Source organism: Ovis canadensis, chromosome 25 (assembly GCF_042477335.2).
Source record: "Ovis canadensis isolate MfBH-ARS-UI-01 breed Bighorn chromosome 25, ARS-UI_OviCan_v2, whole genome shotgun sequence".
NCBI classification, from domain to species: Eukaryota; Metazoa; Chordata; class Mammalia; order Artiodactyla; family Bovidae; genus Ovis; species Ovis canadensis.
In genome coordinates this window covers 61,734,087-61,791,534 of record NC_091269.1, presented here as the reverse complement: position 1 = coordinate 61,791,534, position 57,448 = coordinate 61,734,087, and the positions used below count along the sequence as shown (strand labels likewise).

General features: G+C 52.8%; 2 protein-coding genes across 7 annotated transcripts; one reads left to right on the top strand and one right to left on the bottom strand.

Annotated features, from left to right (window-relative positions):
* Positions 1 to 16,761: 16,761 nt before the first annotated feature.
* Positions 16,762 to 52,189, top strand: RASSF4 (Ras association domain family member 4). 4 transcript variants are annotated; one of them, XM_069572329.1, is made up of 11 exons: positions 16,762 to 17,464; positions 27,914 to 28,007; positions 30,349 to 30,424; positions 39,802 to 39,935; positions 41,320 to 41,411; positions 42,328 to 42,485; positions 47,434 to 47,535; positions 47,815 to 47,866; positions 48,454 to 48,575; positions 49,402 to 49,499; positions 50,700 to 52,189. In XM_069572329.1, the coding sequence occupies exons 2-11, from the start codon at positions 27,946 to 27,948 to the stop codon at positions 50,758 to 50,760; spliced, it is 957 nt and encodes a 318-aa protein (XP_069428430.1). In that variant the 5' UTR covers positions 16,762 to 17,464; positions 27,914 to 27,945; the 3' UTR covers positions 50,761 to 52,189. The 4 variants fall into 4 exon arrangements, with proteins under 4 accessions (XP_069428430.1, XP_069428432.1, XP_069428431.1 ...); XM_069572330.1 differs by having other exon boundaries at positions 17,352 to 17,464; positions 27,911 to 28,007; XM_069572331.1 differs by lacking the exon at positions 49,402 to 49,499 and having other exon boundaries at positions 17,335 to 17,464.
* On the bottom strand, positions 34,558 to 38,594 carry DEPP1 (DEPP autophagy regulator 1). 3 transcript variants are annotated; one of them, XR_011253078.1, is made up of 4 exons: positions 38,404 to 38,594; positions 37,646 to 38,107; positions 36,980 to 37,215; positions 34,558 to 36,408 (listed from the first exon to the last, which is right to left on the bottom strand). XR_011253078.1 is itself a non-coding variant. In XM_069572333.1 (2 exons), exon 2 carries the CDS (start codon positions 36,372 to 36,374, stop codon positions 35,748 to 35,750), a length of 627 nt encoding a protein of 208 aa, XP_069428434.1. In that variant the 5' UTR covers positions 36,375 to 36,408; positions 36,980 to 37,070; the 3' UTR covers positions 34,558 to 35,747. The 3 variants fall into 3 exon arrangements, 1 of the variants encoding a protein (XP_069428434.1); XR_011253077.1 differs by lacking the exon at positions 38,404 to 38,594 and having other exon boundaries at positions 37,646 to 38,230; XM_069572333.1 differs by lacking the exons at positions 37,646 to 38,107; positions 38,404 to 38,594 and having other exon boundaries at positions 36,980 to 37,070.
* Positions 52,190 to 57,448: the final 5,259 nt, after the last annotated feature.

Sequence of the window (57,448 nt, the reverse complement as noted above, 5' to 3'; positions counted from 1 at the left end):
CGTCTGTGAGGTGGGCACTGGGAGTTCCGGGTGATATTCTGGAACCTCTAGGTTTCCTGGTGGGCTTCCCAGGTGACTCAGACAGTGTGCAGATTTGATTTCTGGGTCAGGAAGATCCCCTGGAGAGGGGAATGGCAACCCACTCCAGTGTTCTTGCCGGGAGAATTCCACGAACAGAGGAGCTTAGCAAGCTACAGTCCATGGGGTTGCAAAAGTCAGACATGACTGGGCAATAAACACTAGCAGCTAAGGCTTCCTGGCGCCTGCTATCAGTACAGGGAATCTGCTGGGTATGGAGCATTAGAGGCTTAGGTGATTATGAACTTACCTAGGTTAACAAGGTAAAGCTCTTCAACACTCTTCTTGCTGACCCCACCTCACCCTCCAAAACAGGCTTGGATGAGGTCATTCAATAGACCAGAGCCCTCATCTCTGTCAACGGACCAGGCAAGGAAGTAGCGCCTTCCTCAAAAGCAGGCAATCGCCACATCTCCATTTGATTCTCAGTCCAAAACACGAAACCGCACCCTTGTCTACTGCTGTCCTTATGAAGATGTCCTGACGTCCATCTCACAGAGAGACAAGGACTAGCAGGGCTGGCCTTGGGGTGGCCTGCCCCACCTTCCCAGCAGAAGGCAGAGCAGACGTGGTGTAGGTGGAGAAGAGACGTGCTGGAAGTGGCGTACTGGGCAGAGGCGCGGGCGAGGGGCGGCTCTTAAATCTGCCCTCAACACGGTGGCTGACCTCCGCCAAGCTCTTCACCTCTCTGGTTCCAGGCTCCCCTATTATGTAGGAATAATAGCACTTCTCTCAGAATAGGTGCAGAGTCTTCCAAGAAAGATGGGGAAAGTGCTTTTTCAGATTACATATCACCCAAGTCGGTGTGAGTGCTTGTTGCTGTGGGTCCTCACAGTGAGAGAACATCAACAAGGCTTGTCTCCAGGGCAAGGCCGATGCAGGTTGCAGCTCCAGAGTCCAGGGTTTGAGCCTGGAGAGGGTGCAGACACCACACTCCAGCTTCAGCAGAGAGTCAAAGCAGACCCCCAGTAATGAGGAGCCATGCTCTGCAGTCAGTGGGGGAGGGTGGACCTAGTATTCTAGTCTCTCTCCCATCAGTACTAAAGGATTATTTTTTAATTTTTAAAATATCTTTATTGAGATATAGTTCAAGTACTGTACAGTTCACCAAAGTGTATAACTGAATGTTCTTTGTTATATTCATAATTGGGTTTACTACAACCTAAGATAATACATTTTCATCACCCTACAAAATGTCTGTTACTTGTTAGCAATTATTCCCCACCCTCCTCCACTCCTCCCCTAAGCAACCACAGGCTACTTCCTGTCTTCCTAGGCTTTCCTGCTCCGGACATTCCGTGCAAACTGGATCCTACAACGTGGTCTTGTGAGACTCGCTCCATTCACTCAGCATAGTGTTCTCGCGCTCCGTCCGCGCCGAAACGCACGTCTCACTCTATCCCTTCCTTGGTTGAACGCTCTTATTCAGAGGCACAGCTTGCGCTCATCTCTTGATGGGCTTTTGTGTTGTTTCCATTTGGTGCCTATCATGAATAATGCTGCTGTGATCATCCCCATGTACAAGTTTTAGGGTGAGCATGTATTTTCATTTCCCTGATATATACCTGGCTGTGGAATTGCTTGGTTAAGTGGTAAATCAATGTTTAACATCTTGAGAAACTGCCAAACTGTCTTGCAAAGGGGCTGCATCATTGTACCCTACCATCAACAATGTATGAGGGTTCTGATTTCTCCATATTCTCACCAACATTTGTTATTGTCTGATTTATTATAGTCATTCATTCAAGTCGCTTCAGTCGTGTCCAACTCTTAGCGACCCCATAGACTGTAGCCCACCAGGCTCCCCCGTCCCTGGGATTCTCCAGGCAAGAACACTGGAGTGGGTTGCCATTTCCTTCTCCAAGGCATGAAAGTGAAAAGTGAAAGTGAAGTCGCTCGGTCGTGTCCGACTCTTAGCGACCCCATAGACTGTAGCCCACCAGGCTCCTCCGTCCATGGGAGTTTCCAGGCAAGAGTACTGGAGTGGGGTGCCATTGCCTTCTCCGTTGACATGCATTTACTTAATGGCTAATGGGTTGGGGCAACTTTCCACGTAATTATTGGCCATTTCTATACCTTCTTTGAGAAACACCCATCCAAATGGTTTGCCCTTTTTTTAATTGGACTGTTTGTCTTTTTATTTTGAATTGTAAGAAAAGAGCTTTTAATATATTATGGACACGAGACTTTTTTTTTTGATACTAGACTTTTATCAGGTATGAAATGTCAAATATTTTCTCCTACTCTGTGGATTGCCTTTTCTCTTTCTTGAAGTGTCTTTTGAAGCCTTTTCTCCTTCTCGCCTGATTTTCCTAGCTACAGTACAGCATTGGCTAGAGTAAGAGCAGACATCTATATCTTGTTTCTGAGTCGTAGAGAAAACAATCTTTCACCATCGAGTATGATGTTAACTCAGTTTTTTGTAGATGTCTTTATAAGGTTGAATACGTTTCTTTCTATTTCCAAGTTGTTAAGTAATTTTATCATGAAAGGTTAGTGGACTTATCAAATGCTTGAGGGAAAACTGTAATGTAAAGAAGAATTGGAGGGAGAGGGCTCCTCTGTGTTATCAGCCATCCTTGTACCTGGAGTAATTTCTAAGAGAGAGAGCTGAGAGGGAGTAAGCCAATGGGTCATGGTTCAAATGCCACACACCCACTCTGTTCTCACCAGGATTTAATAGATTTTCTTGAATGAACATTTCTCCATTTGCTATATGCCTTTAGGACAATTTCCAGAGATCTTAAATAATTGATACTTTTAACTTCCCCCAGTTAAATAGTTGGTTTGTAGGGAGAGTGTCCCCCGAGTTCCTTATGTTGCCAGTCCCTGAGTCTTGTTCCTAATTGCTTGTGGCGCAGCCATGGAGGCGCGGCGCGTGTGGCACAACCATGAAGACACGGCGTGTGTGGGTGCGGCTGTGAAGACACCGCGTGTGTGGGTGCAGCCGTGGAGGCGCGGCGCGTGTGGGTGAGGACGCTGGCCATCGGGTGCACGGAGTGTAGTCTGGAGCCCTACCTCCGCTTCTCGCCTGCCCTGTGGACAGAGCTCATGGAATCCCTCTGAACCTCCATTTCCCCACTTGGAAAAGGGAAATGATAAGAGTACCTACCTCTAAGAACTGCTTGAGAGTTAAATATAAGGATTTAAATGAGGTAAGGCACCTGGCTGCTGGCAGGGACTTACCAAACATCAGCCCCCAGCCTCTGAATGCTCCTCTTTCGGAACATGAGTGCCTATGATCATTCTGGAATCTTTTGCTGGCTCCCTGGTCAGCTTTGCTGACATGTAGCGACTTCACTTTCACTTTTCACTTTCATGCACTGGAGAAGGACATGGCAACCCACTCCAGTGTTCTTGCCTGGAGAATCCCAGGGACGGCGGAGCCTGGTGGGCTGCAGTCTATGGGGTCGCACAGAGTCGGACACGCCTGAAGCGACTTAGCAGCAGCAGCAGCAGCAGCTCTTTATGCAGGCGTCTCAAAGCCCCACCTACCCCTTTCAGCTCAGCGTGGAGTCCAAACCTTGCCAATGACATATATGTTCCAGGAACAGACTTGAACCTCTTTTTCTGGAGTTCTACCCCTCCACACCTTACTGTTCTCTCAAAGGAAATGTACTATTTTGTGTGTCCAAATGGGAGAACATCTTGCGCCATCCACCACCTGCACGGAATGTCAGCCTCTCTCTGCAAACTGGTCGTCATCCAGCCTGCATCTTCCCCTCAAAGCCCTGGGGTCAGCTGGAGATTTGAGCTGCTGCCCTGGCAATGGAGACCCAGCTGTTTGGCCACTTGGAGAGGGGAGGAAAAACTAACATTCTTGGAAGACAAAGAAGTAGTGTCCCCATTGGCTGGATGAGGGCTGCTCCCATGGGATTTGTCTGGCTGGTTATTTTCTCATCGTCTGGAGAAGAAGAAAGAATTGATTAGCAAAGACCTTTGCACAAGAGGGAAGTGGATTTCTGAGAAGCTGAGTTTCATTTAAGGGGAACATTATGCTGTGAGTTTCATATTATGACAAAAGTGAAAACAGCCTTTATAAAAGGAAGCTTCCAGGAAGCCAAGAGTATTGTCCTACTGGGCTCTGCTGAGAAATGAGGTCATCTGTAAAGTTTCTCCCATCTCCAAGCCTCAGCAATGCCCAGCTAGGCACGTTAAAAGGGAGTACGTGCCCAGACGTCAAAGCAGGTCCAAGGAAAATCCAATACTGAGTCTAAAGATAGGCTGTGTGGTTGTTTGTCTGTTTTTAAAAGCTAGATCTTCTGGGAAATTTGCAGAGTCTCTGAAGATGGAGAATGGAGGCCTGGGGCAGTGGGAGTGTCAGAACTGCGGACGAGCTCTGACGTGTACTGAGGCAGGTGCAAGAGCCCATCCAGTGAAATGTTTACCAACTAACGGACACTGAGAGCCTTTGTGAGTCTCCATTCAGTCCCCTTTAAAGAGAAGATGACAAGTAAAGTAAATAGGCAATGCCTGTGATGATTCATTTGTCCCTAAACAACTGCCTCTGACTGAGGCTGCATGCCGTCCAGAGTGGGGCTGAGGCTGCCACAAGCCCACAATCGCTTCAGTTTCCAGGAGACCCAGTGAGATGGTAACAGGTCCCAAATCTCGGTTTCTCCTTCTCAATGTGAACTACATCTTTCTTTTTGGCCAGCAACACCAGTATAAACTTAGAGACCAGGTTGCTAGGGACAAGAGGCCATATAAGGAACAAATATCCATTAAGCTCCTCCTAGTGGGCCATGCACCATGCGAAGTGCTGGGCTAAAGGGATGAGTCCGGCTTACTGTCTCATCCCATAGAAGGATGTGTGGCTGACATGAGGCAGATATAAGCATTATAATGAAACTGCAGACAATATTCCATGAGAGATGAATTCACAGGGAGACCTAGGAAGGAAGAGTCATGTTGAGCTTCAAAAGCACTAGCATATTACCAGGTACATCATTGTCTCTTCTGGGACAAGAGAAGCATGGCAAAGTCCATCAGAATCGGAAGCCAGAAGATATGTTCTCCGCACACAGCAAAGAAGGTTTTTGTGCAGTAGAAAGAGCTCAGGGCAAAGAGCCCTGTCAACAACAAGGCAACAACAATGGGTAGAAATGAGACCTGAGTGTGTGCAGGGTGTTCAGTGTTCTGCAAGTCTGTCTTCTCTAATTCTTGAAGCCTGTGAGGCGGGGTCTTTACAATTACACATTGCAAATGGGAAATCAAAGCACGGAGAATTTAGCAACTTGCACACTGGCTCAGGAGGTGCTGAGGACAGGGAAGCCTGGTGGGCTCCAGTCCATAGCGTCGCAAAGAGTCGGGCACAACTGCGTGACTGAACAGAAACACCGGCTCACAGCTAAAGAGCAGCAGAGCCTGTATTCATCGCAGGCTCCAGAGCTGAGATTCTTCAAGCCATCAGAACGAAGTCTTAGACTGGCCACAGACCTCATCAGTCCATGACCCTGACCTTGCCCCATCCTCTGGACCTGTCTCCCCTGTGTTTTGAATGAGAAGGGTGTTATCCAGAAAACCCTAAGGTCCTTTCCATCTAAGTCCTCTGAGACTCATTTTTCTGAGGGGTGGATTGAGAGGAGGAAAGGAACAGGGAGGGATAAGGAAAGTTTAGGGAGTTTGGGTGGGAAGAGGCAGAAGACCAACCCCCCACGGAGGCTTTGACTGTGTTTACAGCATTTTCCACCTGTGTTTGCATGGCCGGGAGCAGTTTCTATTCTGAGCACTAAACCCTCCCACCTCAACGCACAGCCTGAGCAAGGCATGACTCCTGCTCAAGGCGCAACCAGTGCTGAGTTGCTCACCCTGCCAGAGGCCTGGCACCGTTGAGATTTTCCCTGGTGGCTGATTGGCCCTAGCAGAGCCTGGGAGCTGTGCCAAGCCCTCCCACATGGCCTGCCTCCAAGCTCAGAACAGAACTGCGGCCTCAGCAGGGTCTTCCCTGCCCCATGCAGTAGGTAAGTAAGCAGTAGCTAAGTAAACAGCTCTCTGACACTTACAGAGATGCATCGATCCCCAGGCTACGCTCTGGTTTCCTTCCAGAGGCCCAGGTCTCTTTCTGCTCCTGCTTGCTGTGTTTCCTAAGAATGCTCAAACTACTGCACAATTGCACTCATCTCACACACTAGCAAAGTAATGCTCAAAATTCTCTAAGCCAGGCTTCAACAGTACGTGAACCATGAACTTCCAGATGTTCAAGCTGGATTTAAAAAAGGGAGAGGAACCAGAGATCAAATTGCCAACATCCACTGGATCATCCAAAAAGCAAGAGAGTTCCAGAAAAACATCTACTTCTGCTTTATTGACTATGCCAAAGCCTTTGTGTGGATCACAACAAACTGTGGAAAATTCTTAGAGATGGGAATAACAGACCACCTGACCTGCCTCCTGAGAAATATGCATGCAGATCAGGAAGCAACAGTTAGAACTGGACATGGAACAACAGACTGGTTCCAAACTGGGAAAGGAGAACGTCAAGGCTGTACATTGTCACCCTGTTTATTTAACTTCTATGCAGAGTACTTTCGGAGAAGGCAATGGCAACCCACTCTAGTACTCTTGCCTGGGAAATCCCATGGACGGAGGAGCCTGGTAGGCTATAGTCCATGGGGTCACAAAGAGTCAGACACGACTGAGGGACTTCACTTTCACTTTTTACTTTCATGCATTGGAGAAGGAAATGGCAACCCACTCCAGTATTCTTGCCTGGAAAATCCCAGGGACGGGAGCCTGGTGGGCTGCTGTCTATGGAGTCACACAGAGTCAGACATGACTGACGTGACTTAGCAGCAGCAGAGTACATCATGAGAAATGCTGGGCTGGATGAAGCACAAGCTGGAATCAAGATTTCCAGGAGAAATATCAATAACCTCAGATATGCAGATGACACCACCCTTATGGTAGAAAGTGAAGAACTAAAGAGCCTCTTGATGAAAGTGAAAGAGGAGAGTGAAAAAGTTGGCTTAAAACTCAACATTCAGAAAACGAAGATCATGGCATCTGGTCCCATCACTTCATGGCAAATAGATGGGGAAACAGTGGAAAGAGTGTCAGACTTTATTTTTAGGGGCTCCAAAATCACTGTAGATGGTGACTGCAGCCATGAAATTAAAAGACGCTTGCTCATTGGAAGGAAAGTTATGACCAACCTAGACAGCATATTAAAAAGCAGAGGCATTACTTTGCCAACAATGTTCCATCTAGTCAAAGCTATTTTTTCCAGTAGTCATGTATAGATGTGAGAGTTGGACTATAAAGAAAGCTGAGCACCAAAGAATTGATGCTTTGAACCATAGTGTTGGAGAAGACTCTTGAGAGTCCCTTGGACTGCAAGGAGATCCAATCAGTCCATCCTAAAGGAAATCAGTCCTAAATATTCATTGGAAGGACTGATGCTGAAGCTGAAGCTCCAATACGTTGGCCACCTGATGTGAAGAACTGACTCATTTAAGACCCTGATGCTGGGAAAGATTGAAGGCGGGAGGAGAAGGGGACAACAGATAATGGGATGGTTGGATGGCATCACCGACTCAACGGACATGAGTTTGAGTGAGCTCCAGGAGTTGGTGATGGACAGGGAGGCCTGGCATGCTGCAGTCCATGGGGTCGAAAAGAGTCAGACACGACTAAGTGACTGAACTGAGCTTGCTGTGTTCCAGTCTCTAGGGTTTATAAAAATGGTTAGCAGAGAGGCCAGCCAGCACCGCCTCCCAAAGACCTCTTGCTCCCTTGAGCCCTGAGCCCATGGCCAAAGACCCCCAGTTGCTGGTGGTGGTCTTTCAGGCCTCAGGACCCCATGGCCACTCTTGCCATTTCCCAGGTTTGGGCAGCTCCCTGCGCTCGCAGCCAGGCCACTTTTCTCTAGCCGGGGTACTCTCCCCACTGCTGAGAGCTTCCTCCCCAGCTCCCTGGTGCTCCACAGTGGACACTGCTCTCCTCAACGTCTCTCCAGCTGTTGGCCCAGCTCACTCACCCCAGTGCGGTGACTTTGCCCCCACAGTGGGCTCTGCTTGTCTGCCGTGACTCTGCAGCTACCGCAGGCATGGATGGGCTTGTTTCCAGGGGCACTGTGATCCCCCACTTGCTGGTGGAGCCTGAATTTCCATAGCTGACCTACCTTCCTCCCCTCTGCCAGTCATATGCTGGTCACTTGGGTCCAGCCACCGGGGTCCATCCTCTGCAGGGCATCCATATCCCACTCCTGGACAACAAGAAGTGAGAGGCTGCCGGGGTTGCCCAATACCTTCTAAAAAAAGTTTCCCTGCTACCAACATAAGCCTCACTCGATCACACCCTTCCTCTCCTTCCACTCAATGTGGTCATGACTGCTGAGAAATATAAGAACTGTTTCCAAATGTAAGGGGGAACTAAAAGTGTGAGGATGAGTGCAGAGATGGAAAGAACCTGGGTGCTTGAAAGGTCTCTGAGACTCTGACTTAAACAACAATGGAACCCCCCATTCCTGGGGCTTTCTACGGTGTAAGATAGTAAAATCCCCTTTGTTTAGGTTTTTTGTTCCTTACAGATGAAAGCATCCCATGCTAGAGTGTAACTTACCCACACCCTTTGCTAGGTTTTGCATAAAGAAAATGTCCTATATCAACCCCACCTCTCTCTTTACTCATGGACCAAATTGGGCCCTCATCCTGTTTCGGTAAATAAAGTTTTATCAGAACACAGCCATACCATTAATTTACAGGTCATCTATGACTGCCTCTGCTTGAGAAGTGGCAAGAGAGACGGCACAGGCCACAAATGAGAAAATATTTAATATCTAGCCAACTCCTCAGGTAGACTCAGTGGCCAACAGAGAGGCGAAAGTTCCTCAAAAATTGCCCCAGGTTATAGAAGCACATTAAAATGGGGAACCCCTGGGAAAGGAGGCACTGCCATATTCCAGAGTGTCTTGACATTCCGAGCATCAGGCCGCACCTGGCCACAGAGCCTGTTCTGAGAGGGGCGTGATTCATTTCCTGTGTCCACTTGGCTAAGCCATGGCACCCAGCTGTCTGATCAAACACAAGTCTAGATGCTGCTGTGAAGGTATATTTTTTTAGGATGTGATTAACATTTCACATCAGTAGACTTTGAGTGAAGCATATTTCCCTCTATAATGCGGTTGGATCTCATTCAATCTTGAGGCTTCCCTGGTAGCTCAGGCGATAAAGAATCTGCCTGCAATACAGGAGACCAGGGTTCAGTCCCTGGGTCAGGAAGATCCCCTGGAGAAGGGAATGGCTACCCACTCCAGTATTCTGGCCTAGAGAATTCCATGGACAGAGGAGCCTGGAGGGCTACAGTCCATGGAGGTGCAAAGAGTCGGACACGACTGAGTCACACACACACTCACACACACACACACAGCCAATCCAAAGGCCTTGAGGATACCTTAAGAGCAATGACTGAAGTTTCCTGAGGAAGAAACGATTCTGCTTCAAGACTGCAGCATGAAAATCCTGGCTGAGTTTCCAGACTGCCGATCTGCAGATTTCAGACTCAAGAGTGCTGCGTCAGCGCTTACCTGAATCTCTAGCCAGTTGGTCTGCACAAGAGACTTTGGACCTGTCAGCCCCCAGGAATTATTTATTGGAATTGTCAGATGAGCTCATTTCAATAAATAAATAAATCTCTATCCACCTATCACAATAGGATATGTAATATAATATAATATATGTAATATACTATAATATATATTTCCTTTTTGTGTTTCTCTTGAGAACTCTATTATACCAGTCATTCTAATTCTGCCCCAGGGGTAAGGTTGACATCTTAATTATTACAATGAGGGAGAGTTTTCAAAGTGAAAAGAGAAACAATTTCCAATGGACACACAATTTAAGAAGTTTAGTAATTATACAGTGCTGTCCTTTCTTAAGGGCCTCCCTGCTGGCTCAGATGGTAAAGAATCTGCCTAAAGTGCAGGAGACATGGGTTCCATCTGTGGGTCAGGAAGATCCTCTGGAGAAGGGAATGGCATCCCACTCCAGGATTCTTGCCTGGGAAATCCCATGGACAGAGGCGCCTGGGGGCTACTGTCCATGGGGTCGCAAAGAGTCGACAGGACTGAGCAACTAACACACACACACACACACACACACACACACACACCCTTTCTTAAACAGTCAGGGCTTTAGTTTACAAAGTTTGAGAAGGAAGCTTGGGAATGGGCAGCTTCTGTCACACCAGGGGCGAAACAGAGGTGGCTTTGATAGCAGGTTCAGAGGTAAGGTCAATTCAGCTGAAACATCTTTTTAAACCCATGGTTAACAGGTCAAGTCTGGCCAACTTGCCCCTTCCCCGCTGGGGATGTTTTCCATTCCTCAGGAAGCTGAGTGCTTAGAAGACGTGGTAGAGGAGGCCACTCCTCCCTGCAGGCACAGCAGCAGCCTCATTCTCTAAGCCGGGGAGTCTCCCCAAAGTGCCTGAGGAGGATCATTTTGAAATTCACAGCCCAGGAGCTGGACAAACCGCCCTTGTTTGTCAAATGCTTTATTTTTCATCTGGAAGATCCCAGCTTCCTTTGGCTGCTTAATATCCTGGCTTGAGGGAAGGTCCTGACACTCCTTAGTTCTCAGCCTCGAGTATCAGTCAGTATTTTGTTATTCATAGAGATTCTGGCTCCCCAGCAACACAGACTGTCTGTGGAGGGAAATCCTTAATTAAGATGTTCTCCTTTGAAAAGCATTGTCCCGTAAATCCTCCTGCCCTTATACTCTTTCAAGTCCAGCCATTGTGTTCCATAAACAGTCTTGCTTTTTGTTAAATCAATCAAAATATTAAACAATTTCAAGTCATTTTCTATTGTTAAAATTATAGTCACAGTGAAAATGCAGTTTGTCCAGGACTTTTGCGTTGCGGGTTATTTTCATCCTGTTGTTAAGATCTTATTAACCCCTGATCATCACAATATCCATTCGTAACAGTCAGCTTTCTAGCAACCCCGTATTGTCAGCATCCTCCAGAGGCACAGCCACATAGACAGTGGAAGCACATACGAGATGTGGGTGAGTGGGGAGGTGACGCAGGTCTGGGGGAGGCATGCGAAGGCAGGGAGACTCCAAGGACGCGGAGAGACGTCCCTCTCCTAACTTTCTGATTTGTGCTGTTGGATGGACCCCACCCCGCCCCCCGAAAAAATCTGTATGTCCAGTGTCAGGAAGATAGGGAGGAGAGTGTGAAGAGAAGGATCTTAATTGATCAACCAAGCAGACCTGCGTTTGCTCTCTGCCTGGAGATGTTCAGGCCATCCTTGTCCTCACATGTGTTTCTCAAGCAGTTCCGGGTACATTTATATCCTCTTCTTGGGGCCAAGCGGAGAAAGGGCTAGAGCTAAGCAGTTATCTTTCCCCAAAGGAAATTTCAGCAGCAATCTTTAGCAATTAACGTATCACCTTTTAAAGCAAACTCTCTTCCTCCTAAGAAACCCAGTGCCTAGCACTTATTAGATCTGCAGCACGGGATGTTTTTCCAAAGCATAACTTAAAGGACAAAATATGTTAAGTGTGTGTGCCCATTTAAGGAGAAGGCTCTTATATGGCAAACATCGTTGAAATTTATGTCCATCTGTAGAATAAATTCTCATTCTCAGCCTGCCTCTGGAATGGGTTGCAGAGTTCCATATATTAACCTGAAGTTATTATTTATATGCTAACAAATGGAGTTAATGAAAACTAATAGGAAAGAAACGTAGATGGTACGCAAATTATTTGAGACATTGTCTGAAAACTGGCAAATCCTGCTGCACATTAAGATCACACAGTGGGGTGACCTTGCTACTCAAGGATTCCACCAAACTGAATAGGACAAGAAGTATTCTGTAAGTGGAATCTTCCGCTAATGGGTTCAATAAAACAGAACCCATTAAAGCAAAGAAAATCTGCTTGAAACTAGATCTTACTGATCTCAGTCAAGTACAGTCATCCAGCTGTTTTCCAAAGATATACATTCAAAATCTGCAGAATTTTTAAAAACTTGCTTTAAAAACTCACTTGTCCAGAATCTTCTGTCAGAGAACGTAAAAGGGGAAAATCACACAAAGTCACCCACAAAAAGACTTCGGAAATTACCCAGTAATTTTAATCCAAACTCCACTTTACTGTTTTAAAAGAATGGCCTTGAAAATCATCTTCATTGTTAATATTATTTATGTTAAAATATATGTCTATTTTCTTTCAAGACTCAGAGAAATCTAAATTGAATCTTAACAGCATGTGATTATACCCAGGCATTTTCATGACTTGCCTCTCAAAACACCAGAGGGAAGAAGCTAATGTCTCTGCCTTCTTGGAATGGTGCCAGGAAGCTTCAGGGAAAGCCTAGCTGAGCGCACTGCCCCAGGAGCAGCCTTATCTGATGCAAGAAATCGCACGTGTTTGATCAGACTTGGGCTCCTTTACGTTTCCACACTTACGAGCCAAACATGAGTTTATTCTCTGTGGCTCCTTCTTGGCTAAAACTGTTGGGTCATGAGTGCTTCCCTTCGGCGTTTTATGGATCTTACAAGTCAGTCTGGACCGTTCACAAAATAAGATTTTTTTTTCCTAACGATTTTCTGAAGCAGGAATGCTATAAAAAATGAGACTGCTCAAGATAACAGGATAATGCCCTATTTCCTTATTGACTCCCAAAGGTCCCCTTTATTGGGACAATTCCCTGGGGGATGAAGTCTTCCAGAAAATTCTGTGGCCCCTGCTTCCCTGAGCCCCAATCACATGCTTAGTCGCTGCGTTTCTGTACCCGCTGAGTCACCAGGGAAACCCCCGATAGAGGTAGATATTGTTCCACCCTCCTTCCCTGGCGGCACAAATATGACCATCAGGGCAATTAGGAGGCAACCTCAGATTCTATGACTTCACTCACTTTGTCCCCTTGGATGGGGTAATAAGCCTCCTTATGTCTGTTTTCTTACCTGAATTTGACAGGCAGGGAAAAAAAAATCAATCCTATACCAAATGTTGATTAAACACCTTCACATTCCAGACAGAGTTAGTATCTAAGGAAACAGATAAAATCTCCCCCTCTCAAGGATCTCGTGATAAAGAAATGAAATACACAGCGTGCAAGAGAGTAGTACGTGTGGGCCAGGGACTGGCCTTTCAGACAGTGGGCCAGGGGAGGCTGCAGAGAAGAGCAGTTTGTGTGTAAAACCTGAAGCAGGTGAAGGAGGAGTCCTGCAGATATTTGGGAGAAGAGCCTTCCAGGCTGGGGGACAGCAGGGCAAATCCATGAGGTGCGAGTGGGCCTGGAGATGAGCCTTCCAGGCTGGGGGGACAGCAGGGCAAATCCACGAGGTGGGAGTGGGCCTGGAGAAGAGCCTTCCAGGCTGGGGGACAGCAGGGCAAATCCACGAGGTGCGAGTGGGCCTAGAGAAGAGCCTTCCAGGCTGGGGGGACAGCAGGGCAAATCCATGAGGAGCAAGTGGGCCTGGAGAAGAGCCTTCCAGGCTGGGGGGACAGCAGGGCAAATCCACAAGGTGGGAGTGGGCCTGGAGAAAAGCCTTCCAGGCTGGGGAACAGCAAGGGCAAATCCACGAGGTGCGAGTGGGCTGGTATGTGGGAAGGAAAAGAGAGAGGGAGGGGAAGTGGGAGGAGATGAGGTCAGAGAGGCAATAAAAAGGGCAAGGTCACCCAGGGAAAGCTAGCAAACTGTAGCCCAGGGGTCACACATGGCCTGCCACCTGTTTTGTTAATACTTTTATTGGAACTTCACCAGGGTCCTTTGATTTGCCTGCTATCTATGGATACTTCCAAACCACAACAGCAGAATTAAGTAGTTGTGACAGAGATCACTTAGCCTACAAAGCCTAAAATAATGAATATCTGGCCCTTTACAGAAAAGACTTACCAACCTGGGGCTTAAACAAATAATAGTTAATTGGGGGCCTTTCCTGGTGGCTCAGAAAGGAAAGAATCTGCCTGGAAGTCTAGAGAAGGTGGTGAAGGCATTGTGCAGCAGCTCCATAAAGTTACTAAAGGCCCAGACTCCCGTCATCGCTGTGCTCCACCAGCTTCAGTATGTGGACATGCTGTATCGCAACCTCAAAATGGCTGCCAGTGCTCCAGACAGTGCACATTATCCACGTTTGAGACAGAAGGGCAGGGAAAAGGGGAACCTATCTGTTCCTTCTATCAGGGAAGCAAAAGTTGTCTTCACCCTCCAGCACAGTTTTCCCTATCTCTTAGCCCAAAAGAGGGTCACATGACCACTTATAGCTTCAAAGGAAGCTGAGAAAACTATGTCAGACTGTCGAGATTGACTTAGTAACTTTCAACCTTTTTTAACTGAGGCCCACAGTTAGAAACATATTTTATACAACAGCTAATACACCTAAATGAATCGTAAGGTAAACAAAATTTTGCAAGACACAACTTCCTATTTTTAAAATACCAGTCAAATCACTACTAACTGAGCTTCACGGCACACTGTTGAGCTGTAAGTATAGTATGAAAAAGACAGATTGTCACGATCCATTACTAGGGAGTGGCACATTGCTGCTCCAAACAGTTGCCCACTCTTGCTCTCTCCCTCTCTGTTTCTGTCTCCCTCTCAACTCTTTTTCTGAAGTACTGTTGATTCACGATGTGTGTTAGTGTCTGGTTTATAGCAATGTGATTCAGTTATATTCCTTTTTCTTATTCTTCTCCATTATGGCTTATCACAGGGTATTGAGTATAGCTCTCTGTGCTATACAGTAGGACCTTGTTGTTTATCCCCTATATAACAGGTGTGTAGCTGCTAATCCCAAACTCCCAGTTCATCCCTCCTCTATGCCCCCTCCCCTTTGGCAACCACAAGCCTGCTCTCCATGTCTGTGGGTCTGTTTCTGTTTAGCAGATACGTTCATAGGTGTCACAGTTTAGCGTCTACATATGAGTGAGATCACAGGACGTGTGCCTTTCTCTTTCTGATTCACACCTCTTAGTGTGAGAACCTCTAGGTCCACCCATGCAACTGCCAACGGCAGTATCTCAGTCTTTTTTATGCCCAGGATTCCATTGTATGAATTTACCACTTCTTCTTTGCCCATCCATCTGTCAGGGGCTGTTCAGGTTGCCTCCATGTCTTGGCTATCGTAAACGGTGCTGCTATGAACACTGGGGTCCGTGTATCTTTTTGATAAGCCAAGGAGTGGGGCTGCTGGACCATATGGCAACTCTAGTTTTAGTGTTTTGACAAACCTCCTTACCATTCTCCATAGTGGCTGCATCAATTTTCCTTTCTTCTCCTCTTTCTTTTTTCCAAAGCAGAGAGTGGGTACTGGGTTGGCACCTAAGAGTCTACACAACACCCACCATAAGTGGCCTGGGGGCCAGATACGGTGCCGTTGAACACTCAGGGAAAAGGTGATTCTCCTTCTGAAGCTCCTTGAGGATGGACACGTGTGCTGTATGTAAAATGGGGTTAGTAACAACCATTCCCAGGAGGTTGTGGGAATTGGGTGGGATCCCTACAGTAAAGCACCTACAGAGTGCCTGGCGCACAGTGGGAGTGAGGGACTCATCAAGCTGTTCCTTAACGCCAATCATCACCCCAGGCTAGTCCTGGCCCTGGAGAGAGTTTGATCAGCTGATCAGCTGATCTCAAGTGCTGGAAAGCCCCAGGAAAATTATTTTACCTAGGTGCTCTGTTCACTTATCCTATTGGGCATGAATGAAAATGCTCAGAGGTTGAGGGCTACGTTGAATTTTACTTACTGTTTGAAAAAAAAAATTTTTTTTTAACTACTTCTGAAGCACCCAATTATTGTTCTCGGCTTTGGTGATCAGACCTTTGGGCTCTGCAGGAACAGAGGTCCCTGACCACAGGGGTGTCCTGAATTGGCAGAGGATGGGCTACTCTTCATGAAATCACGCCAAGACAGAGCTGAAAGACCCCTGGCCTGGTCATCTTTAGCTCCCTCATTTTTACGATGAGGGGACAGAGCTGAAAGACCCCTGGCCTGGTCATCTTTAGCTCCCTCATTTTTACGATGGGGGAACAGAGCTGAAAGACCCCTGGCCTGGTCATCTTTAGCTCCCTCATTTTTACGATGGGGGAACTGAAGCCCAGAGCCATGGCAACAGGGCAAGCTTATGCAGGAAGTCGACAGTAGAGCCCAGTCTCTTTACCCATATCCAGCAGCCCTGACAAGGATTAGTTCAGTTCAGTTCAGTTCAGCCACTCAGTCGTGTCCGACTCTTTGCGACCCCATGAATCGCAGCGCGCCAGGCCTCCTTGTCCATCACCAACTCCCGGAGTTCACTCAGACTCACGTCCATCGAGTCCGTGATGCCATCCAGCCATCTCATCCTCTGTCGTCCCCTTCTCCTCCTGCCCCCAACCCCTCCCAGCATCAAAGTCTTTCCAGCCTCCCTCAAATGGGATCCAGAAGCTCACAGACTCAAATCCCAGGCTGATTTTTGCCTTTGCGGTAACCTGCATTTTTCTAAAAGGTCCATATCACATTCTAAACTGGCCATATGACTCTAAAAATATTAGGAACCACAGATTGAGAGGAAAGTAAAATGATTCATGCTGGGGGGAGGGAAGGGGAAGTCCCAAGGTCAGGGTTGGGATGGTGGCATAAAACAGAAATCGGAGTTGTTTTCGTCAACCCCTTCTCCATCCCTTCCACCCCCACACTCCAGAATTACTGAACTATTCGAGTTCCCCAAAAGGCCGTGGTCTTCTGTTCACTCTGCCCCTGCGCAGATAAATCCTCCGGCAGCAGGCGGTAACAGGCAGAGAAGTTATCTCCTCTCCATCATCTGAGGATCCGATTTCTTAAAGGCGGTGAAGCTCTGAGAGGCAACGCCAACCTTGCAGCCGAACTGCAGACGGGTGGCCCTTGAGCAGAAACTAACATCGTTGGGGTTCTACTGATAACCTCCTCTCTCATGACAGGCACACTAGGAATTGCGGGGCTTGCACAGCGACCTTTGTTGGAAACCCGAGTGTCTGTTCCCTCAGGGTTCCTGACCTTGGCCCGCGTGCTTGATCCTGACGACCCAGTCGGGGCTGCTTCCTTCTTGAGTCTCCTTCAAGGCGCCCTCGGGGTGGTCCCGGGACACCCCGCACAGCCGATGCCCCAAACCTTCCCCGAGGCCCCTCGGCACCTCCCCTACCTTCCCGGGGGTGCCAGGGGTGGGCGGGGCCGTTAAGGTATCAGGACGCCATTGGCCAGAGCTGGGCGAGAGGCGGGGAGGGGCGGGGAGAGCCGGGGGGCGGGGCGGAAAGGGAGTAATGGGGCTGTGCCATTGGCCGGAGCGAGGCGAGGGGCGGGGAGGGGCGGGCCTGACCCTCCAAGTCCTGGAAGACGGGCAGTAGGCGCTGCGGAGGCATCTCGGGTGACTGCGAGGGCAAGGCACCGGCCGCGGGTTCTGCACGGCGCGATGAGTGGTCGGTGAGTGATGCATGGGGCGTCCGCGGAGCTCCGACCTCCCTCCACCGCGCGAGCCCAGGGCCTTCCCCAGCCAGGGGCTCTGGAGTCTAGGCACTTGTGGCTGCAGCGTGCTAAGTCCCCTCCCTCTGCCAGCCTGGCACTTTCTGGGCCTCGGGCCCAGCGCTGAGAGTGGGCACTGCGCCAGGCACCTGCTCCAGTGAGAGGACACTTAAGGAGCTAAAACCTAAGGAAAGCAGGTGCGCGCGTGACCGCCGGCTGCATCTTTGCCCGCCGGGTCTCTTGTCTTGGCCAATATCTTAGCGGCATTGATCTTAGAACTGGGGGAGAGGCTTGAAGTGCCTCTTGCACAACCCTCAGATTTCATGGATGGAAGACCACGATAATAGCAGCAGTAGGGCCTCACAATTGCTTTTTACAGAGGATATGCCTTGTTGTCAGACCTGTGCTAAGAGTTTTAGCACAATATGCCTCTCACACTGCTCACAGCCTTGATACTTTCAGTGTTCCCACCTTCAGATGAGAAAACTATAGCTTGAAAAGTTACAGAGTTGTCTGGTTATACCCAGATGAGTCAGGGATAGGGTCAGAATTTCTAGCCAGGGCTCATCAGGCCAGATTTCTTTCATTTCCCCCAGTGACTTCAGCACCCTCTTTGCCCCGTGCTCCTGACTGTCCTGCACTTCCCACTCTAGACAGATGCCTTTGTTTTATTAATCTGGCACAGCCCTGGGGGAGGGCTGTGTGTGATCTCTCGCACCAGGATCAGTGCCAGGCCAGTGACAGTGTTTTCTTAAAACACTGAGAAAGCTTTAATAACCCCACTTCACAGAGGAACTAAGCATGGTCATGACAGGTGAGGGCCCGAATTCTGGAATTTGTGCCCAGAAATGGTGACGGGCAGGGAAGTCTGGCACGCTGCAGTCCATGGGGTTGCAGAGACATGACTTAGTGACTGAACGCCAAGTTGGACTCCAAAGCCGTGCACTCGCAAGAAGGACCCTCACAGGCTTCTCCATAGTTTAACTGCTCACAGCACAGTCAAGATTTGTTGGCAGAAGCTATGAGTAAACAATAACAACTGAAATGGCGATCTGCCTGCCTCCAGCTCCCTGGAGTAATTCCTGAGCTGCCGCCAGCAGGGTGGGAGGTGCTAAGTGGGGCGGAGGGGAGGGGGGAGGGGAGGGGGGGTAATGGGAGGGAGAGGGGAGGGGGGGAGGAAGCGGAAGGAAGAAAAGAGAAGATGAAGGCCTTAGCCCTGGGTCAGAAATCGCTGGCCAGAGTTGTTACGGGTTCCACCGCTGCCAGTACATTTCCATTAGTTCTTGTCATTATCCCCTCTATGCGCAGTGCTGGTGGTTCAAGACTTTGCAGGGAAAGTGAGATTGAGACCCCAGATTAAAGGGTCAGGGTGAAAACGAGGGTGGGGGTGGGGGGATGAGGGGAGGGGAGGGGCTGGGGGGTTAGGAGGTCAGGGGGGTGGAGCCGTATTTCCACCCCGAGACTCCAGCAGCTGGCCTGGAGAATGGGCGAAGGTCCAGAGTCCCCCTGGGTCAGGGTCAGCTGGACAATGGCCCGTAACAGCAGAGTATGAACAGAACTCGGGCGTGTATTATAGTTCAGGTTCTATACATGCAGAGGCTCCAAGGGGAGCATCTGACTATGCGAGCTACCAGAAAGCACTCTGGACCGGGCCCTGGTTTTGAGAGTGAGTTCAGCCAAATACCGTGGCTCATAGACGCTCCTGCTGAGGACTGTCCTTGCCCTTTCTGAGTACCATGTTCCCGTATCAGAGCCTCGCTGTCCCTCTGGAGCCCTGGACTCCCATTCAGACGTCTACTGGGAACGTTTTTTTATCACAGGTGAAGCCCATATGAAGCCCACCTTACCTGTTCCCTCATTCACCTTCACAGCAGTCAGTGATTCAGCTGAGGAATCCGAAGGTCAGAGAAGGAAAGGGATTTGCCTAAGGTCACATGGCTACAGAACCCCAGTTCACAGCTCAGTTCAGTCGCTCAGTCGTGTCTGACTCTTTGTGACCCCATGGACTGCATGCAGTGTGCCCGCCCGGCCTCCCTGTCCATCACCGACTCCCAGAGCTTGCTCAGACCCATGTCCATTGAGTCGGTGATGCCATCCAACCATCTCATCCTCTGTCGTCCCCTTCTCCTCCCGCCTTCGATCATTCCCAGCATCAGGATTTCTAATGAGTCAGTTCTTTGCATCAGGTGGCCAGAGTATTGGAGTTTCAGCTTCAGCATCAGAATCCCAGAGCAGAGCTCTATATCCAGATTCTTGCAAAGGCTGGTGGTTATCCTGCCACACAGCACACTGAAGAAAACAGTTTCAAGTTGTTTTAAAGTAAATCAAAATCAAATAGGAAGTGGCTGCACTGTCCGAGGCTTTGGCAGATTTCTCACTCCTGTTAAAGGGGAACTTGCAGTTGGTCCCCTCCCTTTTTCGGCTTCTGACCTCCCTCCCCAGGATGCACTGCTGAAAGAGATTTGGAGCCCCTTCCCCTTGCCTGGGGCTTCCCAGGTGGCTCAGTGGTAAAGAATACGCCTGTGGTGTTAGAGACACAGGTTCGATCCCTAGGTTGGGAAAATCCCTGGAGGAGGAAATGGCAACCCAGTCCAGTGTTCTTGCCTGGGAAATCCCATGGACAGAGGAGCATGGTGGGCTGTAATCTATGAGTTCACAAGTTGAACACAACTTTAGTGACTCAACAAGAACAACAACAGCCTTGCCTGACCTTGGGGGGTAGAAGTGAGGGTGTCATACAGCCCCATAGCTGCAGAGCTGGAAAGAGACCTAAAGACACTCTTGTCCAGCTGCCTGGCTACAATCCTGGCTAGGCTGAGGCCCAAGAGATGCGGCAGCATGCTGAAATCACGTGCCAAGCCGGTGCCCCAGCAAAGCCCGCACCTGCCTCCTCTCTGGCACGCCCTTTGTCTCCTCTCTCTTGCTGTGACACATTTCAGCAGAAGTACAAAGCTCCCACCTGCCTCCTCTCTGGCACGCCCCTTGTCTCCTCTCTCTTGCTGTGACACGTTCCGCAGAAGTTCTTAACCTGGGACCTGGGGACCCAGGGGCACGTGGGTAAGGGTTTACTGACCCCCTGCAACGGTGAGCAGACCTCCTGTGTGCGTGTGTGCACACTCACGCACACATGGGCACTTTTCTGGAGACAGTGTGTTAAGCTTTCAAGAGACCCCAAAGCGCTCCATGACCCTTGGTTCTGAGCTGAACCGTGTCTTGCAGGAAGCCACCTTCAGCAGCTGCATGCGGTGCACAGGTGTGGTGCAGCGGGTAGCACTGGCTGGGGAGGGAGGGTGCAGCAGGGAGCAGGGGGTGGGGCAGCAGTAGAGAGCATCAGCGCCGCCCCACAGCACTTGGCACTTAGTAATTGGAGGGCCTGCCCCCGCTAACCTCAGGCCAGCGGGATATTGGCCAGCGATCATTCTCAGTAGCCATTTGGCCCCAAAAGCACGCTGCAAGGATTCCTGTTCCTATGAGTGCGTGCGCAGCTGTGTCCGCCCCTTTGTGACGGCACGGACTGTAGCCTACCAGGCTCCTCTGTCCATGGGATTCTCCAGGCTCGAATGCTAGCGAGGGCTGCCATTCCCTGCCTCCTCCTTCAGGGGGTCTTTCCTACCTAGGGACTGAGTCCTCACACTCTTACTGATGCCACCTGGGAAGCCCTCCTGTTTGCTTGGATTTCTTCTTCCGTAGGCAAGGGGCGGGTCCAGTTTGAGGAGGAAGAGGTGTAGGAAGGACTTGCCAGGAGGACTGACGTGCTCTCTCGCCCCAGGCTGCCATGTTTTGAAAGCAAGGACAGGACACGGGGATCTGGCTGCAGGAGTGTGGGTGTAGCGCCGCCTCGAGGTGGGAGCTGTCAGAACGCTTACGAGAAGGGCCAGGCTGCCTGAGTGCGGAGGGCTCGGCTCTTCAGAGGAAGGGCAGTGGTGTCACGGAGGACTGGGTGTTGGGATGGTCTGAGCGAGAGAGCTGGTGGAAGCCCAAGACTTGAGGGGGAGAGGATACGGTGAAGGCAAGCTGGGGTCAGAGGATGGGCCCAGGAGACGGCGGTGAGGAGGGTGGCTCTGCAGTGGAGCCTGCTCTGCTCAGCCCCAGCTGCGCTGCACAACGGCCCCCTGGGCTTCCCGGCCACCAGGGCTGGGGCGGGGAGGGTGTGGCCACGCCCAGGGTGGGGGTGAAGATGGGGGAGAGAGGAAGAGCCGAGGCGGCTGTGTGGAAGGGGATGGGAGCCGCAGCTGCCATGTTCCTGCTCAGCACCCGCATCCCAGCAGCTGGCTCTCTTGGCAAAAATCTGTTGCTTGGGAGTGGCCTGTGTCTGGCCAGATCTGCTATCAGGGGCAGCTGGTACCAGCAGGCACTACGGTTTCTTCCTTGGCAACTTCCTGCCATTTGCTGGCTAACAGGTGCTCTCGAGGGCCCATTTAAAGGTCCATTGTTTTCCCCACCACCTTCCTGCTGGCCCTGGCTGGTGATCGAAAGTTGTAGCCTTGGGCTGCTGAACAGGGGACTCGGGCTCCCCAGGAATGCATGGCGGTGTCCCAGCACCTGCTCTTTTCCTGAGAGCCGCCTTCCTCCTTCTGGTCTGAGTGGCCTGGGCTCAGAGGCCCCCAGCCATGCCCCTCATGCCCTGTCCTTCTTCTTTGGCTCATCGTGTCCCGGTCCTTAACATATTTAATTTCCATCCTGCCCGCCCGCTCCTGTATGCCTGCCTGGAAAACTCCATGGACAGAGGAACCTGGTAGGCTACAACCGTGGGGTTGCAAAGAGTCAGACACAGCTGGGCACCCACGCGAGGAGGAACGTCAGAGTCACAATTTTATAAGATTAAGAGCAGAGGTCACCAAGCGTTCAGATTTCAGGAACATCCTCAGAACATTTTAATTCGGACACTGATTCCATTTTCCATCCTGCCAAGTGAGGACAATGACCATCCATTGTTGCCCCAGGTTCATGAAAGAGGGGCATTGTGGGAAGCACATCGTCTTGACGTAAAAGCCTTTCAGATGTAGTGGATTTAGCCTCAGGAAAACACCACTGCGTCAGCCTGCTTTTTCTGCTTCAGACCTTGGCCCGTAGGAAGTGGGCTACAGTGATGGCCTGAAGGGCCATCCGCCTTGTCCCACGATAACCGGCTCCACAGCCCCCAAAGAGGAAAGATGGTCCAAACCAGGCAGCTGAAGACCTTCAGTGTCCTTTGTCCCAAACGAAAGACCAGGGACAATGGGGAGGGCAGGCAGCCGGCCCACTGTCCTCACGGCCCCTCCTCACGGCTGGCAGAGCAGCTACTGAAGTGGAAAGTGGAAACAGTTCACTGCCTGTTCGCTGGGACAGGTAGCCATGGCTGGCTTGCTGCCCTGGGGCCCCTCCTCTGGGGACAGGGAACCCTGGCTGCAGCCTGAGTCCCTGAATTGGGGACAGAGCCTCCTCCAGCCAGGGAAGCAAGAGTGGAGGCCCGATCTGTGTGCCCTGGGGCCTGGGGGAGGGGAGCCAGCCAGGACAAAGAAAGCTGGGCTCCCGCAGAGCCACGGAGCTTGGCCTGCCCAGCTGCATCTCACTCTGTGCTTTGCAGACTGCACCAGGGCGGCAGGCCAGCCCACCCTCTCCCCGACCCCACCCTCGACCAGAGCGGCCCTCTTTAATCCATTTGTGCCTTGGGCTTCTCCTGGGGTTTTATTGATACATAAGATCATGCTTTTTATAAAAGGTAGGAAAACATTCCATTGGAGATTCATTAAGTCCTGCCCAGTGCATGAGGACAGCGAGTGTTTAAGGGGAGGTTTCAGGAACATGTTCCAAACAGAGCCATCTCCATTGGCTTTCTTCCTGGGCCTGTGTCCCTGCTGTCTCTCAAAGCGCTCATTCAAGTTATCTGTAGGATGCCTCTTAGGTACCCTGCAGCTCACCTGAGAACTGGACAAGACACTGGGAATGAAAACCGTCTCAACCTCCAGCTGGGTAAATGAGGCACAAACACAGTATCGGCGTTTGGAGTGGGATTCTGAAAGCGGCCCCAGAGCTCAGGCCTGGAATGCAAGGAGACGATGGGGTGGCCAGCTTGGAGTCGGGGGATGAGACGTGTAAGAATCGGAGGCCATGAGAACAGCCTCAGGCCATACGCGTGGTGGGCGTCAGGGCAGCAGTAGATGGTTCTCTCAGAGAAGGGAACTGGGGGAGAGGTTCCTGCTCTGTAAGGCTCAGCCCTCGCCCGGCAATTCGGAAGCAGCTCGGTGCTTCCCCCAGCCTTCCTCGCGCCCCTCCTTCCCTTACTTGGGCTGGTGTCCTGCATTCTCTTTCCCTGCCACAGAAGCTGTTCACGCGACAAGCCCCTTCTCCTTTCGCTTCGTCTGTGTCATCTAGGACCCTTCTGCACTTTGCCCCTGATTCCCTCTGGGCTGCCAACCCCAGCTGATGCCACCCAACTCCAGCTGGAGACCCTCAGCTTGTTGATCGTGTCCTTTAAATAAGCAGGCTCTCTAGGGTAAAGTGTATTCCAGAAGCCCAGTGCGGAGAGCATCTCCTCTGTCATACAGCACAGTATTATCCAGAGATGGAAGATCCCCTGGAGGAGGGCGAGGCAACCCACTCCAGTACTCATGCCTGAGAATCCCATGGACAGAGGAGCCTGGCGGGCTACAGTCCATGAAGGTCCCAAAGAGTCTACACGACTTAGCAGTGAGCACACACGTGGGCAAAGCCGTGGGTGGGGGCTCCCCGCCACCCACCTCACCTTCAGCCAGAACACCCCCTGTAGTCTAATCTGCATAAATATCCCGTCTGAATGGAGAGTTCCACAGCTAAGAAAACATCTAACTCAGTGGAAATCAGTATTCTCGTACAGATGGAAAAATCAAGACCCAGAGAGGAAAAAGCATGAAGCTATATGGGTTTTTAGCAGCTCCCAGCCCAGGACACTTTAAGAAGTATCTTCTATTAATAACTAATCACTGATTATAAGAGAGTTCTCTTAGAAGAGAATTCCAATTATAAGTGTCCCTACTAAATAGAGCAAAAGGGGCATATCCCTCACAGGCTGTGGGAGAGTGAAAGCGTGAAGTGCTGTAAACTGTCGTGTATCTGCAAGCTTTACAGATATATGTGTATGCTGCTGCTGCTGCTGCTGCTGCTGAGTCGCTTCAGTCGTGTCCGACTCTGTGCGACCCCACAGGCGGCAGCCCACCAGGCTCCCCCGTCCCTGGGATTCTCCAGGCAAGAACACTGGAGTGGGGTGCCATTTCCTTCTCCAGTGCATGAAAGTGAAAAGTGAAAGTGAAGCCGCTCAGTCGTGTCCGACTCTTCGCGACCCCATGGACTGCAGCCCACCAGGCTCCTCTGTCCCTGGGATTCTCCAGGCAAGAGTGCTGGAGTGGGGTGCCATGCCCTCCTCCAGGGGATCGTCCCGACCCAGGGACCAAACTCCCATCTCTCGTGCCCCTGCACTGGCAGGGGTTCCTTGCCACTGGAGCCGCCTGGGAAGTCAAAGCCGTACACATTCATTTTCTATTGCCGTGTCTCTTTTAATTGGAGGCTGATCACTTTGCGCTGTTGCAGTGGTTTTTGCCATGCATTGACGTATATTCATTTTAGCTGAATTATTTACTGCGTTAGAATAAACTCGATTATCCTGCAGCAACAAATCCCTGAAACAGGTTTATTTCTCTTCCCCATCCACATCTGTTGCGGGCTGGCAGAGGCCTCCGGTCCCCAGCGATGCCCTGGGACCCAGGCTGACCGTCAGGAAGCTGTACTAACTGGGTTGTGTGGCTTTCTGGGTCACCGTGGCGGGAAGCAGGAGAGCTGCCGGGCCACAGCCTGGCCCAGGTGCGCTGGCCTGGGAGTGACGCTCGGCACTTCCATTTGCAAGCCAGTCACCTGGCCCCGTGGCTGCAAGGGGCTGCGGAGCGGGCGCTATCACGCGGTCATTCCAGGGGCAGTGCTTGTCTCCACCACAGTCACCCAACTTTAAAAGTGAGCTACAGCCTGTAAAAACCCAGATTTCTGGCTTCTCATGAAACACCAGAAAAGCTGCCCCGCCGGAAGAAGAATGTGTCCCCAAGCTCCCACAGAGTCCACTGACCAGTGTCCCTCAGCCAAGTCACGTCCCTGGCCCTAGAGACTTTGACATGATTTATTCCGGCTATGTATACACAGCTCTGGGAAAGTTGACTTCGGTGGACCTCATGAGGCTTTCTGTACTCACTCAATAATTTAACAGCCATTTATGGATCTCCGCAGCATCCAGTCTTGTGATCTGTGCTGGAAACAAGCCGTGAGGCGTAAAAGTAACACCTCTGCCACGCCAGGCTCCTGCTCTTCTGGGAGAGTCACAGCAAGAGGCAGGTCCTGTGACGGAGAGCGGGGCTCAGGAGCTGGCCCAGAGAGGATCTGATGGCTAGAGGAGGGGCCTGGTCTGGGCAGGGCTTCCTGGACAGCTAAGGGTAGGGTCTAGGATGAGGATGATGCTGGATGCTGAGAGAGAGTGGCCATAGAAACCCAAAGGGAGGACACAGCCTCAAACCCACCAGGGGACCGGAGAGCCGCTCAGGCAGGCTGGAGCGCAGAGCAGGAAGTGGGGAGGGGTGAGAGCGAGGCATGAGGAAAAAAAGCTCCTCGGGCCATTTCTGGGTAAATCCAGCCCTTCCCATTATGAGCTTGCTTAAAACAAGACAGTTGGGTCACTGACCCAACAGAAGCAGTGTTGACTGAGAGACTCAGCCTTGCCCCGGGCTGAAGCCAGCTTCTGTGTTGGTAGCATTTAAGGAAGTACCCAGAGAGAGAAGCTGGCAGATCACTGTTTCCACAGGAGAGCCGAAATGCTGAGGAACTGAAACCCTATTTTGAAATAGGCCAAGGAGAAGGCCGCTGGAGGCCCCCAGCTCCAGGCCCCACGGCGCCGATGCCCTGCAGCTGGGCGCCTGCCCCGTCTGCGGGCCCGTTTGCCACATGGCAGACCAAGGCAGAGGGGAGGCGTTTCGGGGATGATCCTGATGTCACCGGGCAGCTCACCACCCTCAGATCATTCCCCGTCTCCATGCCTACCGTGTGTCCCCTGCCTCCAGCATCGGCGCTCAGGGCTGATGTGGCTGCAAGAAGGCTGGCTCTTCCTGTGCGTGGGAGGATCGAGCCAGCAGGGAGAAGGTGTGCTGGGCTAGTCGGGACCAACGCCCGGGGCTCTGTGCAGTGAGGCCCTGCACGCGGCAGCCGTGGAGCAGGCCCTGAGCCCCACAGTAGCCCTGGCGCAAACTCGGGTCAGGAAGGTGTGGCTGAACCAGGCTGTGTGAACAGACGTGGAGTGTTGTTTTTGAGAAGAAGCCGAAGGAGCGCCATGATGAGAAAGACATGATGTGTGCCCTCCCAGGCCTGTGCCATCCCCCAGGGTCGTAAACTCCTCACTCCTCGCTGCACCTTGGGAGAAGGCGGGCAGAAGCAGGGTCAAGGTTAGAGCGTGTGTGTGTGTGTGTGTGTGTGTGTGTGTGTGATGCTGGCTTAGAGCCCAAAGCGCAATGGGGATCTACGCACAGGGTGCCAACAGGATAGAGAAAGCTCTAGATTTACCCTCCATGAAAGGAGCCCCGAGGGCTTGGGAAGCTCCGCAAACATTTCCAGGTTGTGCATGAGAAGAGACAGTTTCATGGATGAGTCTATGAACAATGCTGTAGGACAGAAGTTACTTCATGCGCCAAAGAGGAAATGAAGGGTCTGAGGGCTTAAGTCGCTGTCGAGGTCAGTGTACAGAAGGGGCTGAAAGACCAGAATCGGGGGGCTAGACGCTTGTGACCAGCGACTTCGCCGGTTACTCACTGGGAATCTTAGGTGAAGCACGTAACTTCTGTCCCTGATTCCCCATCCGTGAAATGAGTACACGATGGTCCTTACCTCTAAGAGTACTGTCGGGAATAAATAACTCATAGAATACACTCAACAGCCTCCAGCATGTATGAACATGGGATCAATCAGCCTGTCACTAGGAGGACTGGCCCAGGGGTGCTGACTCCAAAGACAGCAGTGGGGCAACCACCCCGGGATCCTTGGGCATGGGCAAGAAAGGCGCAGGGCGACTTAGAGGTCTGAGGGAGCAATGGAGGTGGAAGACATCATTCAAGGTGTCCTTAAAAGGGAAAGAGAATACAGCCTGGCACACTTAGGAGAGTGATCTCACTCCTAGGGATTGTGCGGAGGTTGGGGCAGGGGGCTGAGCGGCAGTTCTGACCTTGCCCTGCCTGGGCTGGCGCATGGGAGTGCAGGGTCCCATTAAGCCCTCTGGGTCTGGCACTTCAGCCCCTCCGTGCCTGGGCGGGGCGGGGCGGTGCAGTAGGAGTGAGTGGTCTCAGGCCCCTACGCCAGAGCTCTGGCCCCGCCTGGCTATTGCTCCTCGTGGCTCACCCGTCTGTGGGCCCTCCCGTGTCTCCCTAGCAGGTAGCTTCCAAGTCTGCAGACAAGAAGAGAAGATGAAGGAAGATTGTTCCCCCAGCTCGCATGTGCCCATCAGCGACAGCAAGTCCATTCTGAAGTAAGTCACTGTGTGCAGAGAGGGGCCTCCATGCCCGGCCTCCCCGGCGGCCATGCCCCTGCGGGGGGCAGCCTTTGTGGGAAAGGATTCTGGGCATTTTTAATAGGTATGATGGTGGGCCTACCCCAGGGACAGTGATGGGGGCGCTTCTTTCTGAAGTCTTTCTCTTTGGAGATCAAGGGTCAAGGTATGCCTTTGACCCCCACCTCCTAGGGCCCAGGGAAGCAGCAAAGTGTGCCTGCCTACTGCGGCTCTGCAGAGATGGCATTTAACTTATTTAAAAACTAGAGCAAGCCTACATTCTTGTTGTGTCAAACAGTTCATGGAGAGGACCCTCAAAACTGGTGTTGAGTTTTTATTGAAAAAGTATATTTTATTGACATTATGATTTAATTCTGCTTCTTTTTATTTTATTTACTCCCTGTCTGTCTCATGATAAAAAAAGAAAAACTGGGAAACTTTTCCAAGTTCATCACTGAACTAAAGAAATCTTTTTTTTTTTTCATTTTATCTTGCTTTTCGAGTCCTGAGTCCAAATATTTTCTAAATTTAGTCAGCTCCTGTCTGTTGTCCTGAAGGCAAACCAAGCCTCCTTAAAATGCATTAGCTTTTACTGAGGACCTGCCTCCTAGGATCCTCCTTCCCAAGACCCTGAAAAAACAGTGCTGCCTACAAGATCGTTTTCCTTATTTAGATTTGATAATAAGAGCAATGTAACAATATTAAATATTTTGAAAAAGTCATAATAACGACCCTAATGTGATGGATTCTAAGTCGCTTCAGCCACAGATCAAACCCGCATCTCTTACGTCTCCTGCGTTGACAGGCGGGTTCTTCACCGCCAGCGCCACCTGGGAAGCCCAGTCATATGTTCTGGAAATCTATACATATGTATCCTATTAGCTATGTGCTATAAATATACTCTAACAAGACTGTATTCAGTGATTACACACTTCGCAGCACAGTGGGCATGGAATGCTGAACTCTGCGTTGTTAATACCATCACGTCGTAAAACCCTGCCCGCTACCATCATCCCACGCCACACAGGGCTGCACACCAGAGCACCAGAGTGTGCTCTGCTCACCCAGGCCCTAGATTGCTCGAGTGTGGGTGAAAGCACTGCCTGAGAGGTTCTAGAGCCTTTGTTTCCAGCAGGGAGCCGCCCGCCGCAGTGGCTGCTAAGCACGCAGCCTGTGGCTGAAAGGGTGCACGAATGTGAAAGAGGCTCCAAGTGGCAAGCACTGCTTACAAAATGAAGCAATGAACCAAGGCTCGGTAACAGTTTGTGACAGATTACATGACACTACTTTAGGAGCACTGGGCTCAGGAGAATGTGCTATTGAAGTAACTCCCGTTTTATTTTCCCTGGTACCATGGCTGCTGGGGTGACTTAGTCCCTGAGCCGTGTCCGACTCTTTTGCGACCCCGTGGACTGTAGCCCACCAGACTCCTCTGTCCATGGGCTTTCCCAGGCAAGAACACTGGAGGGGGCTGCCATCTCCTTCTCTAATGGGCCTCCCCGAGCCAGGGATCGAACCCGGGTCTCCTGCAGGCAGGCAGGCAGGCAGGCAGAGTCTTTACCACTTGACCACCAGGGAAGCCCGATATGGCTACTGGACAATCTAACACCATGTCTGTAGCCTTCATTTCACGTCTATTGGACCGCACTGCCTGCGGAGCCCGGCTTGGGGGCAGCAAGCTAGAGTCGTTTTCTCTCTGCCACACCTCAGCCAAGACACAAGCTGTGGCTTCCCCTTTATTCGGGGGAGAAAGCGCTTGGATTCAGTAGCCTTCCTAGGGCCTTCAGGATCTTACGCTCGGAGCCATCAGTCTCATACCTTGACCACATCCAGAAAGTCAGGAGGAAGAAGACAGACATCTCTGGTGGTACTCGCACAGCAGCCAGCCCAGACCCTTATTGGAGATCATATGGGGGGGAAAAGCAAGCTTTTAAAAAGCCAATTAGCCAAGCCCAAGTGATTTATTCCGAGGTGACTCGGAAGTAAAGTATACAGAGATTGTCAGGAACTCATCTATAACAGTGAAATTGTGCAAACACCCTCGAAGTACAACAGTGTGACCTGGGCCCCTTGGTGAGTTTTGCTTCCGTCTCAGCCCCACCTCAGGCTTCCCAGGAGTGCTGGTATGTGAAACTCCATAGAAGATTAAAAGGCATGTGTCTGATGGCAAAGCCTAGCCTCTCAATGGAATATATATTGTTGGCAAAGTCTATCCATTGTGCCCATTTTATAAATGAGGAAACTGAGGCTACCAAAGCCAAACGCTTTATCCAGGGCCCGGCCACACTCCAAGATCACATGTGTGTCCTTACCTCTTCAGGTCAGAGCTCCTAAGCCTGCTGAAGACCTACAACTGCTACCACGAGGGCAGGAGCTCCCAGCTGAGGCACAGGGAGGTAAGGCCGCCTGTCTTCTGTTACATAAGGTCACCGTTTATCCTGGCTGGCCAGAAAGGCTTTGGCCGGTCTTTTTTTGGCAACTGCTTTATGCCTGTTAACAAAGGGTAATTCTTTATGCCTGTTAACCAAGTGAAATAATGTTTCCTTCACTTTAAGTGTCCAGTAAGGACAATGAATTGTCAGGTCTCCCATTCTCTGAGTTGGAGACAAAATCATCTCCTTTGAGGTCCCTGCAAGGGGTGCTGAGGGCCATCCCCAGGACGATGCAGAGCCGATGGATCTCACAACGTGGGTCTTCTCCGTCCTCCTGGGACTTTGGTCAGGATTCCGTGTTTGAAACCGATGGATTTCACAACGTGGGTCTTCTCCGTCCTCCTGGGACTTTGGTCAGGATTCCGTGTTTGAAACCGATGGATTTCACAACGTGGGTCTTCTCCGTCCTCCTGGGACTTTGGTCAGGATTCCGTGTTTGAAATCTCTGAGATTCCGCCCAGCCCAGTCCTTCCTCTGCCCATCCTTCATTACAGGGCCCTGGTTTGCCCAAGTTCACAGCAACCCAGGAGTGAAAGCAGAGCTTCTCTGCTTTTCAGCCAGGAGAAGAGCCTTGCAGCAGAGGAGGGCTCCCCAAGTGATGCTCACAGGGCCGGGCAGGTCCAAACATGAAAGGCAGGGTGGCCGTGGGGGAGAGGACATCGGCCCACAGGCAGGCCGCCGCTGCCTGTCAGACCCCCGCTGCCTGTCCGACCCAGCCAGGGTGGCCGCGTGGCGTTCTGGGATTGGGGCACCCAAACCCTTCCTGATTTTTCTAAAGAAGCTAGATATCCAGAATTTCATGTGGAATTTCCAAACCTCGAAACACTGTGTGAGCTAAACAAAGCACGCATGTAAGCCACACACAGCCCACAGGCACCAGCTGAACTCCAGGGAGTGACCAGCACGGCCAAGGCTCAGGGAGCCTCTCACCAGGCAGCTTAAGTAGAGGCGGTCTTACCACCATCCAGAACTTTCGGCTCTTTCACAGGGGAGCCCTGGTCGGGATATTGGGACATTTGAAAAAGCCGATTGGGAAGTCTTATCGTGATCATGATTAAGCTTTATTTTGGGAGTTACCATGGTTGAGATCCCCTAGACAAGGAAATGGCAACCCACTCCAGTATTCATGCCTGAAAAATGCCATGGACAGAGGAGCTACACGGTGGGCCAAAGTCCATACAGTCACAAAGAGTGGGACATGACAGAGAGACTGAACACAGGGTTGAGATCGGGTTGGCTCTTGGACCTTCTGCAGCCCATCCGTGTCTGAGAAGGGCCAGCAGACTCTTCCCACCCTCCTTTGCTCAGACCTGCTGAATCAGAAATGCTTTCACCCTCCCAGCTGTTTTGACAAGTCCTCCAGGGAATTCTGGTGATGGCCAAGTTTGAGAACAGCTAATCTAAGAGCTTGATCTTGGCACTTGGGATTCCCCAGAACATTCCCCTCTGTAGGAACAGCTGAGTGGGACTGGGAAGCCCCAACCCTGTTTGTGTGATGGGACAGTATCCGTGGAGGATTAGAGGACCCTGCATCAGGAAGAGGAGCTCCTGACGTTCCCCAGAGGCAGGAAGTTAACATCCCACAGGCAGAGATTTTCATTTTTCTAACCCTAAAGTGGGTGGCGGAGGGGTGGGGTGGGGGGTCTGCCTTGATCTCCTTGAGCTGGGAAGTACTTTTCATGAAACTTCTGCAGCTTTAACCATCCAGGTGTGCAAGCCTGAGGGAGTGTATGTCTTTGGAGGTGACTGCCACCATGAAGACAGGTCATTGGCTTGGGAGGCAGGGAGTTCTAACACTGAAATGCCTGACTGGTTCCTGGAGCACCACGTCTCAGAGTGAGACGTGTCGGGGCCGGTGTCGGCCTCTGCAGTTCCTCAGATCGCTCACCTGGGACCTTCTGGGCCTCAGGGACTCGCTGACCTCAGAACTTGCTACAGGGCCACCTGAGACTGGCCTCTCCTGGCCCTGCAGGCCCCAAGGGCAGGACAGACAGGAGGAGCTTGGCCTCAACTCTATTCGTTGTAGTCCTAGAGCTTGATGAGTGAGGAGGGGCCGTTTTCCAGCAAAGAAACTGGGACTCTTACATAAGCCTTTGGTCCACGATGACATTGAAGTAACAGAGACGCTGGTGGCTCCAAGGCCTGAGCAGAGGAGTGTGAAATGCAGTGTAGCACGGTCAGCATTACGCTCTGGAGACCTTTGGAGGTCTCTGTTGAGGATGACTCACCAGATCTTAAGAGACTCAGAGGGCTGTTCGCTACCTTTGATCCCCAGGCTCACCCCCAAGCTAAGCACGGGGTGCTCAGCACCGGGTACCTCCCCACCCTGTTGTCACCAGGCCTGCCACGGAGCAGCCTCGGTCTGGCTGCTACAGTTGGGCACCTTCTCTTCCGCTGTCTCATCTGCGGTCCCTTGAACTTAGAGAGATGAAATGTGTCAATGGGCAGGGGCCGCACCTGGAGCAAGCGTTTCCCCGTGAACTTTCCCCCAGCTTCTAAAGGGCTAGGAGCAAAGGATCCCCAGCTCAGTAGGCTGAAGCACTAGCTTCCTTCATTGAAAACCTCGCCTTTAGGATAGGATAATTCTGCTTGTTTTACAATGAAAAGTGTGAATGCTAAGTCGCTTCAGTCGTGTCCGACTCTGTGCAACCCCATAGACGGCAGCCCCCAGGCTCCCCCGTCGCTGGGATTCTCCAGGCAAGAATACTGGAGTGGGTTGCCATTTCCTTCTCCAATGCATGAAAGTGAAAAGTGAAAGTAAAGTCGCTCAGTCGTGTTGACTCTTAGCGACCCCATGGACTGCAGCCCACCAGGCTCCTCTGTCCATGGGATTTTCCAGGCAAGAGTACTGGAGTGGGTTGCCATTGCCTTCTCCGAAAGTGTGAATATCCAGGAGCAATCTGAACCTTTTGGAAAAATAGCAAAGCATTTTAACCAGGCTGGTTGGTGCCTATAGAGAATAATGGACCACCAGGAAGTGCCAGTGGGCAACTATATCACTGCTGACATTATGAGCTAGAGGCCTTAGGGCCCTGGGGTCGCTGGGTGTGGTGTGCGGCCAGCTTCCAAAGCCAGCCTCCCACTTTGCCCGCGCTCAGCTCTAAATGGACGCAGAGCTCCCCCTGGTGGCCTGAGCGCACATCACACCCAGTGTAGGACCCCGGCCCCTGAGCCACTGCGTCCTGCTTAAGGGAAGGACCTTCCTCCACCAGGGATCCCTCTTACAGTGATCCCCCTTCCTCTAAGGCCTGAAGGCAGGAGTGACAGGGGCTGACAGACCACTAGGCCCGTGTCCCCTGGGAGTTGCTGAGTGCTTCCCAGTCTGCCTCTCCAGGTGGGAGGGGCATTGGGCCCCTTCCCTGTCTCAGTGCTGGGTGGGGGAAGAATGGGACTGCTCACTAGGGCCTCAGCACGAGCACTTTCTGTTAGGCTGTTCTGTCCTCAGGAGCTTGGGACGCTGCTGGGGACCACTTCCCCCAGACCTTTTCTTTTCTGTTTTCTTTTTAGGGGGTACCTTCTGAAGGTGCCATTAGCTTTTTTTACATCCAGGAAATAGACAGAGAAGTCCAGAGCCCAGGCCTCTCCTTGGCCCTGTCTGATCTCCCGAAATGCGGCAGTGTGATTTCTGAGCTTGCGGGATTCGCAGCGTCATCCTAGGTTCCGCGGCTTCGCTGTAAGGCTGGCCCAGCGAGCCCAGCACATCCCGTCACCAGCCACACACCCACCCAGTAGGTCAGCCCTCCTCATCACCTCCTAAGGATGTTCCAGCCAATGCCTGTTCCACACATATTTGCTGCAGAAGGTCAGGGACCCAGAGGTTTGAGCCCACCAGACGCACAGCAGTAGTGACCGCTGGGAATTTGTATATAGTGTTCGTAATTGCACCTCTGAGCTCACTTGTAGTGTTTCCCCAGTCACTGTAGAATGTGAAGGATGGGCCTTGCTGTCCCCATTTTACAGATCAGGAAACTAGCCACTAGTCAGGAACGTTTTCTTTTAAAACTTAAAATTACTATCATTCTAATAATTTTTTTTAACGTATGGTTTACATTCTGCCTCCTCAGAGAACACACGTTGAAGAGGACTGATACACACTGTGAGCGTCCAAAGTGGTTTTTGTAAATATTTTACAGCCGAAGGAAAGAAAGGCAAACGCGAGGAAGGGAGGGAAGGGTGGGTGGAGGCGGGAGGGGGGTAATTTGCTAGTCCACAGAGCCAGGAGGTGGGGGAAACCGAAGCAGGCCTCGCGCCCACCCGTGACCCCTGCTCTATCCTTTGCTCCTTTGTCCTTCCCACCCTGATGAGGGCAGCCAGCACTGGCCTGGCCCAAGATAACCCAACAGCAGGCCTCAGGCCTGCGTCTTCTGATTGCTCCCATGACCCCCTCCTCCCTGAGGAAGGCAGTCTGCCCCATCCCCCTTCCTCATCCTCACCCCCTTGCTTGCCAGACGCCTCTGGGAACTGAGGTTTGCCAGGCTGTGGGGACCCAGGGCTGGGGATGGGGGCACCCATGGACATGTGGAATGAGGCTGTGGTCCCTGGACCCTGCCGTTCACCCCACGGATGAGAGGCCCCAGGTGAGGCGGTTGGGGGTGGGAACGAGTGGAGACAGAGCCGTGTGGTCTGGTGTGCGGTGCCCTGCAGGCCAGCCAGGGCAGGTTTTGTCTCGGCCGTCAGCGTGGGGAACGCTCCTGGGGCCACAGCAGGACTTCTGCGGTGGGGCCCCTGAGCCTCCCTGGGAAGCCCCAGGGACCGACCCCCTGAAGCACAGCAGCTGCGTTTGCTGAGCCCCTCTGTTTGCTCATGGGCCCCCGGGGGGACTTGGGAGTGCCCAGGGCCAGGCTGTGACACCACTGAGGGCTAAGGCTTTCTTTCTCCTCCCCCCTAACCTTCCTTGTTTCCCCACGTATGAGGCCACCAGAGGCAGCAGCTGCTCCACGTGTGGCTCGTAACCTGCGGCCCCGGATGTGTGCGGGTCTTAGCACAACCTAGGAGGCAGGCCTCATTAATCACAGCTTACCCGGGAGAAAACTGAGGCACAGACATGTTAAATAACTTGCCAAAGGTGATAAGCCAGTTAGGAGAGCCACAGGTGGGATAGGCTGTTATTCAAAGAAGGGGTCTCACTAGGGCTTGCCAAAGCAGAGAGCCCCTGCAGAGAGGTGGTTCCCTCCCAGAGACCTGCCAGGGCAGTCCCCACCTGGGTCGGGGGTGGTGGATAGGAAGGCGAGGTGTGGAGGAGACACAGACCTGTGTGCTATTTACAGAAGTCTTTACTGGGGAGGTCTCAGAGTTCATGGATCACCGGGAGGTGCAAATAGAGAGTTCTGAGGATGCTGCTGTTGCGAGGGCTTGCGGGGGAGCCCGCATCCTGTCCAGGTTGCCCAGAAGCCTGGGAGCACTGGTGCCAGTCCCTCGACGTTCTCTGCAGAGAGTGCCCTGGAGCCTTGGCATCACTCAGCCTCCCTCTGGGGGTCCCTGGTGCCTTGCCACTGTCCATCTGTCTGCGAGAAGCCCAGGGATCAGCGGAGGGTCCAGTCCTCCGTGGTACATCCCTTCTACTTGGCTGCTTCTCCTGAGACTCCCCAAAGAGCCAGTCCAGGGGATCCACAGGGCCAGTCCTGGGCAGGGAGGGCTGCTGGCCAGTGAAGCGAGTGGTGATGTCCTGCAGAGACCCAGCGGGGCAGCTCTTCACACAGGAACGGGCTGGCCGGTGGGGTTTGCTGGTTCGCACCCTGGCTGCAGTTTCATCCAGCACGGAGGTGGGCTGTGCCAGCTGACAAATGGACCTCACATAGTCCTCCAGGCTGGGGGAGGCGGGGGGCTCCTCTCCAGCCCCTCCGGGTAGCATCTCCTCTGAGGTCTCCCGAATCGTGGGCAGGAGAGCCACAGAAAGCAAAAGCCGGGACCTCATGGCTGCCGGTGACAGGGAGGCAGCAACCTGTGGGCTGAGAGAGGACCTGGGGTGAGGGACTGCAGCCACCCTGACACCCTTCCACGTCCCCTTCCCCATCTGAGGTCACCTGGGTGAGTCAGAAGCTCGAGAGCAGTTTAAAGTCTGCAGCTCCAAGACCAGGCTCGAACTCCTGGGCTCTTAATGCTGACATCCCTAAGACTCTATCGTTACTGTGGTTCAAGAACCTGTGCAAATCAGAGCCCCGCTTCATGGGGCTGGAGTCTGAGGAAACCTGGGTTTAAAGCCAAACCTGGGTTTAAAAACCGAACAGCCGTTCCTGACCCAGGGTTCTTTGGCAAAGTCACCTCTCCAAGCCTCCACTTCTCGGTAAAACAGGGTTGTGAAAACACCTCTCAAGGGTGCTGGGAAAACACGGAACATCTCCCTCCGGGGAAACGCCTCTGAATACAAAGCCCCTCAGCAGCTGCTGTTATCGCTGTTAGCTGCATCCTGGGCGCGAACCCGCAATGAGGCAGGGCACGTCCCAGGCTGAGAGCTGCCCTCAAACATCCCCAATGCGATTTTGTTTTACCTCTAACCAGAGAGCAGTGGCCCTCCCTTACCTGTAGCTGGCAGGGGAGATGGATGAGCAACGAAGCCCTCAGGAAGCACCCAGGAAACTCAGGGCCAAGGGCCCAGGGTCGAGGAGCTGGAGCCGGTGTCCAGAGCCAGATTGCTGCAAGGGGGACAAGGAGGACGACGCACCAGGGCTCTGCCCAGAGTGAGAGCCTCCCTGAGCTGTCTGGCAAGCCTCGGGGCCTGGCCGCTGCTTTTATACCTTTCCACCGGCAATCAATTACTGTCACACAGGGCCAAAAATAGCAGTGCTCAGGAAGGCTCTCAGAGGAAAACAGCTTGGCAGGCGGGATCTGGCCCAGCTGCCAGCTCGGAGCAAGTGTTTGCACCGTGGGAGGTTCTGGGAATGTTTACTCCGCAGGGCAGGGGTGGGGTAGCCACAGCTCCTGGCCGTCTCAGAGCACTGGCAGGGCCAGGGGCCTCCACTGGACCTCCACAGCGGCCCTAGGCTCTGCCATCTCTGCCTAGAAGCATTCTTTGGTACGTCTTACACCAGCACCCCGACACCCCAGTCACTCTGGCCCAGTGCTGCTCTGACTGAGCCCCGGGCCTGCGTCTGCAGGGGCCCTGTCAGACACAGCGATGCGGAACTCAGCCTGGAGATGGCTGAGGCCGGGCTTCCTTGGGCTTGCTGAGCCTTGGGCTATGCTCACCTTCCTCTGGCACCAGGGGCAGCCTGCGGGGTCCTGGTCTTGCTGCTTCACAGATGAGGAGCTGTCAGATGAGGACGGGCTTGTGTATTTGTTCCTGGCTATCTAACCAGTACACCTCTGCACCAGCAACTACTCTAGGTGCAGAGAGCATAGCAATGAGCGAGTTGTTATGTCCTTCACCCAAAGTGCGGTTCAGGTCTTGGCTTTCAGACTTGGCTTCAGACACCACTGTCAGATGCTGACAGATTGCTGGAGAGAGCCTCCGCTCCACCAGGGACAGCTCATGTCCACTTGCAGACACGTTTATCCATAGATAACCCGCCCCACGGCGGACTCTGGGTGGAGGAACATGAAAAAAACCATAGCCGCAGACCAGCTGATGCTCTGGGGCAAAGCTGGGGCGGGGTCCGTGAGGCTGGACATGCTGAGACCAGGCCTTCAAAGACGGTTCTGGGGACCCCACTGTGAAGAAAGATGCGGGGGCTTGGTCTGGGGAAGCGAGGGGCTGGGGCAGAGCTGCTGCCTGAGGTCAGGGCTGAGCCATGCTGGGGACCAGCTGCCTCATGTGACTCACGTCTGGTGTCCCTGCAAAGACACCAGGGGGGCCCCGGGTCTGAGCTCCCCTTCCCTGGATGGAGGGGACGCCCTCTCGGCCTGCAGCTTTCTCTGATCTTATCAGAGGAAACCCGCAGCAGAGGAGAGGGACCGTCTTCACCACCCACTCTGGGTTTTCTCGCCACCCTCCCAGGGCCGCTGACCCGTTGAGCCCGTCCAGCCTCTCCTCCACAGGGGTGGTTGGTCGCTGCCTCACGCCTGTGCAGCCTCAGTGGTCGTCAGGGGCTCTGGGTGTTCCTGTTGTTGTTGTTGCTCGTTTTCTTCTTTAGCAAATGGTGCAAGGCCATTCCAGAAAGCTGTGTGTGTTTTTGATAACCTTGAACAGAAGAGAACTATTTTCTTTGTGCATGGCAGGGTGTTTTTAAACTATTACTAACTAACCATGAAATCGATACTGCAAGACACCCCTGTAAGTGTTGCCAGGAATATGAAACTCCCACAGTCTCTCTGTTCTCACAGTTTTCAGTGCCAGCAAGGAGAAAGAAACGGCGCTGATGAATCTATTACAGAATGGTGCTTGAGAGAGTGCTGGGAGAATGATGTTTAAGTTCATTGCCAAAAGACCAGTATCAGAGCAGACTAGGAGCAGGTAGCTGGGGAGACCTGACTCGGCTGAAGGGTGAGGCTGGGAAGGTTTCTGGCAGGTGCTCTGAGGGTGCAGACAAGGCAGCCTGGCCAGGAGCACGTGTGGGCTTGATCAGCTTGGCACAGGGGAGTTGGAGGTGGTTGTGTGCAGACAGAAGCCTGAAATAGGTCAAGAAACAGAATCGAGGACCCGAGGGGAGCAAGTGGGAGCCGGCTGCGAGTGCTTCTGGAGGACTCTGTTGATTAGGACCTCAGGCTTTGGCAGCAGATGAGTGGCTGTGCCACCTGCAGACCTTGGAGAATTAGGGCTGGTCAGGGACTCGGGCTGGGAGCTGTTGTTGGTACCCTGAGTGTGTGCCACTAGTGGGGTGCGGGACTGGCCATACCCCAGGTGGTGAGGAAGGCAAGACTGGCCTTGAGGGAAGAGGCCAGCTTGGAAATCGGGGGTGGGGGCCATGCTGGTCCTGCTCAGCTCTAGTGGGCATGGGATCCAGTGCCCTTGGCACGTTCCCAGCAGGACCAGGTGACCGTGGCCCCCCCGAGCAGGCGCAGCGCTGGGCGGAGAGCTGGCCTGTGTTGCACCGGTGTCTGCACAGCTGTGCTTCCCTGGGGCGTGTTTCCTTGTGGCTGTGTGGACGTGCCTGCCGGACAGCAGCTGCGTTCCTGTGGGACACCTGACTCAGCGCCTTGTCCCAGCCCCTGCGCCCGAGCGGTGGAAGGGCACGCCTCAGGCTTCCTCTCCAGCCCGGGCCTCGTGCCTTAGAGCACAGAGAAATCCACAGGCCTTCCCCTAGAGGAAGACGGGACCCTCGGGATGAGAGGCTGCATCTGGGGGCCTGAGTGCACAGGGGGGCCCCGTGAGCGGGGGCTGGCTTCTGAGTGGGCTGTGAGGGTGGTCAGCGACCCCTGAGCGCGGCTGCTCTGAGCGGAGGGGCTGAGCGTGTGGGTCCCCACAGGAGGAAGGGGCTCTGGTCATCGACGGGCTCCTCACCATTTCCTGGGGACTGAAGCGGCCCATCCGGCTCCAGATGCAGGATGACAGGGAGCGCGTGCACCTCTCCTGGACACCCGGACAGTCCAGCTGCCATCTGTGAGTGCCCGCTGGGTGGGGCGGGCCCAGGTGGTCTCCATGACAACCTAAAAGTACTGCTTGGAGTGTGCGGGGCCAGGAGGTTGATCTCTGTCTCTGCATGAAAGGCCCGTTTCTGTTTGGGGCGGGAGGTGGGAAGGTAACCCACCCTCAACCCGGTCACTCCTGTCACCCCTTGACTGCCTCAGCCCAGGACCTCAGCTGCCAACCTGAAGCCTCACCCCGAAGTGGTTCTTCTCCATGACAACCAAGTCACCCCCCTTCCTGGAGAGCGACCCAGGGTGCCCTCACCTCCACTTGCGCTTCTCAGACATTCCTCGTCTGTAAGAGAAAGAGGCCTCTCAAAGCCGTCTGCAAGCCAAGCCTCTCTGCACCTCCTGTTCTGCCCCAAAACACACAGGTTTAGCCTCCAATGGCTCTGCTTTTATTTCAATATCAGGATTTATTTTTACAAATTTATCAGAATTTATTTATATCAGATTTATCTGAATATATTAAGAACGTTTTGATCAGGATAAAATGGTTTTCTACCTGTCTTAACAGACTTTTGCCTCTTCCCACTTCACACCCAAAGATGGGCAGTAAGCTGCTGAGTTTTGCTTGCTTCCACACGTAATAAATCCTTCTAAGAGTCGGAAATTCAAAACACGTTCCCTTCGAAATTCAAGTAAAGTCGCTGCTCTCATCGCCCTTTGCACGCCAGTGCCCCGGTGCATCCCCAGATGTCCCTGGTCACTCGTAGTGGACCTGGGGCCTCAGAGCCTCAGGTTAGGGTGGGCTCCTTATGAAGGAGGTGAAAGCAGTCACGCGAGCAGCCCCAGACAGGGCCCCGCAGAGGCCCCTCAGTGCTGGCTTGGCTCCTCTGTCCGTTCCCCCCAGGCTCCCCTCCCGGTGTGGCCACCCCCCATCACGCCATCCCTCCTCCAGGCCAGTGCTGGCTGCCCTGGCTTGGAGTCCGCCTTTCTCGAGGCCTGGCGGTTAGCCGCCTCCAGGATGCTGCTGCCCTACTCTCCGGGCCAGACGGCAGCCCAGAGGGGCCAGAAGGCAGCCCAGAGTGCCCACTCGGCACGCGGCCGCAGAAGCCGACCGCCTCGGCCTGGCACCCAGCTCGGGTCTGTGTGTTTCCATCTGTCCGTTCCCCGGGGCCTAGAACAGGCCACTCAGGTCTGCAGGGCAGACTCCCTCTCCTTCCAGCAGACACGGGCAATCTATTGCTTTTCTTTCTATCTGTTACGTTGACCATGTGTGAAATCCCGGCCTCAGCTCGGCTTGCCCTGCCTCCAGCCTGTGTCTGGCCCGCAGAGGCAGCCGGCCTCCTTCTCTTTGATCTGAACCACCTTTCTCTGCCAGCAACCCTCTCAGCACCATGCCTGTCTCTTTTCAGGAAGGAGCCACCTGTTCAAGATGGCAGAGTCACTGCCCAGGAACCCAGCGCTCAGGCTGGGCCCCAGGAGGAGAGCTCCAGAGGCAGATCAGGTCGGTGGGGCCTCGAGCAGCCCAGGGCCCGGTCCCACGCATCTGGGGTGGTGGGGGGGCTGGCTAATGACCGCCATCTCTGGAGATCAGCTTTGTGGAGTAGCAAAGAGTGGCTTTGTTTGCCTTCAAGAGTGTGTGTGCTAAGTTGTTTTGGTCGTGTTAGACTCTTTGTGACCCCATGAACTGTAGCCCACCAGGCTCCTCTGTCCATGGAATTCTCCAGGCAAGAATACTGGAGGGGGTTGCCATGCCCTTCTCCAGGGGGTCTTTATGACCCAGGGCTGAAACCCACATCTGTAATTCCTGCACAGCAGGCAGATTCTTTACCAGTGAGCCACCAGGGAAGCCCAGCCCCCCGCTCAATCTCTCCTCAGCCCAAGGCGTTCTTACTGACTCCTCTCCCAAGGACAGGGAAGCGGAGGCTTCCAGAGGTGATGTGGTTGTCTGCATCCCTGCAACGGGCTGCCTTCTGAAAAGGAGGACATCTGCAGAGAACACGGCTCTCCCCTGGCCCTGCGGGCCTCTGGGGCCTCTTCCCCAGCCGCCAGGATCCGCGCCTGGGAGTCTGTCCTCTCTGCACCTCCTCCTGGACTCAGTGAAGGGCTTGCCCAGAGGACAGGGCTGGGGCTGTCAAAGTCCTGCTCTGGGTCCCTGGAGCTGGAGGCCCAGAGGCTATGGCCGTGTGGCATGGTGACACAGGTTATCCTGTCTGGGGGTCACCTTTCCTGTCTGCAGAATGTCTATCACACTGGCTGGACCCCAGCCTCCATCACAGGGACAGTGCTCACACTGCCGTCTCCTGCAGCCCAGTGTGCCAGGGAGCCAGCTTCACACATGGCACCGCCACAGAGGCCGCTCTGTCACCGCTGCAGGCCCCTGTCCTGAGCCTGACCCCCTCGTCCATTTCTCGCCACAGAGCCAGCGGAGGAGGATGAGGAGACCCCCCAGCTGATGCGGACCAAGAGCGACGCAGCCTGTGTGATCCAGAGGCGGCCCAGGAGCCGAGCGCCCGGTGAGGCCCAGAGGATCCGGCGGCACCGCTTCTCCATCAACGGGCACTTTTACAACCACAAGGTGACGGCCCAGCCTGGCCTCTCCCCTGGGCCCTGAAGCTGAGGCTTAGAGAGCCAGCCCCAAGCACCATGCAGTCAGTGGGCCTTGTGCAGTGGGGGGCCCTCGGTGGTCACGCCTGAATTCACCCTCAGCAAAACCCTGGTAGGCTTCCCAGGTGGTGCCAGTGCAGAAGACGTAAGAGATGCAGGCTGGATCGCTGGAGGAGAGCGTGGCAGCCCAGCCCCGTATTCTTGCCTGGGAAATCCCACGGACAGAGAAGTTTGGGGGGCTACAGTCCAAGGGGTCGCAAAGAGTCAGACTCAACGGAAGCGACCTAGCCCGCGTGCACAGCCCTGGTATGCAGGCGAGGCGGCGCCTGTGTCCTGATGGGGAAACAGGCTCAGGAGGACAATTGTCTTGCCCCAAATAACATCTCACTTCATGACCACAAAGCCTGTCTTTTTCCCATCACACGCTCAGTTCATTCTCACAAACTGCGTGAATATCTGGAGGACGACGCTAAATTTGTCTTCAACAGGGCACTTTTCTGTCAGGTTCCCACCCAAGGTCGGTTCATTGTTTCAGGGGAATGCCGCGTCCCTACTGTTATTGTCGCTTGGTAGATTAAGCCAGCTGGGTCGCGGTGTGCCCCAGAGCATGTGTGAAGGGTCCCAGAGAACTCGCACAGCTCCTGATTCCCAGCACTTGGCCTTTTGTCCTAGCCTTTTGTCCAAGTATGTATTGTACTGACCTCAGGAAAAAAAGATCTCCTTCCCCTGATGACATCATTCCATAAACAAACCCAGCTGTAAAAAGGAGAAGTGGATTGTTGCTATAAATGGCGCGCATGGCAGTGTGGGTGAGGCTCTGAATGGGGCGTCCTGCCCTGGAGCACATCCCGCAGCGCTGGGAAGCTGGAAGCCAGGGCTTCCCGGCTCAGCAGCTGCCCTTCCTGATAGGTGGTGGGTGACTCATGGGATGGGGGAGCTGGGCGAAGGGAGGCCTTGGGTCAGATCTGAAGCACAGTCACACAGGGAAGGTCTGCTCGGAGCCATTCAAGCCACTCTTGCGGTACCCTGCACTTGGGGATGCAGAATTCAACAAGGCGGGCTGAAGGGACCCTGCTCCATCATCAGGACCTCCTCCACTCCACACTAGGTTTGCAGAGTGTTACTGAGGAACAATAGGTTATCTTCACTAAATCTAGGAGGTGAGTGTGTCAGTCACTCTGCTGCTGCTGCTGAGTCGCTTCAGTCGTGCCCGACTCTGTGTGACCCCATAGACAGCAGCCCACCAGGCTCCCCCGTCCCTGGGACTCTCCAGGCAAGAACACTGGAGTGGGTTGCCATTTCCTTCTCCAATGCATGAAAGTGAAAAGTGAAAGTGAAGTCCCTCAGTCGTGTCCGACTCCCAGCGACCCCATGGACTGCAGCCCACCAGGCTCCTCCATCCATGGGATTTTCCAGGCAAGAGTACTGGAGTGGGGTGCCACTGCCTTCTCCAATGCATGAAAGTGAAAAGTCAAAGTGAAGTCGCTCAGTCGTGTCCGACTCTTAGCAACCCCATGGACTACAGCCTACCAGGCTCCTCCGTCCATGGGATTTTCCAGGCAAGAGTACTGGAGTGGGCTGCCACTGCCTTCTCCGTGTCAGTCACTCAGTCACGTCCAACTCTTTGTGACTCCATGGACTGTACTCTGCCAGGCTTCTCTGTCCATACGATTTACCAGGCAAAAATACTGGAGTGGGTAGCCATTCCCTCCTCCAAGAGATCTTCCTGGCCCAGGGATTGAACCCGGGTCTCCTGCACTGCAGGCAGGTTCTTTACCATCTGAGCTACCAGGGAAGCCCAAATCTAGGAAAACGAGGAGTATTTGAGAGTAGTTTCCTCAGAGCGGGAGGGGAAGGCAGGGCTGAAGTTAAACAGAGATTAAGAATGTCTGGATTAGCCAAAGGACCAGCCATCTAACTTGGGCTTTTTTTTTTTTTCAACATAGGCCGTTTTTAGTCTTTATTGAATTTGTTGCCATATTGCTTCTGTTTTATGCTTGGTGCTTTTTGGCCACAAGGTATGTGGGGTCTTAGCTCTCTGCCCAGGGGTCAAACCCAGCCCCCTGCACTGGAAGGCAAAGTCTTAACCCCTGGACTGCCAGGAAAGCCCCCGACGTGGGTATTCTTTACATGCTGTTCCAAAGAGGTTTAGTCTGCAAAGTGTAAAGTAACCACCATTTGCCAATATTTGAATAAATATTGATATGCTACTTTAAGGGACTATTTGAAAATTTAGAAAGATTCTTTGCATGGATTTAGGAGAAGGCAATGGCACCCCACTCCAGTACTCTTGCCTGGAAAATCCCATGGACGGAGGAGCCTGGTGGGCTGCAGTCCATGGGGTCGCTAAGAGTCAGACACGACTGAGCGACTTCACTTTCACTTTTCACCTTCATGCACCGGAGAAGGAAATGGTAACCCACTCCAGTGTTCTTGCCCAGAGAATCCCAGGGGTGGGGGAGCCTGGTTGGCTTCCATCTATGGGGTTGCACAGAGTCGGACACGACTGAAGCGACTTATCAGCAGCAGGCTCATTCTAATTCTACATTCCTAAAAAAAAAAAAAAAGGAGGTTTTTATGACTCAAGGCACTGAATTGTAGGCTTTATCTTCAGTACATTCTCCTGTCCTCTAAGAGGTGTGTTGGGCACTTTAAACCTTATATTAGTCATTGCAAATGTCACAGGGACGCGGAGAAGTCCGAACACCCTGTAGCCTTTGCGATGAACCAAAGTGAACAGTCGGGGCTTTCATCGCAGCCTTCCGCTTCCCTTGGTGCCATCCTGCCAAGAAGGGCTTCTTAGCCAGCCAGACATACACTCGTCGCGCTAATCAGGGTGGCTGTTCCCTAAGTCACAGACGTGCCTGCCACATGTGGGTCCATTCTTCCAGGCAAACTGGGTGCCTTCATGAACTAGTGTTGCAGGCATGTTGGACAGTTGACTCACATCTGCTGAAGGAGCAGGGGGCTCCCTTTTTTGCTCCTCGCTCTGCATCCATTCAGAATCAGTGTCCTTAGAAATTAGGTAACAAGTGCTTGAGTCACAGGCAACAACTAAAAAATAATAACAATAATAAATTCCTAGAATTAACTTCCTGGAGTTTTTATTCCAGGTTTTATTTCTTAGAACTGCACGCTATTGCTCCGCTTCATTATTTTCTAAGACAGCTCTTACTCACAGTAGTGTTGGCTTGATTTCCAGAGTGGGTAGAAAAGTGCTTTGCCCGTCGGAATCACGTGGGTTCTGTGAGGGAGAAACCATTGTGGGTAGAGACGGGAAAAGAGCCGCGGGACCTTTGCTCCTACTTGGAGCTGATTGTTCTCTTCTTGAGAAAAGAGTTCGGGCAAGAGAAACACGGCGTCTTGTTGACATGACCTTTCTTCTCCAAGAGACAGCCCGACTCCTCTGTTTCACATTTCTCAGAAACTCGGACTTTCTGTGCCACCCAGCCATTCTACGTCTCGACTGTGGAGAAAGCAGGTCTGGGTTTGAGGCTGGCTCTAGCACTTGGACCTCAGCTGGGGACACTGAACAAAGCCCTCATGTACCCTGAGCCCCAGTACATCCTGGGGAAAGCCGAGCTAGGACCGTCCAGGAGGAATGTGTGATCTGGAATTTGGTTTCGGAAAGCAAGGAGGAGCTTGCCCACAGGGAAGTCAGACACGAAGGGAGGACCCTGCACCATGCTGGTGAAGCATGAGGCTTGGGGCAGCTCTGCCCTTTCTAGACGGGGGACTCCGATGAGGTACTAACCTCTCCAAGCTCCATGTACTTCTAAGGACTGTTGTGAGGATTAAATCAAGAATCTATATAAAGTGTTTAGCAGGGTTATTACCTGATTAGCGATCATTAAGGACTTAATAAGCTATAAGTTTATTCCCTGGAAGTTCCCTGGTGACTTCACGTATGGTGTCTCATGAACAAAGGCAGCATACCTTGGAGAATACCACGGGCCCCCAAAACTGCAGAAGCCGTGTGGCTGGAGCACGGGATGCTTGGGAGGGAGCCACGCGCCACATGGGCGCCGTGTGGGAGGACCTGCGGACGCCGCCGTCTAGGCTGTGGTGGTGGTGGAGGAAAATGGATCGAAAGGGCTGAGACTAGAGGGGAAAAGTTGGGAAGCTGATGCAGTATAAACAGAGGGCCTCACCGCAGGCAAGCTGAGAGAATAGAGCAAAGAGGACAGATTTGAGAACCTTTAGCCTTAGAATCAGCAGACACTTGGTGATTTGGTTCTAGACAGAGTAGAGAGACTCACTCCCCAGCTCCTTGTGGATGACCCGCACGGCCCTTGTTATTGTTCAGTCACTCTGCTGCTGCTGAGTCACTTCAGTCGTGTCCGACTCTGTGTGACCCCATAGACGGCAGCCCACCAGCCTCCCCCGTCCCTGGGATTCTCCAGGCAAGAACACTGGAGTGGGTTGCCATTTCCTTCTCCAATGCATGCAAGTGAAAAGTGAAGTGAAGTCACTCAGTCGTGTCTGACTGTTAGCGACCTCATGGACTGCAGCCCACCAGGCTCCTCCGTCCATGGGGTTCTCCAGGCAAGAGCACTGGAGTGGGGTGCCATCGCCTTCTCTGGTTCAGTCGCTCACTTGTGTACAATTCTTTGCGACCCCATGCACTGCAACACACCAAGCTTCCCACGGCCCTGGTTCCTAGAAAAAAGAGTTTGGCTCTTATAGATCTGCAGGCATCTTTCTTAGAGGCCTCGTACGATGTGAGCTGTCAAAGCTTCTCTGCTCATGCCTGGATCTGGGTGCAGCTTGTGTGTGGATCTGTGCAGACAGACACAGGTGATCACAGAGCCCAGGTTCACCTGCTGTCCCAGGCTGCTCAGTGCCAGCGGGCTGACCGTATGCCCATACCCTGCCTGTGTCAGCCCTGTGTCCCCTCTGGCCTCCCCCTTCCTGTGCAGACCTCCGTGTTCACTCCCGCCTATGGGTCCACGACCAACGTGAGAGTCAACAGCACCATGACGACCCTCCAGGTGCTCACTCTGCTGCTGAACAAGTTCCGAGTGAGTCTGGCCGTGGGCAGCCTCGCCCCAGATGCTGGTGGTTGGCAGTTTTGCTGGGGAGGGGGCTGGTGGAAGCCATGGCTCCTGGGGGAAGGCTGAACAGGTCTCCTCTGCTGAGCTAGCCGGAGAAATGCTCTGGGAATTTAAGGAGGCGGGGGCGGGGCGGGTCCCTGGGGATTTGTGTGTGGGGGCTTGGAGATGTGGTTACTGCCAGGGGCCCTTTCCTCTCTCTCCTGTCTTGAAAAGCCATGGTCTGACTCCCTGTCCCTGCCTGTGCAGGTGGAAAACAGCCCCAGTGAGTTTGCCCTCTACATCGTTCATGAGTCTGGGGGTAAGTGTCTGCCTTTGACTCAAGCCCCCATCCATTTGGCAAGCTCACCGACTGAGCTCCTTCTCTGAGGGCTGAGCTGGCTTGTGCAGTGGGCACAGGGCAGGTGCCCTCCTGGCCTTGGGACATGCTGTGCCCCCACCACGGGCAGCCCTCCCAGGCTTATATCCAGGCACACTTGTCATCCCTTTCGGAACCCCACCAGAACCACATGGTGAGCTGCTCTCTCCAGTAGGTTCAGTGAGGCGTGGGGAGGACTGTGCGTCTGGGTTTTCAGGATGGATGAGAAGCCCCTCACCCACTGAGAACTGCTGTTGCAGAGCTCGCACCGCACAGCCCTCTGTCCGGCACTGCATGGCCTGGCCTCCCCAGGTCTGCTTCCCGCGCCGGGCTCCTCCAGCCACGGTTCCTCTCTGAGCTGGGCCTTCGCTGAAGGACACGATCCACATCATCAAGGCAGTGTCCATCACACAACATCTGGCAGCATTGCCAGGGCCCCTGGACATCTGTCTTCCATCCCATTCCCATCCTGGAACAAAGAGACACGGTCCTACCACCCCATGAATGTTGTCTACCACGTTCTTTTTCAGAGCGTACAAAGTTAAAGGACTGTGAGTACCCACTGATTTCCAGAATCCTGCATGGGCCCTGTGAGAAGATCGCCAGGATATTCCTGATGGAAGCTGACTTGGGCGAGGAGGTCCCCCACGATGTGAGTGGGGCTGAGGCATCCCGAGGCCTCTCCTGAGGGAGGGGCCGGGGGATGGCGTGGCAGACTCCTGTGACCTCGGGCAGAGCCCCCTTGGGCAGTGCTCCCGGGCCCCCCATGGCCATCACTAAGTCCATCCCGTCTTAACGGTTTCATCCGTCTTGTTGCCATCAGCCACCACCAGATCCATCAGCTGGCTCAGGGGAGAAAGAAGTTGGGTCTTAGAAAACCATGGCCTGGCCTTTTCCATTCTTTCCAGACAGGTGGAGTCTTTTCCTTCATTGGAGTGCATTTTGTTGTTATTTACATTAAAAAAAAACAACAAAAGCTCCTTACCTAGGGTCTGACTGCACCTTATGGAAAGGACCAAGTGTCTCAGGACATCTTGAGTCCTGACTAGGCAATGAGCACATTTCCAAACTCCACTACACAGAATAGGCCTATAGGGTGTGGACCTCCAGAAGAAGGCCTGTGACCCTGTGTCCCTGGGGCCATTTGCAGACTAGTGAGTTCATTCTATTGTTGGGAACGATGGCATTCCCACCGTCTCCACCCCCACCCCAGAGAACTCCCAGACTGACTCCCCTCGCTATTGAACGGTCTTCCTAAAACTCAGTTTAATCTTTCCTCCCAGGGATCACAGTGGCCTTAGGGATCAGAATGGGCTCCATCCTCCCATCCTGGTACACACAGAGCTGTGTCGGGGGGGTGGGAGGAAGACAGGCAGCCTCTTCCTTGGAGACAAGACCCTGCTGAATCGGCCACAAGGAAAAGAAAACACTTTTGGCCTCTAAGTTAAAGCACATTGTAATGTTCTTGGATTTTCTAGGTCGCTCAGTACATTAAGTTTGAAATGCCGGTGCTGGACAGTTTTGTTGAGAAATTAAAAGAAGAGGAGGAAAGAGAAATAAGCAAACTGACCGTGAAGTAAGCAGCCCTTGAATAGCCAGTCATGGGTCTGGAACATCAGGGCAAGGGTGCAGTCGGAGCACCAAGCCCGGGGCTGCGAGAGCTCTCCCTGCGGTTGTGCCAGGCGTCCTCACATAGTTCAGGGATGCCTCCCCCTGGCCCCTTGCTCCGTAGTGCCACCAGACTGGGGTGACAGCCTGCCAAAATGGGGGCCTGCAGCCCAGCCGGCCCATCGAGCCTCGGCAGCCCCACTGTCACAGGACAGACACAAGCTGCTGAAACTGGGCAGGAGACTCGGGCAGCAGCGTGGGCCGGCCCTGGCCCAGGGCTGTGTGTTCTGCGGGCGGCACTGCCCAGGAGGTGCCGCCGGGGGGCTGCCATGCACATTCAGCCTGGTCCGAAAAGTGCCGGTCCATGCTGGCGGGAGCGCCGAGCCTGCCCCAAAGCGGCGGTTATTGGGACTGCCTGTACCCCCTGATGGTTGCAAGCGCAGGGGACCAGTTCAGTGAGCAGGTGAGTGGGTGTCACCTGCTGGCTCCTGGAGCCTGGCTGTGTGAGGTCAGGTCACAAACCCCGATGGTCTGTGTCTCCCTCTGTGAGGGAAACTCGGTCCCAGAGTCCCTCTTAGGAAGGGAAGGAGGAAGGCCGCTCGCCGTGAGAGTCTGCGGTCAGGGGACTATGTAAATCCTGGCTTCTGGCTGAATGTCTCTTTAAAAGGCTTCTGTGTGTACAGTCAGGCCCTACTCAGGCAGTCAGCGGAGACCTCAGCAGAGGGAACCGTGTCACTGTAGCGAGGAGGGACCTGGGGGTCACTCGGTGCACAGAGAGGGAAGGGTGGCCCGAGGTGAGGACGGAGTCTACACCACGTGACTGTGGAGCCAGGGCTCGGACAAGGCTTCCTGACCCCCTCTGCTGCCCTGTCTAATCCAGCACACTCCTGTCTGTACCGGAGACTCTTTGGAATACAAGGAGCATTCTCCTGTAAAGCTCGACAGGGTCTGCAGCCCTGTTTAACTGCTCCTCGAAGCCAGTGGCCTCGCAGGATGTGGGTCCCGGCTCTTTCTTCGTTCCCCTTGGCAGAGGAGAGATGGTGGCCACTAAGCAGCCGGTCGGGAGCCGTGGGTCTCCAGGCCCAGCACCTCTGGGCTCCTCTGCTGTGCTCCTTGCTCCCTGTCCCCTCTGGTACCAGTGAATCCTCTCGGCTGTGTCTCCCTCCAGGTTCCAAGCCCTGCGTCTGACAATGTTGCAGCGCCTGGAGCAGCTGGTGGAAGCCAAGTAGCCCAGCAGCACCTGCCCCTTCCGAAGCCCCCAGCAGCCACTGCACACTGACAGCCAGCGGCCAGGTCCCGCTTGGCCACACAGATTGGCCGCACGGCCGAGGGATCTGGCGTCTGTGCCCCTGCCTGTCCACCCGCCAGGCAGCCTGAGTCCCACGGCCCTGGCGCGTGGCTCCAAGCTGAGCACTCACGGGGCCCAGTCCTAAGCCTGAGGACCCAGGAGCTTGCTGGGTGGAGTCTGCATGTGAGATGGGCCTGGGCTGCAAGCAGCCCTGGAGCTGTGACATGAGCCGAGTTAAGGAACTAGACAGCATGGCCGGCCCTGTTTATGCCACACCTCTCCAACTCAGGGGAGCAGAACAGTCTTGCTTCTAGAGTGCGGGCTCCACCTGCTTCCCCAGTGCCTGGCCCAGAATTACTGCAGAACCGCAAGCCATTATCCTCATCAAACACGTGAGCCCCTAGACCCTGTCCACCCTCGCCTCATGCCGCCGCTCAGAAACTCTGCTGGGAAGAGCAGGAACTGCCAGCGGGTATGGGATGTGCAGTGCTCCCAGCTGTCACTTCACTGTGGCGTACCAGGTAGCGCCTCTGATGTCGCTCCATGAGCCTCGCATAGCTCAGTGCCCTGCTGGCAGAGGTCAGACCAAGAATAAGAGCACCAGCAGCCCATCTCTCAGCGGCACTCACTCTGAACTTCCCCGGCAGCACCTGAAGGGACTCTTATAAGGTTTCACATTGAGGAGGTGACCCACATGAGCCTGAAAGGATGCCTGCAGGGTGGGTGAGAGGCCAGGAGCTGTCTAGGGACTGCCGGCAGTGGCTTGGGAAGGCCACGCCTCGCCCGTCACTGCGCTCCTCGGACACTTGTGTGCCTCCTGCCCTCTCTGGGTGTGCGTCAGTACTTCCCATCAAAGGCCACCACCGGGAAAAACTGTTTGAGGAGAAAGGGCTTGGAATCCCCTGGGGCCAAATCAGAACAATTTGGGTCTGTCAGTTGATGGAAAAATTCTAGAATGAATAAGAAGGCCTTTGCAAGAATTATGCAACAGTTTACAGCAGTCATGTGAGATGTTTGTACAAAACAGAGCAAATGAGACCAGATTCTCCCCATGGGGCCCATGGATTGTGGATTTAAAGGGAAAAACTATAAAGTCTCCTGAAGCCAGAAAGTCAGCATGAGTGAGACTCCAACTCTGCCTCAATCAGCAGCTCCTCATCGGTGCCCATAAAGAGCAGAGCGTGGGAGCAGCTACGCCATTCGAGCCCACTGTTCAGGGTGAGCCCCACACCAGGACTGCCCCCACCTGGCGCCCTGCTCCTAGAGGCAGGCGCAGAGATGCCCCCGGGAGGCCGCCGCCGTTCCCGTCTCCTTTGTCCGCAGGGTTTCCTAGGTTCTCAATAAAGGTGTTGCCACGTGCAACCAAAGGAGTTAGGTCCACGCTTTTTTTTTTCACTTGTGTGTGTCCACCCTGACCTCTGCTCTGACCTTTGAAACTCCTGTCCTGTGGGACGTGTCACCAAGTTCGGTAGAGGAGCTAACGCTGAGCACAGCCTACCGCTTTTGACCCTGACATGATTCCTTCCTTTCCAGGCGCATCCTTGGGACTGGTGTGGGGCCTGAGGACGGCGACAGCCGTAGGGCTCAGAGGAGGAGGTCTGTGGGCAGCCTGGACAGTAAGCGTCCGGGTCGCCCCGAATTGCAGAGTTCCAGCATCAGGGACACCTCGGAATCTTCCGGGGCTCAGGGGGATGCAGCAGGGTCTAGGAGATGGTAGAGAGCTGGTCAAACGGGGTTCCCCAGTAAAATAGTGAGATAGCTACCCAAAAGGCTTCCCTGGTGGCTCAGACAATAAAGAGTCTGCCTGCCGTGCAGGAGACCTGGGTTCAGTCCTTGGGTTGGGAAGATCCCCTGGAGAAGGAAATGGCAACCCACTCTAATATTCTTGCCTAGAAAATCCCATGGACGGAGCAGCCTGGCGGGCTACAGTCCATGGGTCACAAGAGTCGGACATGATGGGTAAAACCACCACCGGCTTCCCAGACCATATTTATACATGCAGGTCAAGGACCACAGCTGACCATCGTTCAGCAGTAACCGAGGGACAACTGCCTTGTGCCAGACCTGAGCTCAGCTCCAGAGGGACAAAGACAGTCCTGCTGCAGCCTGCATTCAGAGGCCTCCTAACTGGGAGACCAGGCCACACACCCTGCAGGGCCAGGGGATGTGCAGAGCAGAGAGATGGTGAAGCTCCCTGGAAGGAAGCCCAAGGCTGAGCCCCACTGGCCTAAGACAGCGTGTGAGACATTCCAGCCTGAAGACGCCCGCTAACCTTGCAGCAGACAGGGCCTGACACATGAAAAGCCATCAGATGAAGAAACCCTCTGTCAACATTCCCCAGTTTTGTTTTGGGGGGTTGGTTGGTTGGTTTTGTTTTTCCTTTTCAGCTGTTACAATATTACTTCATTTAAAGCCTGTCTTGATAAGGGCCACTTGTGAAATAGAAAAGTTAGCGAAACTAACTTCTGAACAGCATAGCTAAGACATCTCTAACAAGGGGAAAGGTATAGTCATACCTCAGAGACACTGCAGATTCGGTCCCAGAGCACTGCAATAAGGCAAATGCCATGATAAAGTGAGCCACAGATTGGTTTCCCACTGCGTATCGAAGTTATGTTTAAGCCCTCCTGTCACCTGTGAAGCGTGCAATAGCGTCATGTCCAAAAAACAAAGCACGTACCTTAATTTTAAAATACTTCATTGCTAAGCAGTGCTAACCATTCTCAGAGCCTTTGGCATAATCTTTTGCAACAGTGACGTTAAAGATTATTGATCATAGATCACTGTTATAATAATGACAGGCTTGAAAATTGCTATATCAACTGAAAAAAACAGCCTAAAATTTGCGAGTTTTTCTTAGTTAGAGGATAATTACAATATTGTGATGATTTTTGCCATACATCAAAATGAATTGGCATTGGTTGACATATGTCCCCTCTCTCTTGAACCCCCTTCCTGAGTTATGTTTTATTTGGGGAGCTTACTGAGGACCAAACCCCATGGGAGAGCCTGTTGGACAGCTCTGAAGGACTGTTCCAGAGAGTTAAGGGAGGAGACAAGATATGAAGTTTTTGCTTAAAAACAGAACAAAAAAACGTGATCAAACATCAAACGATTAATGCTAATCACAAAAAAGCAGACATCCCAAGTTAATGATTTTACTGCCGTCTGTGTATGGAAGACACTAGAGTCTGGGTTCATTAAAATTACTCCTTAGATATGCATCTTAACTGTGGAGGGCCAGTATCCTGTTTTTCTCTCTCCTGACTTCCCCTCGGGGTGCACCTTTGGAGCAGCTGCAGTGACTGATGGCTTGATAGCAGGCAACATTTCTTGTTTACAGAAATGGCTGGCAACATGCAACAGTTTTTTGTCCGCAGTGAGAATTGCCAAAATATGACACAGAGATATGAATTAAGCAAAGTGAAGTCGCCCAGTCGTGTCCGACTCTTTGGGACCCCATGGACTGCAGCCTACCAGGCTCCTCTGTCCGTGGGATTTTCCAGGCAATAGTACTGGAGTGGATTGCCATTTCCTTCTCCAGGGGATCTTCCCCACCCATTGTAGACAGACGGTTCACCGTCTGAGCCACCAGGGAACTGAGCAAAGGCTATTGGGAAAATGGCACCAATGGACATTCAATGCAAGGTTGCCACAAACCTTCAATTTAAGAAAAATGCAGCGTCTGCAAAGAACAACAGAGCAAAGTACGCCTAGACACGTCTACAACCATCTGAGGGTTACAAAGCTTTCTCTCAACGATGCTTGCTTTCCAGAGGCAATTTGAAGAGATGCTAACTCAGCTCACCAGGACACCACAATTTCAGACTTTCTCCCAGGCTCTGCGGTTTCCTGCTGGTCTATGTGGCAGTTCCATGTGCCTCTCTCCATAGAGCTTTTAGAGAGTTTGCCATACCTTGCTTCACTCACTAGAACTCAGGTAGAAAATGTATACACAGGTGGAGTGGAGATTGCAGTGATAAGTGTCCTCTCCTAGATCAGGACAGTCTTCCCAGGTCAGACTTCAGGAACCAGGGCAAATAATAAACGCAAGATAAAATCAACATGATTGCAAAAGATCTGAACTCAGGAAAAACAGGGTAATTTGCCCAGAGCAAATGAGCAGAAGGAAAAAAAAAAAAAAGGCTTGTTTTTCCTGTGGTGATAGCCATTTGCTACCAGTTTAGATTGTTTACCAGAAGATGGATTAAAGACCTTCCCACTGTTAAAACAGAGCCATTGGTTCACCAAGGACACACCTGGCCCCTTAGTCCTAGGGAAACAAAGCACGAGGCTTACCCTGTCAGATCAGGCGATTGTGGAGAAGCTAGCAATACGCAATGTGCCCGTGTGGGCAGGATCCAGGTGCCCGCAGCTGCAGGCAGCAGTGGGCTATGTTTGTCAGGCGCCCTGCTCCTCCCTCCCAGGATAGGCGGTCAGACTCAAGCCTTTCCAGATGTAAAAACAGCAAGTGCACACGCTGTCTTCATGTCCCAGGAGCTGTGGTTATCTGGGAGCAAGCCAGCTGCTGATCTGCCCTTGGACTCTGCTCCCTCCCAGCTGGCCTTTTAACAGAGATGTTTTCTGCAAACTCAGGAATGGGAATTCCCAGAGAACCCAAAGGAAACAAAGCAAAGCCTCAGGCTTGGAGGGCAGAACCATTGTTCAGGGGCCCTTCGTGGGAGAGAGACGGCCCCTGTCCCCGCGCTTGGTCGCTGGGCCACACGTGTGACTGGCCTCCTTTGCAGTGTTGCCAAAGTAGACCCCAGGCAGCAGCGCTCCCTGCTGAGGCAGTGCCTTCTGGTGTGTGTCTCTGTCTGCAAGCGAGTTGGGGTGCAAGGGACGAAACTAGAGTAGAAAGAAGCTGTCTTGCCAAGACGGTTCTGTCTGTAACACAACTCTGTATCGCAATTACACTCAAAAAAAAAAATACTGTTCTCAGCCCAGAAGCCTCTTCTTCCTAGAATGAGCCCTTTAGACACAACTGGGCCCAGGGACACTCTGGCCCCTGCTGTGAGCAGTTTCCCGAAGAAGCCCTAACCGTTCAGAGAGCTGGCCTGTCTTGACCCAATTTTCTCAGAAAGATGTGCTGTTAGGAGAACACAGCCCATCTCTGCGGCCCTGACCGTACAGTCCTCCCTCTCCCTTCCGCCCGCCTTTTCCTTTCTGCTTTGTAAACATCTGGGCTTTCCTTGCGGCTCAGCTGGTAAGGAATCTGCCTGCAGTGCAGGGTACCTGGGTTCGATCTCTGGGTTGGGAAGATCCCCTGGATCTGTGAATATTTACACTGGATCTGTAAATATCCAGTGTGACCAATTTCAGTCATTTACTCTGTTTAAAAGTAACCTGGACTTCTATTTGACAGATACTGCTAGGTAGAGGCGAAGGGCATGGGCTCTGAGGCCAAACTGTCTGCCACTTATGAACATGTGGCCTTAGGCAAGCTACATGCCTCCATTTTCTCATTGTTACAGGATTCTAACAATTCTTATCTCTTAAGGTTGTGGAAGGTATATGAGCTTTGCTGTAGTAACAAATAACAATAAAAATTGTGGTTACAACAAGAGCGTTTTATTTCTCTGGCCTGTTACATGTGACTGCAGGTGGCTGCAAGTGGGCTCGTGTGGCTCCACTCCACACGTCTTCTCATCCTGGAGCAGCCACTACTTGGGACATGTTATTCTTGAGGCAGAGGGAAGCAAGAGTGGTGGCGGAAACACAGTGACCCAAGCGGCTTCTGGAATGGGCTGTACGCTGCATCCACACACGAGCAGCTGGCCAGTGCTACTCATATAAAGTTAATATCAGTGGAATGGACAGTCATTCACTAGGAGACAATGAAAGCCACACAGCCTTAAGCAGGGATGTAGAACTCAAGAAGGGGGAGCAAATGCTCAGGAACAGTCAGAGCACAGGAATACTGAATGAGGCACTGCCAGCGCTTCCAACAGTACCCGGAACCTAGAAGCACTCAGTAGGTGTCAGCTATTGTCACACTGACAGGCTGAGGGCGGAAAGCCTGGCCTGCTTTCTCTCTCTTCTTCCTTTTCTTCTCTACTCCGCCCCACCTCTCCACCCCATATCCTCTTCTCTCTCTCTCTCTCTCTCTCTCTCTCTCTCTCTCTCTCTCTCTCGCCGCTCTCCATCCTCCCCCCCTACTCTGTTCACTCTTGGCCACAGCCCTTTACCTCCTGACTTCTCCTCTCCTTTTTAAGATCCAGCTTTCTTCATCCAGTTCCCTACCCCTCCCATCCGCACATCTCTGGGCCTCCTGTAGCTGGCCCAGCTGTTTTTAGGTACAGGCAGAAGGGATAATCCCCCTTTACGAGGGATGCGTAGTTTTAACTGGGCTTCCCAGGCAGCTCAGATGGTAAAGAATCCGCCTGCAACGAAGGAGGCCTGGGTCCGATCCCTGGGTTGAGAAGATCCCTGGAGAAGGACATGGCAGCTCACTCCAGGATTCCTGCCTGGAGAGTCCCATGGACAGAGGAGCCTGGCAGGATACGGTCCACGGAGTCGCAGAAGAGTCGGACACGACTGAGTGAGTAATGTCTCTCTTACCAGAAAAATTTTTTGAATAAATTTTTACTATTTTGATGCACATAGAGCAAACAGTCCAAGCAGGTCAC

What these genes read in the sequence shown, in the direction of transcription:
- DEPP1 (XM_069572333.1), bottom strand. Translation starts at nt 36,374, where the DNA reads ATGAGGTCCCGGCTTTTGCTTTCTGTGGCTCTCCTGCCCACGATTCGG.
- RASSF4 (XM_069572329.1), top strand. Translation starts at nt 27,946, where the DNA reads ATGAAGGAAGATTGTTCCCCCAGCTCGCATGTGCCCATCAGCGACAGC. An exon ending in GAGCTCCAGAGGCAGATCAG is followed by an intron (nt 41,412 to 42,327) that starts GTCGGTGGGGCC and finishes TTCTCGCCACAG; the next exon opens with AGCCAGCGGAGGAGGATGAG. An exon ending in CATCGTTCATGAGTCTGGGG is followed by an intron (nt 47,867 to 48,453) that starts GTAAGTGTCTGC and finishes GTTCTTTTTCAG; the next exon opens with AGCGTACAAAGTTAAAGGAC.